The 71199-nt window shown below is 45.4% G+C and overlaps 3 protein-coding genes and 1 long non-coding RNA gene across 10 annotated transcripts; 1 reads left to right on the top strand and 3 right to left on the bottom strand.

Moving 5' to 3' along the window:
* Positions 1-31590: 31590 nt before the first annotated feature.
* On the top strand, positions 31591-32616 carry LOC119219373 (uncharacterized). Its single transcript, XR_005120487.2, has 3 exons — positions 31591-31782; positions 31933-31987; positions 32146-32616. It is a non-coding gene; the product is annotated as an uncharacterized LOC119219373 (long non-coding RNA).
* Positions 32617-44725: 12109 nt separating this feature from the next.
* On the bottom strand, positions 44726-48193 carry snx10a (sorting nexin 10a). Of its 6 annotated transcripts, none has more exons than XM_037474523.2 (7): positions 47454-47492; positions 46354-46407; positions 46081-46167; positions 45893-45993; positions 45677-45775; positions 45318-45509; positions 44726-45234 (listed from the first exon to the last, which is right to left on the bottom strand). In XM_037474523.2, the coding sequence occupies exons 2-7, from the start codon at positions 46390-46392 to the stop codon at positions 45159-45161; spliced, it is 594 nt and encodes a 197-aa protein (XP_037330420.2). In that variant the 5' UTR covers positions 46393-46407; positions 47454-47492; the 3' UTR covers positions 44726-45158. The 6 variants fall into 6 exon arrangements, with proteins under 6 accessions (XP_037330420.2, XP_037330418.2, XP_037330421.2 ...); XM_037474521.2 differs by lacking the exon at positions 47454-47492 and adding an exon at positions 47742-47835 and having other exon boundaries at positions 44727-45234; XM_037474524.2 differs by lacking the exon at positions 47454-47492 and adding an exon at positions 48029-48193 and having other exon boundaries at positions 44728-45234.
* Positions 48194-49181: 988 nt separating this feature from the next.
* cbx3a (chromobox homolog 3a (HP1 gamma homolog, Drosophila)) lies at positions 49182-51672 on the bottom strand. Of its 2 annotated transcripts, XM_037474531.2 has the most exons (6): positions 51527-51672; positions 51386-51451; positions 50658-50811; positions 50326-50482; positions 50071-50165; positions 49182-49863 (listed from the first exon to the last, which is right to left on the bottom strand). In XM_037474531.2, coding segments are annotated over exons 2-6 (534 nt in total). In that variant the 5' UTR covers positions 51387-51451; positions 51527-51672; the 3' UTR covers positions 49182-49736. The 2 variants fall into 2 exon arrangements, with proteins under 2 accessions (XP_037330428.1, XP_037330430.1); XM_037474533.2 differs by lacking the exon at positions 51386-51451 and having other exon boundaries at positions 51527-51669.
* A 981-nt stretch (positions 51673-52653) lies between these two features.
* Positions 52654-58078, bottom strand: nfe2l3 (nfe2 like bZIP transcription factor 3). Its single transcript, XM_037474446.2, has 5 exons — positions 57187-58078; positions 55447-55527; positions 54896-55009; positions 54261-54723; positions 52654-54159 (listed from the first exon to the last, which is right to left on the bottom strand). Exons 1-5 carry the CDS (start codon positions 57700-57702, stop codon positions 53390-53392), a joined length of 1944 nt encoding a protein of 647 aa, XP_037330343.2. The 5' UTR covers positions 57703-58078; the 3' UTR covers positions 52654-53389.
* Between the last annotated feature and the right edge of the window lie 13121 nt (positions 58079-71199).

Raw genomic sequence — 71199 nt, 5'->3', positions numbered from 1 at the left:
GCAGCTGGACATTCGTCGACCTCCTCCTCCTCCTCCTCCCCCTCCTCCTCCTCCCCCCCTTGCTCGTTATCATTTGAGCTCCACAGAGACTCTTCTAATGACAGCGCTTGTCTATAACGTCGCCGTCACGGCCCGTGTGCACGTGCGCGCGCGTGGGTGCGCTACTCCGTGTGTGTGTGTGTGTTTGTGCACTCGTACGGGTGCGCGTTGGCCCTGTAATGACAGCGGCTGTCTATAACGGCTCGTCCTGGCTGGGATCACCCGGCCCTCCCTCTCTCCCACGTCCGCTGTCCGATGTCACCCGTGTCCGGGTGGACGATGACGTGATCTTTAGTCCCCTCTGCGATCTATAGACTGGCATTTGGCTCAGGGAGCGTCCCCCGGCCCTGACGTGCATGCTTAAGCTTGCGCGCTATGTTCTGCCGATATCCCCCCCCCTCACCTCCCTGCCGCCCCGTACCTCCCCCAACAGGAAGTTAATGCCAGCCAGCGCAATATTCCGACAGACAGCATTAGATACCGGAGTGGCAGTTAGCCACTGAAGTTTGACCCCCCCCCCCCCTAAATCTCATTTACGGCCCGACAAACCCCTTTCGAAACCTTCCTATGATATTCATCCTCGAAGTCTGATCTGAATACTTATTGCAGGCAGTCAGTAAGCCCATGAGACAGCTAATCCCCAAATTAGCAATAGCTGCAAAGGAGAGCTCAAAAGGGAATATGGACGCGTTTATTGTCAGTATTCAGCCAGAATGACGCAAGGGAACAGGCGTAGCTCCAAAGATGTAGAACAGGTTTTGATTCATGGCAATGCTTCTGAGGTATTTTGTTTATAGCAACTCTAACTGGATGCATAGCAGGCCCATATTTTATTACCTTCAACATTTCCTACAGCAATTGTTCATATATCTTTAAAAAAGTAATTTCTCATTTTCTGTGCGTATGTCCACCAACGCACGTCAATTTATGATTTTTTGATCCAATGACCCCTTTATTTGACCCCTCACATTATGTATCTGGAGTCAACTTCATTTCAAGCTCATGTGCATTGCCAGAAAGTCTCCATCCGTATGGCCTGATTTAATCATGTTTTATATCTCCAACGTAGGCTTACATGCTCTTTGGTTTGCCCTGTGTGTGTGTGTGTGTGTGGACCCGAGGGACTGTGTCCACCCCTCATCTGCATACATGACAGCACAGACCCTTTTGTGCCTTCTTCCCCTTTCCACCAATGCAACCTTTTACTGTCATATCTTCTTCATTTCCAATGACTCTTGTTTTTTTTTATTTCTTCACCTTTCCTGGATGTCCCTAATGCCCCCCCCCCCCCGTCCCCCCGTCCCCCCTTGTGTCTCTCGCTCTCTGCGGGTCAATACTGTGTGTGTTGGGGATTCAGCGGTCACAGTTTCTAGATAAACACCCTGTTAGCAGGATTATCCCTGTTGTCTTAACAATGTAAACCTGGGATTAAGCGTAACTGTCTAGGGATGTATGTGTGTGCATGGTTGTGTGTGTTTGTCCGACCTGTATGCCTGCTGTCTGAAAAGGCTGCCATTCTGAGCATGTAATGATCCCAGTTGTTTTAGGGCAGTGTAATTCATGTGCGTGTGTGTTAAAAGCGTCAAAATGTATTTTATAATGTAACAATGATGGTTTAGAAAGCAATAAATTGGACGCTGTAAAATGGATTATAAGTAGCCTGGGCTTTTTAAACAATTAAAAGTTATGTTAGCACGAAGTGGAACAATCCACCGAAATGCATTTAGTCCATTCTTAAGGTCTAGCAAATTGGTTAAGTGCATTTTTGTCACCATAAAACAAAGCCAATCGCAAATGTGATGTCAGATACTAATCTTTGTCTTTATGGCCTTTGGCGGTGCTCATTGGCACATTGCTGCCACTAACTGTCATTCAGTGGAATAGTTTGACACCAGCAGCAGGAATATTTAATGCATTTGCTTTGCATGACGGCCGCATGAAAAACGGGACCCGCCCCAAAAACGATTACTCCGCAGCGCTACAAGTGGTGAAAAGAGGCCCCTGGGTTTTGTGCAAAGCTCTTTTCTCTGGGTAAGCAAACGGCTCAGGCTGCAGAGGAGAGGGAGCTGAAAATAAACGAAGGCGGGGAGGTGAGTGAAAGGGTGGTTTGAAAAGGCGGGGCGAGGGGGCTGTGGTGGCGATGACGAGGTGAGAGGCCAAAGGTCAGCCTCCCCCCTGCTGATATCTCCTGCGCAGCGAGCTAGTCGCGACCCGGTCAGTGGAGGTTCAGGTGTCAGGGAGAGAGACGACTGACTGACGAGGCCTCTCCCGCTATCCGTCCCACTTGGACCTTTCATCCTTCCTTCCCTCCCCTCTCCCTGTCACTCCTGCGTGACCCATCCGGCCCTCCCTCCCTTCAAACGCCAGCCCTCTTCGTTCTCTCCACCCTATGTCTACCCGCAGAACCCCCAGCCGTGTTGTCCTCTCATCCTTCCCTCCTCCCCCCCCCCCCCCCCCCCCCCCCCCCACATTCACCTTCTTTTTCACCCCGTAAGCTAAACATTAGCACAGGGTTTCACTCAGCAGGCCGGGGCTCACAGGGCCAGGTCTCTGTGGAGCCGCATGTCTTCAGTCCAGCTTCGTGTGCATACTCGGCTTACATCCACACTCACATAGAAACATGTGCGCATAATGCAGCACGAGCGGTGGCAGGAGTATAAAGCCTACGCCGTGCTGTCAAATACTACAGGAGAATTTAGAGTGTTTAGGATTGAGAAGTGTGTTTTTAAATTTTTCTAATTGTTGCTAACGTGCCTATCAGTTGATTAAAAAAAAAACGAAGGTCATTGTAGAGATTCTTCTCACTTGGACACAACCAGACAAAGACAATCAGGCTGAAAATGTTTACATTTTGATATGTTTTTAAAGAAAATTAATTTCTAATCCTGCTTTAGCGGTTTGGGAAAAACTGGATGGGTTTAAGCTCGTGTAAGGCTCACTGACTTTTTGTTTTCATTATTAATAGGCAACTCCTGGCTTAAATGAACCTAAATCAGTAAAACAGGACTTGCAACATCAACTTACTTACTGTTGGATTGGACTATGAGTTTTGAAGTATAGAGCAATTGCTCATTCAAGATTCAACTGTGTTGCCATTGATGCCATTAACCTTCACTGACTTATTATGGTCATTTTTGTGATGTGCCGTTATTTATTGCAGCTTTAACACATATAGGGTAGTCATTTCCATTTCCTTGTGGACCCAATAAGTCAATATAATAGGCCCTGTGTGGAGGGTGGGTGGTGTTACAGACTCGATACGTACCATTAAGCTTGAAGTGATTGAGCTGTTAATTTCCTAATTACAGCATACTGTATTATTAACAACTAAAGCAGCATATCAGAGATATGTCAATATGTCAACATTTTTTAGGAATATGACATACAATTTCGTAACTCCCGATCTGATCAGGCAATATATTAATCACAACCGATCGCAGGTCACGGCGATTGTGTCATTTCATCAACCACCTGCAAAGGAAAAACAACATGTAGCCATCCAGCTGTTGAAATATAACTATGGTGGCTCCTGTGTTCCACACATAACTATTCACTATTGTTCCCACACTACAGTGAAACGGACCATTTCCTGATCTGCACAGACAACAAAGTCTTGAAAGATTCTGGGAAAACAGGAATTCAATGATCCAAAGGCAAATGTCTGACTTTTATCCTTAACATGGAAAATAAGCTACAGTGAAGGAATGGCACGTATTTTTTTAATACAAGGTTTGGGAGAGACTATGATTCGTGACGTGGACTGCAGTCTTCGGCAAGGATTTCAGATATTTTATCATAATCGATCTGGTGTCTACAACTTTACTCTCAGCCATGCTACCTGAAGGCACACTAATGTCATCAAACATAAACAGACAGCTCTTATACACTATTGCTTACTTGTATTCACCCACACATGGTTTGTATTTTGCTTTATTGGGGCAGCACATGATGATAGGTATTTAGTTATCTGAATAAGGCTGGCATGGCGAACCTGCAATTCTAACAAAATGTCAGATCATTTGACATTTTGACACACTGTGCATAGTCCATCATGTAATAAATACATTTAATATATATTTTTAAAGAGCACACTTTTAAAAATAATGGGGTCTCAACATGAAGTAAAATGTTTTCACAATATATCCGTTTTTTTTACCTTAGTTTTCCTATTGCAGAGTGGGAAAAGCATTTCATAACCATTTCACGTCTTCAGAACGGACCTCACCCTGAAGGTATGGACGAGCTGCTCATCACTCTCGTACTGTGTCATCACATAGTGTTGAATGTCTGGCTCGCCTGAGGAGACGAGCCAGACAGACATGAGGCAATGGCAGGTATGCACACACTGCGGCAGGTGCAGGCTGCATGAAGGGCTGCCAGTTCTTTCTTCACTGTTGCTTTTCATTAACTTGTCTAAAACAATCAAAGACTGTCAGCAAGAGTGACAGAAGCAGAAAGAAAGGGAAGACGTGCAGAAGAGAGAGAGATTGCCTATTTCTTTTCACAAATATGAATCTTTTCATGCATCTAAATCTGAAATGGAACATCTTTTTTTCTTTCTGATAACATTGTGTCTGGCCTTTTGTTGCTTCTCAAATGTCCTCAGGGCGTTAGACACACACACACACACACACACACACACACACACGCATGTACAGGTAAGAAAATGTGGAGATAGAAGCTTGAGTGCTCCGGGCATGCATACATTCTACACTGTCAGCTCATCAAATAGCAGGCCATAATTTCAAGATGTGCACACCTGCATGTTCCCAAAATAACATTAAAAGCAACATTTACAGCAATGCAATCATGACGCTTAGTGAAATGCCACCGTTTAATGAAACGACGACAGAGCGCGTTCACCTCTCTGCATAAACCGATGGCTTATTCCTTTGCTTTCGGGAGGCGCGTCACTCTGCTAAAGGTTAAAGGGAAGATATTCTAATCAGGGACTCTTTACAGAGCAGCAACTCAATAAGGTCAACTGGTGTCACAACATCCAGGATGAAGGGAGGAAGGTGTGTGTATGAGTATGTGCATGCATGCTCGTGTGATGCTTTATTTGCAGTCCAGTGTTTAACTTTCTATGGCTTGTGCATTATTTTCTCCCTTTTTCTATCTTTTGTCCTTTGTTACTTTTCCCTGATAAAACTGTCTCGACCTCCTTCCAAGAAACACACACACATGAATTGAGTCAAATGTAAAGCGCTAGTGTCTGACGGGGTGATCCGCCGGCCAATCGGCTGTATCGATTATTGGGCCACGGGAGGTTGGTGGAGCGGCAGCAGTAATTAGGGCTTTTTGGTGTGGATTAGCCAAGAGAAAAGGTCACCCGCTCAACATCAGTGGCAGGACCACAGGCCGGGACAGGGAGGGGTGGACGGGCGCAGGGGACTGTCCCCAAACGTGATGACAATGATTGGCAGGGCCATCTATGTATGTAGCATGCATGTAATGTATGTAGGCACATGCGGGAATTGAGTGACAAAGGATTATTCCGTCTTACAACAATTTGGTTAACTTTGCTGTTTTGTCCGTGTGTCAGAAGGTCGGGCTGGAGCAGGATGCAGGGAGGACTCAAACGCAGGGTTTCCAATGATAAAGTGCTCTTTATTGCCAAAACGAAGACAAGACGTGCTCCAACGATGAGTGACGTTAGACAATGACGCGACAAGGGACAACAGGCACACAGGGCTTAAATACACAAGGGAGGTGCAGGTGATTGGACACAGGTGGAAACACTCAGGCAATCACAGGACAAGGCAGGAAGTGAAGTTAACCCAAGACCACAAGGAACATGAAACTTCAAACTAAAACAGGAAGAGAGACCAAACCGTGACACCGTGATTATATGACAATATGACAATGACATAACAATGCACCAAAGTCATTGCTGAGATTGGAGAACAAGGTTGAAATCTGAAACTTGACCACTAAGACCAGCCGTTTGGTTTTCTTTGCCGAAAGGTGAGGCGTCATGAAGTTAAACCATGAAGTTTGTCTATTTTGAGGTTTAAGCTTTGAGTTTTGTCTTTTTAATTTTTTAATAATGTCCCCTTTACCCAATATTATCGATCGTCGTAATGATTCAGTGTCATCATAACCTGTAGAACCGATTAAAAAATTAGATCCAATTAATTTAGAAAACCAGTCATCTCTTAACACGTGCACGGAAAAATTGTATGTTAAGATCTCCGAACATTATGCAGTGGATTATTTTTCTTCAACTTTACTTCTTCTTCGCTCTGCATCATTATCTCCCCTTTCTCCTTCTCTCTCTGTCTCAGTCCCTCCAGACCTGCAAGTAAACTTCTCAGTGGTATGGCAGGTCTAAGTGTATCTTCAAGGGTCACGACCCTCCCAGGCTGGGAACTGGACAAACAGGAGTGAAGAGCTGCAGCGGGCCAAGGAATGTCTCTTTTGTTTTGTTTTATATATTTTTTGTTTTTTTTAAAAAAGTTCAAAATTCCTCCCTCTGAAGCAAAAGAGAACATTTTCTTTGCAACAAATGAAGCAGAGTTTACAAAAGAAACGTCATGCAACTTTCAACCAAAATAACAGAAGCTCAAGGAGTGCTGTGTGTTGTAACTGAGGATACAGCGCGCATTATTTCTCCTTTGTTATTGTCATCTTCTTAGCAAAATAAAATGTGATTTATTTTAAAAGCAGCCCTTTTTCTGGGTGAACATATTTTTGGTATTATCCAGCAACTTGTCTGCATTATCTGCATGTCTCACATTATATATGTTCTATGTCGGGGTTACCATGTGGAAAGCATTGTTTCTTAATAAAAAGGAAAAAAAAGCCAGTGTGAATGATTAAGAAGGTGTCTGCTTGCCTCCATTTACCGGGTGTCAGCTCCCCTTCTGCTGTTCCAGTGTGAAGCTGCAGCAGCTGTGGCAGATTTGAGGAGCCGTGTATTTTTCTGCAAAGCTGCAGCACTCCTTGTGGTGGAAACATAGAAGAAGAGTTACATTTCTGCAAAAACCAACCAAACAGGATAAGACAAGTGCTGATTGAGAGAGCTTGTGTGGGTATCGCTTTGCATTGCATCGGCTGTTTTTGTGTATGCTCCGTTTTATGCAGTGGCCGGGAGTTATTATGTGTGTGTCTGTGTTTCTGTGTGTGGTGGGGAACAAACACACACATACGGGACTTGCCTGTTACAGTCTGTCTCGTCGCACAGCGAGCGAGTGCATGTATTCCTTTTGTGTGTGTTTAAATGCATCACTGGAGAAGGCTATCTTCATCACAGTGTGTTCACTTGCACATCCGGGCTTTCTGTGTATGTGGTGTGCCGGATTTGGAAATGTCAGTGGAAATGTCACGCAAACCAAGTTCCTGACTGAGTGTTGTGTGACAATAAAAGACATACATAACTGAGAGTGGAGTGGAAACACACTAGCAATGGCCAAACTAACTTTTAATCCTCCAAAACGGATTTCCATAACCTCACAGATTTAACAGTGAATGTCGATAAATTTGACACGAGAGGAACCCTGTTTAAATCCACTCGTCAAATTGTGTCGGACTATCCAATGATTAGCAATTTGATACATTACACTGTAAAAAAAAAACTATAACAAGAAGGTCAAATGACTGGCAGCAGCACTTTTTTCAAATTAAGTTACTTTACCTTCATTTTTTGTTTTGTTTTGCAGCCGCTGCTGCCAGTCGTTTGGCCGTTGTTTTAAATGATTTGAATGTCATTTGAGAAAACAATAAAATACTCTAGAATAATTACAGTATTTCTTCTGTAAAAAAAGAGAACAACGTTTAATTTGTCATTATTAGCATAATAGCGAATTTACAGTTGGACTGTTAATTTACAGATAATAGCTTTATTTTTTAATTTTGAGTTTTGCTCATCATTTGAAAAAACAGAAAATTGCTGTAAAAATGTAGTTATTTTCCGTAAAAATAGGTTCTTTTTATACAGTGTATGTAACTAAAGGTGGCCGATTACATTTGAATCTACAAAGCAATAAGTGTAACTCATCAAACTGATGAAGATTTCTTTGAGATTTAATTTACTCTCCGTGACAAAGCTATGCAGCATTGATCATGCCTAATTGGATCTTTGCTGCAGAATCATTTTTCATGGTTCCCTGGTCTTATAAAGCATATAAACAGTACACATACTGTGCAGTGTACACTACAGTGACAGGATAGGAAGGGTGGTTAGGGGGTCTATCCAGACTCTGCACCGCTCCTGCATTATAGAGTTCATTAGAGGGTCAAAAGTGTCACCACATACATCACAGCTGTAGCAGAACGGCACACACGGTTGCCATGGTGATCGGCCATTTCTTTCCCCCCACTGTGCTAAGCCAAACAGCGGTGGTAGGGTGCCGAGATACCAGAAAAGACAAAAAGGATGGTGTGCCCGTTCTTGTGTATGTTTTAGGGTGTTTGTATGTAAACTGAGTGCATTCATTTGGTAAGGCGTATTTCAGCTACTCCTAAAGAAACAAAAATGTCTACCCTCTTTGTTGGGTGTGACTGTCTGTGGTCTCAGCTGCACTCATCCTCGGGCAAGCTGCGCAACAATAGCTAAGGTGCCCGCGGAGGGAGCTGCGCAGCGTGATAAAACAGGCAAAATGAGGGTGTCAGAAGCTCCATTGAACATAATCAGGCTGTGGTAGATGGGCTCGGCTGTTGGGTTTGGGACCATAAGTCTGGCGATTAAACATGCATGGGGAGAATCCTTCATCACCGGGCGAAACAAAGCCTCTCTGCCCTTCCCACGTGTTCCAGCAACGCCATGGAAAAAGCCTGTTTCCCTGGCAACCAAACTGGCTCTCTTTGTCACAGGAATGGGGAAGGAGGAGGAGGAGGAGGGGCGGTGGAGTGGAGGCATGGTACTCCACCCTGACCTCCACCTGACCTCAAGGTGAACACGCCATACTGGTTTCCTGTTTTCCTGAATAAAAACATTGTGATTGATTTTTTTTGGGGGGGGGGCAGCAAAGTCAAGATATGTCACTTGAGTAGAAGAATTCTACAGCGAAAAAAGTCAATATAGAGAAGAGAAGTAACCGATGTTCTAACGAAGGATACGTGGCCCAAATGATTTCCCGAAAAGCCGACATCTTTTCTCTTACCGCCCCCAGTGGTGCTTTGTGGGGCCAGTGAAGGTGAAATGGGGGGTTGGTGGTGAGGGGGGGGGGGGGGGGGGGGCGTTAAAAAAGGGCTAAATGAAAGAGAAATGACTCATGGCGAGGAAATGGAGAATGCAGTTCAGAGAGCGTCGTGGGGACAAAAAGATAACAGCCTGTTCATACCGGCGGCCTGAAGAAGAAGAAGAAGAGCGGGAGGGAGACAAAACGAGACGCCGCTGTTTTTTTCTTCATTTGGTGGACGACGCGCGGCTGCTCCCGCAGCAAAGGGTGGCACTCGGGCTGTAATGTTAACCGAGTGTTTCACTAATGGGCTTAATGACGTATGGAGTGCAGATTGCAGCAGGAGTCGGTTTACTTTGAAACCACTGTCGCCTCCCTCAGGGCTCCGCGAGCACTACATTATGAAGGCGTGACCGAGCGCACAGGTTATGCCTGGTGAGCTTTAATAGTTGTCAAACGAGGGCTGCAACTGTTCTTTTATAAACCGCCACATCTTCACACCCGATGGAAAGCAGCTCGAGTCCCAAAACGTCTTCCCCAAAGATAATAAGACACCACACGATGGTGGGCCTTCTTTCGGGATTTTTTTTCGCAACTCGACCGTGTGACATCTCGCTAAGCATCTCCCCGGAGCGTATCACCCGCCATTTTGTTTCAATTTGTTCCCATCAGCGATATCTCTTCCTTCACTCAGCTCCTTTAGTCTGTCCGCATCTCACTTGTCGTCTGGCCGTCATCTTCTTGTGGACTGTTACTGATGCTATCGGATCGCTGTTGGCTTTAAGCCGCTGGAACGTAGAGCTAATGGGCTTTCAAATGCTTTATTGTGAATGCAACCTGTCAAGAGGGGAGAGATAGGATCAGATTTGATTAGGGGGGAAACAGCGGCCGGAATAAACCCTATTTAAAGAGAGGGAATATTGTCCGGTTTGTTTTTCTGTGTGTCTGAATGACGGAAAAACAAGAAACGTCATGAAAGTAAATTTGCCAAATTTACTGATTTGCAGCATCCTCATTAGAGGCCCTTGGATCATCTTTATTTCTGTGTCTCCATCCCTGCTCCCTGTCTCCACTCCTCTGTCTCCTCGTTTTTCCCCTTTTTTTTCTCCACATGCATCCCAACCCAGTGGAGCAGAGCAACACTGCCTCTTTTGGCTGGATTCGGTAAATGTGTTTCTCCCTGGCAGATGAATGATGTCAAACAGACATATTTATATTCATTTAGGACTGAGGAGGAGGAGAACCCATCTGTAACGGATGTGATAGAAACTGCTACGTGCGAGTGTGCGTGCATTTAGGTGTGTGTACGTAGGCACCGGCGTGTTTGAGCATATGTTCCACGGTATCCATCGCTTGTGATGAATGATTCCTGCTTTTTTTGTGCGAGTTGATACTGTGTTTGTGGATTTGTGTGTGCTTGAGCTTGTGCGCGCATATATATACGCGTGTTTACAACCTGTGTGAGTGTGTGTGTGTGTGTGTGAGTGTGTGTCTGCGTGCGAGCGAGGTCATTCCCCGGTCACTCGTTCAGGCTGTGTGATGAATGAAGAGGAGAGGTGCCTGCAACGCCGGGGAGACTTGGGAGAAACATTGTTCCACAGGGTTAAAAATGATCTTGTGCTCTGCCGGAGGCGGAGGGAATGCTACTCCAAAAAAAAAAAATGTAAGACTGCAACTTAAGTGGATGTTCATCATATTTGATGTTTAATATCAAGCTTGGCAAAGTAATAAATTCATAAAATATTAACAATTAGCTATTTGATTGTGCAGATTTGCCTTCAGTGAGAGGTTTTGCGAGGAAACAATGCGTCCAGAATGTGTTCCCTCTCTATGTCCATCTGTTCTTTCCTACGGGGAGAAGTGAAGTGGAAGTGGCTGTGTTTGGTTTGGAAGGCTGGCCGGTGGGGTCAAAGACATTTGACTCAACCAGGAAGTATCGGGTTGCAGTAGACAGGAAGTCAGCGGACCAAACAGGAAGGACTTTGCCGAGAGAGGAGGCTACTGAAAGGCAGCAGCGTTCACAGCCATCATTGTATGTCAGCGCAGGTTAAAAGAATAGATGTGTGTTTGTGTGTGTGTGTGTGTGTGCATGCAAGTGACTTCATTCCTGGATTTTATCTTTCTTTTTTTTCCTCCATCGAATATAAAGCCAAAAAACAAAACAAATCTAAATGAATTAACATATTCATAAACTGCTGTAACTCATGCAAGGTGTGTAACACTGTCATTTCTTGTCTGGATGAAGGTTAATTCTGATCCAAGGGACGGATTCGGTCTGATTTGCGTGTGTGTCGTACATCTGACTGTGTCTGAGAACACGGGCTCGGAGAGAATGTGACCCCGGCAGAAGTGCATTTCTGACATCGATGTCCACACCTCGTGGTAAATTATTCATCCTGTCAGCCGAGCCCTGTCCAACACCGCCGTGAGGAAACGGCTGACCAAGAGCTTTACCCCCATCCCTACGGATTCACCTCTTCATCCCCTGCTCGGCCCCGCGCTTCCTCCCCTCTCTCGCTCCTTCCTTCTCTCTCATTATCTCTCCCCCCCGACGTGCCCGTTTAAAGCCGTCTCTCCCCGCTCACTCCAGCTTTCAGTCTGCCTTACTCCTCCAATCTTTCCATCGGCCTTTTCTTCTACTCCCATTATTCAGTATATCTATCTTCCTCATTAGTCCTGAACTCCCACTGACTCACTTTCTATTTCTTTCCCCTGCTGTCTTTCCCCGCGCTGACATTTCTCTCCTCTGCTACACCTGTGTTGCTGACTAAGATCATAAGGTGTTGGCTTTGTAGGATGTTTATGTTTGTGTCTTTGAAGTTCTCCCCCGGTGGCCTCCTGGAAGACAGCCTTAATCCCAGTGAGCCGCCAGAGGTTGTTCAGCGTGCCGCTTGTGTGTGTGTGTGTGTATTTATTCATACCTCATACATGTGTGCACATGAACTACCCGGAGTGAAGTGTGTGCGCGTGTGTGTGTGTGTGTGTGTGTGTGTGTCTGCAAGCGTGCAAGTGTGAGTCAGTAACTGTGACACGGCTCATACATCACGGCTGGAGCCCGTTTGATTGCAAGCGGAGGGGCCTGGTGATTAATCGTTGGATTCAGCTTCCTGGCCTGAGTTGTGACACCCGGTCACAGAGCATCTGTACTGACACTCCCCCCCCCCCCCCCCGCCCACCTCCCTCTGCCTCTAGCCCAACTGCCCTGCTCCAGCATACCCCCCATACCGCCTACACCCCATTACACATACACAACACCCAAATACCCCTTGCTTTCCCCTCACGTCCTACCCACGACACACACTTTTACCTTTTCCCCTTTACTTCCTCTTCCACTCTTGCCTCCTTTGTACTCCGCCCTACTGTTTTATCTTGGCCCGGCACACTATTCCCCCAACTCAAGCACCACCGTATGTACTGTATATCTTGCATTTAACGCTTTTCACTCTCCACCTCTGGGCTCCCTCATCCTTCTCCTCTCCGCTTCTGTAACCTTTCCTTTTTCATTCTGTGCAACCCGAAGGCTTCATATTAACCAAAGCCTCACTGTTTCAATCTGATCACCTTTAGCCTCCAAGCCTCCAAGCTCTGACCCCTCCATTCCATTTTTGTGTATATATATATACAGTATACCAGCCACACTAACCCTGCCTTGTTATCTGATTCTGCTCTTCCCGAAACGGATCTTAACTCCCTCATGCACACCAAGAATAATACATGCGGTAATCCCATTTGAGGCCCCAAAACACGCGCACACTGTGCCTAGCCAAAAGCTACTGTTCTGTTCCCCTCTTGCCAGTAAAGTCTGTATGACTCAGGTCCCTCGAGGTCCAGAGCAACGCTTAATACCGGAAGCAAGTAATCTCGAGGCCAAGTGACTGCCCTTCGGGGGCCACGTCGCTGTTGTGTTTTCAAATGGGACATTTGCATGGTTTTGTGTGTATGTGCATCTTGAAGTTGTCTTTTTTAATGCATTATTCTTAGTGCTGATATTTTAATAGAAAGAGTAAGAAATTTGAATAGTGAGCCTCAGAATATTGACAATAGCAAACAACGATTTAAAGGAACAGTCTGACGAACTTCTGTTTGTTATCTTTTGTAAACAAATGTCATGAAAAGACTAAGAGACACAGTTTGAATTAGACGAGACTGACTGTTGCTGACATTGGAAAACATAGCCATTAAGATATCTACTACAAATCAAATTTTAACAAAAACAAAATAATTTTGAATCGCTGGGAACTGTTGTTTTTAGTTATTAGTGACTTTTACCTGGGCAAGATTTCCAGTCGCAAATGAAAACACAACTGCTATTATCTTGTTTTTTATGGCGACTAATGTACCACAGCGCCTATGTTCCTCTCAAGGAGGCGATGAACTGATATGAGATTTATAGTAGAGAGGAATAGTGCTATATCAGGCTTAAGCCACATAAATGGTAGTTAGTAGTGGGATCAATTCAAATTTTAATCTTGGTGTGTCCATGGCAATTGTGGACTAAAAGAAACCACACATAAACTATGTCACAGGACAGATAGATTTTAATCCATGAGGAAGATAAGGATAAAGAGTGTGATGAAGCAAGAGATCAAGGGTAAGAGTCAATGGGAAACAAAGGAAGAGAATCTCTGTGAGCACGCAAGCTAGTGGCAAGCAGAGACGGTTTGTGTGTTAGTGTTTGTGTGTGTGCATGAATGCGTGTGTGTGTGTGTGTGTGTGTGTGTGCGCGTTCCCCTGGCTCTCACCTCCATGCGGTATCAGGATGAGGGATGGTCCTGCCAGCCATCGGCCCGGGCCTGGACTCAAGCTCTGCACAAGGATTCCCTGCTGAAACCATTAGTCTGGGCATTAAACACCATTAGAGCACACGCACACACACACACACACACACACACGCCATTAGACGAGCGAGTGGAGGAGAGTGACTGCCAGAAGGATTGGTTGTAGCTGAAGGTAAAAGAGCAATAGCAGAAACATAAAGAACAAAGAAGAACAGGAGGCACGGAGATAAATAGACAAAAGGTGGAAGGGCGTTGGAAATATTTTAAAGTCTTTATTTGCCTTTTGCTAATGCATAATTAATCAACGCCAAGTAGCCTATAAGAAAAATATTTCCTTGATGTCAGCTTTTAGCCTTACCTCATCTTTCCCCCCACACTGCACATGAATGTTTTTCTTACGTCTGTGCGTGCAGCTTAGTGCAGAGTGTGTCTCTGCTCTCGTGCTGCACAGCGGAGCGTCTCCCCCCCGGGTGATCCGGATGTAATTGGGTTAGTGACAACCAGGACAATGTGACACCTGCGAGTCTCAGCTGTACCTCTCCCCTATGAACTGGCCTGGAGTCAGCTGGAGCTCTGTCATCTGGAGTGGCCTCGGCCGAAATGGCCGTTCTGGGACTGATCCAAGGATCCGGGCTCCACTGCGCACAACACAAATATCAGTTTAGGTGCCAACCTTTTGTCTTTTAGCTGGACAGAAGCAACAATTAAAGGACAGAGAGAGTGCCATCCATCTTTAACAGTACAGCGGTAGCATGAGAGCAGCTGGTTTTCACACTCACTCACGAGTGCATAGAAATAATAAAGTGGAGCAACATGAAGACTGTCAGTTCCTTTTCTGACATAGACAGTGCACTCTTTTCGTATAATAATCCAAACACTATTTATTGCGCTTGGTAAAAAAAAAAAAGCAAAGATGTTTGAAGCACTGCGCTTTTCCCTATAAGGCACCTTGTGGTCTGAGCATTACTGATCCCAAATAAACTCTGCTGGCGGTTTCCCAGACGCCCTCCTCTTCTCATCGGGCACAACTTGCGATCACAGACTGATATCATCACACTAACGTTCTCCTGTCACATCGGATTTCGGCTGCTCGAGCCCGAAGGACTGCCTCTCCAGGCCCGAGCGGCGGCAGACCATGCTAACCGGCGCGACGCCATCGGAAGCTAATAAATCATCTGTGGTTTTTATTCCAGATTCATTCGGACCGTAATGAAGACGCGACAGGCCCCCGGCCGTAACCGACGACGACAGGGTGACACTGATGAATGGCTGAAGGCGCGTTCTCTACAGTCGGAAGGAGAGGGAGGGCTGTCAGGTGGCGGCAGTGCGACGTTTTGTGTATAAATGTGTGGGTGTGTGTGCGTGTGTCTGTGTCGGTGTGTGACAACACTTGCCCTCCATGGATCGGTTAGATCACACAATGGTTGCGTAATATGTTGTGTTACCATTGAATAGATCAGCACAGCTCTTTGCAAAGACCACGCAGACATCAGTGGAGAGCACCGTGAGTCTTCAACAGCGGAGTTTTCGTCGTCATGAAATGTTAAAACGTTTATGATATCCATGTTTTCACACAATATCTTCATCACCGCTGTAACTATTGAACAACTTCATCATCATCACTTCATCTGAACTTTTAGTGATGCAAGATTTACACCCACATCCTGTTTTCACTCCACGGTTCACCAACTTCCTGTTCTTCCTAAATTGGTAATCACCATTATCACAGCATCACCATGATCCAATCGAAACCAACTTCTTGTCCAATGATACCTCAACAGATCCAATATAAATATTAGCTTTGGGTCCCTGTTACGTCTTTCTTTCATTTGCGTGGATGTCATTTTCCAAATAGAAAAAAAGCAGAAAGCAGGATCACTGAAATGTCACAATGACAATAATAAACAAATTCTTCATCAAAGTGACCATCACTATTATCGTGATCGTCATCATCAGACCCCTGACCTCTGACCTCGCCCTCGCTGTGTATGCGCCGCCATCCCTCGCTGTGGCCGTACTCTGTTACCCTGACTCTGTGTTTTGATGGCGTGCTCTTTCTGCGTGTCATCACAGTCCTCTCCGTCAGCCAAGGACAAATCGACTGAAGCGACTCAATGCTTCAAGCCTGGCAGCTTCCAGTCATCTTGTCAATCAATGAATCCATACCAAGCCTGTCTGACACAGTGTGGCACAGCACTTTCTGAAGAGCACAAAAAGATGCGGATACATCACACACACACACACACACACACGCACGCACACACAAAATACCACGCAAACAATATGTGGGTGGAGTTTGACTAAGTTCTCAGCCAGCACTCACAAAACACTAATTGTTGGTTGCTTCTCTTCTCTGATTCGTTTGACAATGTAACTCAAAACCAACACAAAAAAGTTACTCTTTCACTCTTTCACTTTGCCAGTTCATTGAAAAAATACACTGCTTCTCGGAGCTACTAGGAGACATAACGCATTTACGTCTGTGCGGAAATCTATACAGTGGACCAATGTGCTTCTCTCGGCACTGATTAAAACAACCAAAGAGATCCAGTGCTGCATTTTCAGGTCAGCGACCCACATCAGCGTAGAATTGAGAGCTACTTGACGTCGGCCAACATAAACGCTGACAGCAACGGCTTCGCTGAACCGTTTCAGACAGAGATTCGAGATGAAACTAGAAAAGTCTGGTTCCCCAGGGAGCACTGTTTTGGCATCCGGCACCGAGGAGCAGATTGCCAAAAACTGAAAGCAACCTTCGCTCAAGTCCCCCCCTCTCCGAGCTTTAGGTGACGTCAACGTGAAAAGCTCTGACTGGAGCCGCTGTCTTTTCCTGGGCTACTGCAGAGAAGACCCACTTTTGATTAAACTACTTGAAAAAAGGTAACAAAAAAAAGGTGTCACTTTTCTTCTGTTGTAAACAGGTAACGGTTATAAGCTGCTACTGTATTTAATGCACGTTTAGGTGCCTGAAAACAGATACAATGAAATCATTTACAGTGTAAATGAGGGCGACATGATCAAAAGATTTCAGATATTAAAGCAGCATATAGAAGTTATCATGGTCGGCATGGGGACAGGCTCAGCAGGTAGGACACGCAGCGCTAATTTTATTTGTTTAATAATCGGGAAAAATGTTCTATTATTCAGGCTCTTGAGTGTGTAGTGAAATATTCACAAAAATCACTTGAAAATGTCAGTGAACTTAAACCGTATTTTCGAATTTAGCCAGTGCAATGGAGAGTCAGTCCAAACTCAACAATGGACTCTTTGGGGTACTTTGAGACCTTAGTCACAGCCGAGATTGTGTCTTGTTGTAAAGCACGGAAAGTCGGTGATACAAATGTTACGTTACTGATAATAAAACCTGTGCGTTTGCTGCCAAACTGCGTTCCGCGCTCATAGGCGAGCGGGCCGCTGGACGGACACGTTGTGAATGCCATCCCTAAAATGTCCTTTTTTTAAAAGTCACCACTATGTAATTTCCGTCGTGAGACGAGCAATTCCGAGAGTGAATGTATGTCCATCAGAAACAGACGATGTAGACACATGCTTTTGCAGATAGCTGTGTGTACAACGTTGTGCGTTGTCACTCCATCGCCCTGTCTCGCCAATTACTGCTGTTTGTCCCACGGTGAGACAACATGAAGGCATTTGGCCTCTCTGGCTGACAACCGCCACGAAGGAGCAGATAAAACACACCTCCTTTACACAAGACTGGCACCGTCTCTCGCCTTCCATCTTCATCACTTCCTCTCTCTCTCTCTCTCACACGCACACACACACACACACACTCTGTTACACTCCTTCACTCTGCCTCTCCGTCCCCTTTCAACTGCTTTCCAGAGCTGTCACCGGCTGGTTACAGAATCTCTATCACAATCCTTCTTCCAGTCTTTCATCCACATTTCCGCTCCTGTGGCCTCCAAAAGTCTAAATGAAAGCTGCGATCTGTTTACCATATTCGCAGAACAGTTTACCGGGTCTTTTCCTTTTGGCATCAAGCTACACACACGTAGCAACGGCAAATACGCACACCCTGTTAATTAGAGCTCGAGGCCCTTATTTCCTGATGAACCTGAGGGTAATTAAAGAGCCCCTGGACTCGTGTGTGTGTCTGCAAGCTGCTTCTAATTAAGCCCCAGCGAGCTGATTTAACTAATTAGCTCAGGGCTCGATGTCGGACACCAAAGCATTCCTGCCCCCTGCGGAACACAGGAAGTTACAGTGTTTTCCACATCGTCCCTGGCAACACTTTCATTTCCTGGGGCATTAATCACCACAGATCCAACTGTCGCCATAGTGACTGCCATACGGAATGGGAAAGAGGGGGATGGGGGGGGGGGGGGGGGGTTGTGCAACCCCGAGGGTGAGAGGTATGGACAATTTTAGTTTAAGCTTTGGGACAACAGGACCAGTCAACGGCTGAGTTCCTTCCCAGCAGGTAAGAGGGGGAGAGGGGGGGGGGGGGTGCTGTTTGAATATCTGTTTGTCACCGTGTATCATAACTCACACTATCAAGATGCGCTCCCTTTTTCTTTTGCCAAATTCAGTTGCTCAGATCGTCCGACCGCATGGCGTTAATCTGGTTGACTCCTTGTTTTCATTGGCCGCCGTCGCCTCCATGGAAACCGAGAGAAACAATCGAAAAAGAAAGCGTGATGTTTGCTTGGCTTTACACAAAGGGTGTCATGTGCAAACAATTTACAACCAGGGTGTGAAGCCAGTTTATATATCAGCAATAATCCATTGCTCGGAAATATCTGAACAATGTAATGAATTATTAGTGTTTTATGTGAAGTTTCCTTTATTTAGCTTATTGGGACTTTGTTAGTGTTTTTACGACACTAACTGATGTGTGCGAAGGTAAGTGGAAACAAAACTGCACAGTGGAAGGAGTGGGGTGGCTTCAGATATATTGGGACATCAGGTAATTTGGGACAGCATAAGGAAAAAAACCTTTTACTTCTGCCTTGAAAAAGCTTTGGTAAAGTTAGGGGTAATAACACATTGCTTAGGAAGCATATAACTAAAGTCACATCTAGCAATGTCCCAATATACCTGAATTGACCCTACGTGCTGTTTTCCTATCACCTTCTGGACGATTTGGTATTATGTAAGCGTTGTGTAAGTCCACCCGGAAACACATCCCAGAGTAGATGTTCATCTCCTTTCATCCGCCTCCTCCTCTCCCGAGTTTGAGTCGCCAATAACTCAGCGTCCAACTTCATAGCCGGAGTGCATCGGATCCCCATTCATTTCCGCAGCGGGGGGGGGGGGGAAAGGGAGAGCCGGCGATGGCCACTACGGCCCTGATCAATCATGATTTTAGCACGACGGCTTGTGTTAGAGACGGAGAGACGGAGGGATGGAGAGATACGGGGGAGGAGAGAGGGGGGATATAAGATATTCAGACGTGGATATTTCTCTTTCAGAGATGCGCGTGGTTCGCAGACGTGACCCGATGTGATCAGAAGACGGTCAAAGCGAAAAAAGAGAAGGAGGGGGGGACAAAATGAGAGAGAGAGAGAGGAAAAACATTCCCCAGCCCTGTTGGTTATTAAGAGATTAAATCCCATCTCTGACAGAGTTGTCAGTGCGGGAGACAGAATCGAGCACAGCCGGTAATTTGACTAGTTCCCCATCTCATCGCCGCTCAGTTTGCTGATGACAGCCAGGCGACGGAGCGTTGAATATGCAAGATGTCCCTTCTCTTATCCCTCCCGAAGTTCTACCGTCTACCTCGGGGGGAGACACACATTCACACGGGCGCGCACACACTCCGTTTGCAGCCGCTCGCAGCCCCACCAAGACGCTTAGCGACCTTCGAGGATATTGACGGATGAAAGCATGCAGGTTCAAGCCCGCGGATGTGTGACGGCAAGACGGATTTTCACTTTTAAGATGGCGCATGTGGCTTCGGCCTCTCTTCTCTCAGTGATTGTGTGCACTTCTCCACTGACACTTCTTGTTAGCCTGCTGTGCAGATCCTTCCAGCACATCCAGTCAGGCCAGGTGTTATTTTAACACTCACTTTCAGAAGATGAACGAGGGGCGATTTCCTCCTCCTCCTCCTCTTCTTCCCGTCTCGCATATTCTCATCCCCTTGTTCTCCCCCCCCCCCCCCCTAGTCCCATCCCTTCATTCGGAAAAGCCTGACCCAGTATTACGATGACATTATGGGGCCACTTACCGCCCTGCTAAAATAAACCCCGTTGAAGGAGGCGGGTGACAGAACGGGGTTATGGCGTGCCATCGCGCAAATTAATCAAACAAATAAACGAGGAATTTAGACTTAAACGAGGAAGATCTCCACCCCCCCTCCTCCCCCCTCCCTATTCTGTTGTCTTTTCTCCTGTCTACCCGCGGCCCCTGTTTGTTCCCGTCTGCACTCTGTGACGCACAGCGGCTGCGGGTCGAAAAACACAATCAGTTCCAACAATATCAGTTCCCAACAATACGGGTAGGGTTTGGTTAAGTTTAGACATGAACAGAATTAACCCCGAAACTCTAACCCTGACTCAGGAAAACTTCAAAAGAACTGTAACTGTGATTTGACTCAAAAAAGGGTTTAGCTAAAACTCATTACCTAACGATGGAAGTATAGGCGTCCAAGCTGGTAAAAGATGGCTCTTCTTTTTGACAGCAATACACCTTTTTTTCTGTCTATAAGATTCCTTTGCATTAGACTTTTCAATCTTCAAGGAAAAACTTAAATTTTTGTTGTAGGCAAACACCTCCTAATTCTTGCAAACATTCAATCAATGTGTCATCTCTCACCCTTTCAGATTGCTCCCAGTGTAACATGCTGGTTACCGCGGCAACGGCTCCGAGGCCCGTTCTGTATGCAGGCAACATCTTGATTAATCTTGACGATGACAGTGTGACTCTTGATGTGGCTCCACATTGATTTGTAATGAAGCCATTGAGCCGCGTGACGAATGGAGGGGAAGAAAATGTGTGAACACATGATTAGTTAAATAATTTATTCGGTAATTGGCTTGATTTAATTATTTATTTCTCAATCTTTGAAGTCGGAGAAAAGTTTGATTGCACATTAAAATGAGGGGTTGCAGTGAGGTGAGCTGTGTTCTGCTTTTTATTCCCCGTCACCGTTGTTCATGTTTACAGATCAAAGGCATCAAGGATGTTTCATCCATGTCAGCCAGATAAACAAATCTTTCCAGCACCTTTTATTTTCCACTAAAGAAAGCAGAATCCTTCACATGACCGAGTGAGAGCGGCTTCCAAGTTTTGGGATGATTTCTTATTAAGATCCTCAGATTAATGAACATCTGGGCAGCCGGTCGCATGGGCCACTCCAGTTTGAGCCAAAAAGAAAATTGTTTCAGTTTTTCATGTTGTTAATAATATAGAGGATTAACTAATCAAGAGTTAAATCGGTGATCCAATTCCCAGATGTGACTGACGACACGTCCAGGAATAGATTTTGGGATTCCACGTTGCCATTTCCATCTGCTGCCTGCTGTTACAGTGCGTAATGTGCAATGTGAGATGTTTCCTGGACCTGCTGCAAGAGCTGTAAGCTTTTCCAGAGAAAACATGTGAGAATTTTGGATCTTCTTTTCAAAAGCTGGCGTGGTCTTCCTCCATGAGTTTCTTCATGTGTCATACCTGGCAGCAAAGTTTTAACTCCACACTAACGCAATTGGAAGGCCTGTTCACATTTCCAATAACTCACATTGTAAATACAGTAGACGTATATAGTGGTTGTTCATGCCAGTTTGGTAGCCAGCGAGATTTTTTGGACAACACGGTCTCTTAACGATGCGCAGCGCCGGTGACTGCATGTCTGCAAACCCCAACCCGTGCAGCGTATTTTCATCACCTCCGTGTTTTTACTGAAGCATTTGCAACTGTAATGACACGAGTCAGAAGCGCATATTTCTTTTTATCGCAACTTTCCTTTTCTTCCTGCAAGGACTTTGCTGAGTATGCACGGAGCTGTTCCTTTTGCCTCACAGCTCTAACGTCAGACGTACCCACTCCTGGGAGCTGCCCGGTGCTGCCACAGTATTCCACCGCCGGCCTCAATCGCTAGCAGAAAGAAGACACAAAAAAAAACTGAATCTGAATGCTGTTTCTTGACTTTCTCTGTACAGGATGCTAGAGCCAGAATAATTATCCCTGTGAGGCTGTTAGGTGAAACTCCAGGTCACAACTGTCTGTCACGAGTAGCTAATGTTTAGGCTTATTCAACGTGAAACATGCTCTTCCAACTGCACCGGGTCCAGGAAGGGACACTGTGGTTAGCAGTAAGCGGTGACGTATAGTAACCCCCCCCGCCCACTGTCGAACAAGACTGTCCAACGTCCAATGCCAACATCAACACATCCGCACTACAGGGCGCACAACATGTTTGTGGTGGAATCCATTGTTGTACGGTGGCACACTCAAGTTTCCTGTGTGATTCACAAACCAAGAGGAGAGGTAACCCAGGAGGACACAGAGTGGTGTCTCACTCCCTTTCGTCATTTGGTTTTTGGTAACTACACATACAATATAAACTAACCACACGGCTCCCAAAGCGCAGAAGATGGAGAGAGATGTAAATAGAATGAACAAAGGAAATGGCAGTCAACCAATAAGTAGTGCACGTGTAGGTTTAAATGCTTGTGTGTAACTGTGGCATCATGGATCTTTGTGTCTCTCTGTGTGTGCACGTGTTTATATGCAGAGTGTGCAGGTCTCAGTCGTATTGGAGATTATTATGCATCCATCAGCATGCCGTTAAGCAGTGGCCGGTGCGCATATGAAACGTCTCTCACTTTGGGGGCTATCGCTGATCAATGCTCATAAACATTTAATGTCATAATCAGCCGTCAAGCGGCACAATAACACATCAGCACTAACAGCTCTGGGGCGCGGGACAGCCGGGGCGGCGTACACACACACGCTCGTACACACATGCGCGCAGAGCCTCACTTCTCTGGTGCAACATCTCTGCTACATTGACTACGTATATTTTACACGGAGGTGGACAAAGAGCTCAGCTCTGCGCCGCACGCGATGGCGGGCACGGACACATTAGAAGTCTTGCCTCACACCATTAAACAAACACACACCATCAATTGAGGCACTCAAATAATGTGGTGCCATGATGTTGTGCTGTGGTCTGTTTGAGAGACGAAAAGAGAGAGAGAGAGAGAGGGGGACAGGGAAGAGGGGAAGGGTGAGGGTATTATCGGGGGAGGGCTTTACAAAGTAAGCCAATTTATACAAGGTATCCCGGCCCGAATTAGCGGCTAATGACTCTATTAGCTTTCATTTTTGCAGCGAGGAGATTTGCCCGCATAAATTAAGGCCCGATCATTGGCAAAGTGTCACGGCCAAAGGACAGTTTATAAATACAACAGCCAGGCCCTGTCAGCCGCGCCGGGCACTGATATAGACGTCTCTGCAGACTTTGTCGTTGAGCACAACAGACTTGTGCCAGTCAGACGGTGACAGGGGACCGCGGGGGTCCCGAAGGGAGCTCTCGCGCCGTCGTCCCTGAAAAGGTCAACTTGACGCGGGCACAGCCCATCGACCTGCCCCCCTGTCGGCCCCGCTGATAAAAATCAGATAAACTTAAGACCACTCATCGATCCAGGCTGCGGAGCCTTAGGCAAATGTTGGCTAAGCCCTCCTCTTCCTCTTCCTCCTCCTCGTCCTCTTCTCCTGTGCATATGATTACACACAAGCAAATTAGGATGGAGGGAGGGTGATGGTGGGGGGGGGGGGGGGGGTGGTATTATAGCGAATAGATGAGAGAGGAAGGCAGGAATTTGTGTTTCTTTGAGGAGAGGGGGAGGTGTTATTAAGAGGTGAGGGGATGAGAAGTGGGAAAAGGGACAGTAAGATTAATCGCAGAAATTTGAGCCGAGACAGGGAAATTTCATTAACCATGCGAGCACTTGTTAGAGCTAAATGGTCAGAGAGAGGCGGGAGGATGAGGAGTCGGGGGTGAGAAAGAGGCAGAAAGAAGTGGGAAAAAGGAAAAAAAACATATATTTATACAAAAAAAGGAACGTGCAAACACAGCCCTTTCCACTCCCACTAAAAACGGGTTTTCATGATCTATTCACAGGTGTCTTGCTTTAACAGTAAAGTCTGAGATAGTTAAAAAAAAAAAGAGGATGAGGACACGACAGATGAGTGAGAGCGGCTGTAGGAAAGAATGGAAGCAGGGGGGGGCTCTCCAGCAGGAAGGATGCAGAGCCGAACAAAAGGCCATGGAGTCGAAGGTAGTGAGTAAAGACCCGGTACAGATAGAGACAGAATTGGAGCAGCAGGACTGAGGGAGAGATACAGGGGTGCAGCACATCTGGCCACAGTCGCCTCACTAATCAGACCACACATCCTCTCCGGTTTCACTCGCCGTCGTCTCTCACAACGTCTCTGTTGCCGGGCAGGGGTGTCTGTCTGCTGCCCTCTGCACCCGGAACCCTCTCTCCACACATCCTCCTCCCTCCGTCACATCCCCACATCCACCCTTTTCTCCACAAGCCACAGTGTACGCACACGCACACCAGCTCTGTCTGTCTCTGTTCCTCCCGCCTCAGGAGGATGAGAAATACGGCTCGGGGCAGGGACGTGCTGATAAGGGGACAGGAGTGTGACGCGGGCAGGGGGGGATGACCACAGATAATGCAGTGACTTTGTGTGTGTGTGTGTGTGTGTGTGACCCATAGTAGTCAGGTTGTACGTGGGAATGAAGAGGGCAACACTGCTATCAGCTCTGTCTATGTCAGCACCTCAGTCCGGTGTCAGCTCCAGTGTGTGTGTGTGGGTGTGTGTGTGTCTGTGTACAAGTGTAAGTGTGTGTGCTTGCAAGTGTGTCACTACAGGGCAACTGTTGTCTGGTGAGCAGGAAGTGCAGTCTGGGTCAGACTGGTGACAAATTCATTACAGGCTGTGGTGTCTGTCCCGTTCTCTTATTCTGTTGGTTTGTGTGTGTGTGTGTGTGTGTGTGTGTGTGTGTGTGTGTGTGTGTGTGTGTGTGTGTGTGTGTGTGTGTGTGTGTGTGTGTGTGTCTGCCTGCCTAACTGATACCAAAAGATGATAGATAATAGGGATGAGATGAATACAGATTCAAGCAATTTGAAAAATGTTTTACTTCTTCGGACTTTGGCTTGTTTTTCAGTCTAATTTATCCATCACTACATTCAACATCCTATAGCTTCCTCATTTGTTTGTATCTCAACGCAGTCTAATGACAATAACTTCTCAGTATAATGTTAAAGTAAAGTTATCTTCAATAACGTGGTTGCATTAACAATACAAAACTTAGTATGTTAAACGTACCAAAAGAGATGGAGGAGATGGAGGCTGTGAACAGCAGAGGTGTGAGTGAGTGATGAGCAAAGCTTTAGTCCTCTGCTGCCAACTACTGGTGGGAATCTGGATGAGCAGAAAGTCACACTGTGATTGAAGATCCTTCTCTTTTCTGTGTCACTTTAGGCCAAGTTATACCTCAAATACTGGAAGCCGTCTATAGATATGCCAATGGAGGATTTACATATTTGTATGTATCTCAAAAAATGCTTTGTTTTACCTGGTCAGCTTCTTGTAGAAATCTACAAACATGTGAACATTTTTTAGTTCATCATGTGGTCATTCTCTGCCAAAACATATCATCAAATTACAACCACAATAGTATGCATAACAACAAACTATATGATCACATCTTGTTTGAAGCATGTACCACAAAACACCTCTGATGCAACACAAAGACATGGGCTTTATATTTTGAAAGCCTTTGTGATGCAGAAACATGATTCAAATGAAAAAGAGTCTCGATATAACTCCCTGGAGATAGGTCATTATATATAACACACAGAGCTGCTGGCCATTATCATTCAAGTGCATCTTTGCATTGAAGGACACAGCAAACCCCCCTGTTTGTACAATTTGTGACTTTGTGTGTGTGTGTGTGTGTGTGTGTGTGTGTGTGTGTGTGTGTGTGTGTGTGTGTGTGTGTGTGTGTGTGTGTGTGTGTATGTGTGTGATGGATAGGGTACACAGCTCCTTTACCAGAAACGAGGAACAGGTGAAGTATTGCAGAGTTTTTAAGCAGTCTTATCAACAGTATATTAGTAGTGGAATGACGCAGTGTATCATGTGTGTGTGTGTGTGTGTGTGTGTGTGTGTATGTGTGTGTGTGTGTGTGTGTGTGTGTGTGTGTGTGTGTGTGTGTGTGTCTCAAACCATGGTCTATTTCACGATAAGTTGCAGTGGACAGTAAAAGATGCAAATTGGCTCAATAAAATATCTGTTATTTTTAAAATCTAATATCGATGATTCAGTATATTGCCTCTCAATAAAACGTTGCAGTAAATGGCGGGTGGATTTATCTATAACCATAACCTGACCATAAGGTTAAGTGTTCCTAATAGTTATAAATGAGAGGCTGCCCATTACTTTTGTTTATTGCCATGCTTTCTTTAGGTCCCCTCTCTTGATTCCGGTCATATAACATGTCGCTCTCACCGCGCTGCAGAATGGGATTAGACATGGAGACCGCGCATCATCCGCCGACGAGGCCGCACCGTGAACTCTTCACCCGGGCGAGGCACGGGGACGAGTCGGAGCACGGCGGCGGAATATCTAAACAGGAGCAAGGTGGGAGGGGGAGAGGAGGGGGGAAGGAGAGGGGGGGGGGGCTGGCTGCAGTCAGCGGCGCACTCCTCCTCTATTCCTGCAAGAATTATTTATTCAAGTCTGCCATCTACCGACGGAGAAAGCGCCACGACGCCGTCAGACGGGAGCACCGAGGGTCTGTTTTAGTGTACCAACCTCTTGTGAACTCAGAATGATCATTTGACTTAATTAAAAACAAGTCAAATTGTATATGTATATATATATATATATATATATATATATATATATATAGATGGATGGATGGACAGACAGACAGACATGCATAAAGTATGTGCAGAGAAGAGAAAGAGCAGCAGGGTTTGTAGAACCAGAAGGCTGTTTTAGTGGACTGGTTTTATTGCTCTGAATCAGGACTCATATCCTGAGTATAAAAGAGCTGTGTGTGTGCGTGTGCGCGTGCACGCGCGCGCGTGTGTGTGCGTGTGTGTGAGTGCGGATGAGAGAGACAGAGAAGGTGGGGCTCAGTTCAAATTGCTAAGGGATATAGTTGAACAGTAATGTCGGGCAGACATATGATTGGCAGGGAGGTTACAGTGTATTTGTGGTAGCATCCAAAATTGGGTTAATATTGCAAATAAAATTGACTCTTAATGCGGCATGAAGCAGGATACAACTTTAAATGAAAAGACTCAACATTTCAAAGCAAATGAAGAACAAAGAAGGTTGCCAACCCTTCTACTCAGTCTACTCAGAAAAATGTTTGACATGAGCTTTCCCACCACTTTCAACAGCCACAATATTTACGGATCCAGTTAATAGGGTGAGGAATGGTGTTCCCCAGATGGCCTGATACATCTTTGTGCTGCATGGATCATTTTACAGTTCGTTTATAACGCCAGCAAACAAAAGTATCTTCCCCGTAATTCAATCCATTTGAGAAGGAACACAATCATTTGGAAGATAGAGTGACACATAATCACTGCATTGTTTCCCCACTGATATCACTGTGCAGGAATGAAGGTTATGTAAGCAGGCGAATGGTGCAGAGTCCCTTTGGGGAGTGTTGAGTAAACATGAGCTACAGTTTAATGCTCTTTAATGGCCATTTGTTATCATTTACATTCTGTTTTAATGGATTTCAAACTCCATACGACTTTATGAAATGGAGAGTAAGTAAATCCTAGCCTCTATATTTTCGGGAATAATGATGCTTCCACAAGGTCAACACGCCGCACAGAAAATACTGAGGCCCACAGAGCTTTGTTGGGTAGGTTTGTAAACCATGATGATTAAAAAATAGTATTTCGTTTTAAACGTCGTTGCTTTTCAGAATCAAACAACTCAACACCGTGTCTCCTTGTGTCCGAAAAACGGAGACTTTACACTGTAACGGTTACGGCAGATGAACAGACTATGCTCGTTTACGCAGGCTTCTTCCCCTCGGTACCAGACGAGGACACTTTCCATCTAGAGTTTGATGTGTTAAAAAAAACCTTACATTAATATTAACACAACGCAGGGAGCGCTCTGTGTTGGCGGGCAAATTCCGAAGGAAGCTAAAATCGAAACACTTTCTCGCTTGCATTTATCTCAATCAACCCCCTCAACATGCTTACTGTCTGATTGAAAGGTCAAATACACACATCACACGTTGACCTGCAAAACAGGGACATGCGGTCAGGGGAGGCAGGTGGGGCAAAGCCTCCAAATAATGATTAGATAAAATATGTGATCTGCAAATTGCTGTATAAACTTTTTAATAATAAAAATGGCAGAGTTTGCGCATGTTCTGTTCAAAGCAGAGAGGAGACCTGAGAGGTGATATGCACACATGGCCAGATTCAGATTTAGGGTCACACACGTTCTCAGATGAGTTTAGTACACTAGTCACTCAGGCCTCGACGCACTTACCAACAAACTGTAATCAATTCAACTACACATAAAAGCAATTCATGAAATAGCTGAGGAGGCCATAGCGAATGAAATGCTGATAACCCACCATACGACCCTGTGGATGCAGATTCATACGAAGATGGGGAGGGGGGGGAGTCCCGCGGTTCGACCTGTAGATGGCGCTATGAGACAACCAGCGGACCGGATGGTGGCGCGTTGTGATCGTGTTCCGCGTGCACGCGGTGATTGTGCCCCAATGTTAGAATGTGGGAACAAAACACAGAAACCTCAACATTGCATTTTGAAAGGTTCAAAACTAGTTTAAAACTAATAGTTTTGAAAGCCGGGATCCAACTTTGATTGGTTCTTTTTTTAGTATGGATGCCTCTAGATTATCGTCACACGGATACGACACTCACAAAAGTGCCCATAGGCAAGCGAAGCAAATTTCTAAAGGGCCAATAAGTGTTTATTTGAAGGAAATGTATTGCTTGATTATAAAATGACTCGGCCTGCATGCACATCAATTCATCTCTCACTCCCTCTGTGTTTCAAATTGATTCCATCTAATTCTATTACAAGCTGCTTAACCTGCATCCGTGATCATCAACACATAAAAACTGTAATTGACAATCTTCTTGGCTGTCGTCACACTAAACGCAACGCGGAGGCGAGCTTCGGGCAGCCCATAATTAATATGAACTGTTTACGCCGTCGACGGGGCCACGTTGGCTTAATGGTGTTGTTTATTGTGTTCCAGGAGCCCCGCGTTTCCGGCGCATCAATCCTCGTGTCAGTGCCCGGGCCCCGGCGTCGCCGAGGAGTGATGGCCGTGCGGTGATTATAACAGAATAAAAGGACGTAATGAAGTGCTTTCCGCCCCGTTATTCTCGTGTGCCCGGCCGCTGTCTGCCACCTCCGCGCTGCCTTGATGCTGCAGTCCTCGCCAACCCCCCCATTCTCCGTCTCTCCATCTCTCCGTGAAGCGATGGAGAGACGGAGCCCAAGCTTGTTTTCTCACGTCGCAGCCCTCATCAGCTTGATAGGAAGTTTAATAATTTAAAAATGCTAATAACTCGACAGGGACACGGCTGTGTGTGCTTCGGCTGTCTGGGGCACTTAGATTAACATTTGTAGTTTCTGCCTATGCATATAGGCTATTTGCCACATTTCTATATACTGATGTGTGCAAATAGCTGTGTGTGTGTGTGTGTGCCCATGAGAGAAAGAGAGAGAGAGAGAGAAAAAGGGAGAGACCAATGGAACAGGTTGGTGCTGATTAATTGAAGAAATAGAGAGTTGATTGTAGTAATTAAACAAAACAAGGTAAAGCAAACGACTGGGATGCCATCTGGCCCCGCAGGCTTAGAGCACATGCATTTCCCACTGCCGAGCACACCATTTATTTACCCATATAAAGATGCTAGGGGACCGGCTGTGGCTTGCTGCGCTTGTTTGTGTATGTGTGTCAGTGCGTGTGTGTGTGTGTGTGTTTTTGTCAGCGAGAAAAAATCATTTGATTCGTCACATGTGTGTATACGTGCGCGTGTAAACTAATGTTTTGTTTTTTAAAGCCAGAATGACTACTTTGGTCCCTCATACGGCATCACTGGGTATGTGTGTGTGTTGTTTATATCATATATACATCTGTAATGGCACAGACATTCATCCGGTGTCACTCTGCTCATCATCTGGGCTGCTTTGGTGGGTAAACATCCCAATCAAGTGATGCCGCGATGGAGAGTGACTGTGCAGTGATGCATAACAGAGATGTGGATTGCGCCAGATTAGTTAAGACACACACACACAAATTCAAATACACACACACACACACACACACACAAACACAGGCCGAGCTGTATGAACTCTAATGTTAATGCTTTTACAAACACGCACACAGCCAAGCAGGCATTCACCCTCACAGACTGTGTGTTATTTGTGAAATCAGTAGACCATCAGCTAAATCTGGTCTCTTCATTTTGCCGGGCGCTTCAGAGAGAAAGCTGTGAGAGCTGGTGCGTCCATATGAAATTGCTTACATTATATACCGCAATGTTTTTCCAATGGGCTGGAACATATTAAGCTGAAAATGAATAGCAGGTCTTCTCGACACCATGTTGAGCGGTGGATAAGCCTTCACTTCCCTTTCTCTGAGTGCTCCATCATAACAACAGCTGTCACTTTTATAGCGCGTGTGTGCTCTGCCTGTGTGCATATACTGTGTTTGTAGCATATGTTTGAATTTATGCATGCATGTGTGCATTTATGTGAGTGTGTGTATTCACTACTGTATAGCTGTGTGCAGTGGCCCTCTGTGGCAGGTTGTGTGCTCAGACAAAGGATCACATCTGCCTGACTCTCGTGGAATAGGATGCATGCCCTTCTATTTAATTTAGTGCCAGTTGTACAAAGCCAGGGAGATGCTCAAATGATGTGCATGCAGATGATTATCATAAATATGACATTATTTATATACCTCAGCAGGAACAGAGAGCATGCATCTGAGCATATGCATGAGTTTGGGTGTTTGGTTACCCTTTGTGATTAAGGTGTGTTCACATATGCATATATGCATATATGCATGTGTGTGTGCGTGTGTGTGTGTGCGTTTGTGTGCGTGTGCGTGTGTGTGTGTGTGTGTGTGTGTCAGACGGTGGCTCATTGGTATGCTGAGTGTCTCCAGTTCCCCTGTGGTGCTGGGTGGGATAGGAAGCATCTGTCACCTCTGCAGAGATCCAGCATGCTGCCGATTTAACCATTAGAGCGCTGCATCACCTGAGGGCTGCTATTTGGGAGAGAGACAGAGACACAAAGAGAGGGTGAGGAAAAGAGAAAGAAAGGGAGAGAGAGAGAGAGAGAGAGAGAGAGAGAGAGATTCTTATTGGTAGAGCCCCCCCTGTCAGAATTTGTCCTTGATTGAAAAATTCAAGGGAGGAGCAAATACAGACAGACATGGCCTAACCGGATAGGAGGAGGGGCCTAGTTGCCACAGCAACCCAACACTTATATCCTACTGGAGGAACAGAAATTGCTGACATATTGCTCTTTCTCTTTCTTCCTTTTTTTATCATCTTGCATCACTGTTTCCCTTACTCAGTTTCCCTTTCTGCCTCTCTCCCATTTTGTCTCCAGACAAAATCACAGCCATTACACAGAGGTCACGCTGTCGGGCCAACAGCCTGTTTCAGTATCGCGAGCCAGTCAGAAAAGCCTATCATGGATGCTGACATCGTTAACACCCTAGAGCAAAGAGAACAGTTTGCAGCCTCCCAAAGTATTTTTAGTTGAAGCTCGATGACATTGCACTAGTTTGTGAACCACCGAAGCTAACAAGCTAACGAGCTAACAAGGTAAACTCTTCCAGGTTTCTTTGTTCTGCACTTTCCCTTCAGCTTTGTCTTCAGCTAGTGAAATGCATGCTCAATAGTCAGATGATTGACATGACCACCGCAAAAAATGATACTCTTTTGTCTTAAAGAACATGTTGGCTGCTTTTACAGCTTCGGGCCATCGTCCGCCTGCATGGTGCCGTCCAATGAAGTTTGAAGCCTTTGGGTATGTGCCGACAATTATGGCCGAAACATTGGAGGATCCATCCTGCTGCTTTTGTCAGCAGTCACATGATCAATAAAAACACACATGCCTGCGCATTAACACCGCGCTCCACTAATACTCTTATACTCTAACCATACTCTTCTCTTTCCATCATCCAGGTTGCTCTGGCTCTTTCTGATTTGGTGTTACGGTTTTTGAGGCTCACCAATGGTTTACATCTTGGGATGAACCCTTGCCTCTGTCTTTTATTTCTTTTTAAGGAAAGTAGCACACAGTTGAATAGGCCACACATAATGTTTTTGCTGTATCTCTGATGGGTTTGTTTTGATTTTTCAGCCTGATGATGGCTTGCTTCACTCTGAGCGACAGCTCTCCGGGCTTGATGTTCAGAGTTGACGGCGACAGATTTCAAATGGGAATCCCGCACTTTGAATGAACTCTAGACCTTTTATCGGCTCCTTGTTAATGAAATAATGAGGGAATAACACACCGTGGACGTGGCACAGCCGATCAGCCAATTGTTAAATGACTTTCACTTACTTCAAAAGTAGGGACCGTGTCATTTGTTGTAATTGGTACAGTGTACTTGATTTAGGCATCAATACCTTCCATTAAAATTAAAGCTGAAATTCACCCAAAGCATATCTTGCTTGTTTCATTTCATATCTATAGTTGTTGTGTACAAAGCAGAAATGTATGTCCAAATATTTACGGACCTGATGTATCCCTTTGTATATTTTCCCTTCCTCGTCAATGTGTGTTTGCGTGTCTTTATGTGTGTGTGTGTGTGTGTGTGTGTGTGTGTGTGTGTGTGTGTGACTGTGTCCTCCGGGTGTCATTGAGCTCCTGTATAAATCAGCTGGGTGTGCGGCCGTCGAGCTGCAGTAAATTAGCCAGGTTTTAATTGTGTCTGTAATAGATGACTATAATTAGTCAAGGCTCTTCCTCAGCCTCAACTGCCCTGACATAATCTTCTCCTAACCAAACTACGCATCCCTTGGTCTCTCCATCCTTCATCTCTCTGTAGCCGGGAGGGACAGGAGGGATCTCCTCCTCCTCCTCCTCCTCCTCCTCCTCCTCCTCCTCGGATCCCCTCGTGTGACATCTTCTCACAGAAACCCACCCGAGAGAGAGGCCCTACTTCTTTTGTCTATTTAAAGACTTCTCTTCGCATCGGGAAATCCTTTTCCCCTTAATAAATTGTCACTTTCAAAGAGTTTCAGCTCCAAGTTAGAAGGGTCAGTCACCTTTTACCTTGTTGGGGTTCAGAGCGAAGACATTTTGAAAATAAGTGGTAAGGTAATCATCTGTTCTATCACTTTGTTATCCCAGAAATGTACTTTTTCTCACATTACAACATCGGCATTAAAACAGCTCTAATTACATCGAACTTGCAGCTCTCTGAAGCCTACAAGCATCTATTTCACACGATTGGCGAGGAAGTAACAAAGTAGAAAACATTTTAACTTCTCCTTCAGACTCTTTTTGATTCTTACGCAGCTACATCCGTGCAATGGTCTCAAATTCGCCACCATTATTGGGGTTTGCGTTGAGATCTAACATCCGAGACGGTCAAAGCATTTGGTTCATGTTTAAAGCCTGGTTGTATTTTGTGTTCATCCCACTTTCATATATTCCAACGGCCTCATCGTGGTTCTCTGTGCTGTCGTCCAGGTCCAAGACGCTTGTGACAGGCCATCCCCTCTCCCAGCTGATCGAAAAAGAACCTTCACCTTGAACCTTGACCCGAGCTTCGCGCCGAGGAAGAGGATCATAGACACGTCATGTCGTGCGGCTGAACGGAAAAACACACAAACACGTTGGTCTAGTGCAGAAATCACATCACCTGTTTGGTTAATCTGTAATCCCCAGCGAGTGTAAGTGACAGAGCGGTCGAACCGATGGGATTTGACAAAGCTGACGGCCTGCACCTGATAAGGCCGGACAAAACTGAAAAATGTAGCTGCAGGGGGATCCATGCGCTGATTAGGCTTGTGTTCGATCCCTCCGAGTGCCGATTTATCAGTGTCCTCTAGCACCCGTTTACCCGGTTTTCAGGGTGTCAAGTGCGGTCACATCGCTGGCGGAACCTCGCCAATCTCTGTCGCTCGGAATCAGCGTCCAGAAGGGCGGGAGCTCACCCCTGCCCCCATTCAACACACACACACACACACACACACACACACACACACACACACACACACACACACACACACACACACACAGAGCCCTGTCCCCTAATCACAGCAACAAACACGATAAACTGTGTACACTAACACTGCGTGTATACACGTAGACCACACACACACACACACATATATATATATTAGTCCACTATGGGATGTGACCCCCCCCCTGAAGTGCCTTGGTCACCAATCAGGACCACTTTGTCAAGGCACAGGTAACCGTGACGACTCTAATCCCTCGGCAATCGGCCGGTCATTCATCACTGCAGAGGGAAGGAGAACGAGAGGAGTGTTAGAGAGGGAGAGAGAGAGAGAGGGAGAGAGGGAGAGAGAGGGAGAAAAAAAGGGGAGTGGGGGGGTGGTGGGGGGCGTGTGTCACAGACAGGGGGCAACGGTGCAGACAAATGGCCCCAAAAATTCAGTATTAATCAGCAACTGATTTGCTGCCCCTTTAAAGCCAATACCACTTAACGGCTTGAGAGAGGGAGCGAGGGAGGGAAGGTGTCGAGGGAGGGAAGGTGTCGAGGGAGGGAGGCAGCGCGAGGAGGGAAATAGAGATAAAACAAGAGAGGAGAAGAAAATGAAGGAATAAAGGAGAAGAAAGCGAGAGGAAGCCACCTTATTTGAGTCTACTGTTGCACTAGGTGTTTGGTTTGTGACTTAGTAAAATGCTGAGCAAGGTGCTCCCCTCACCCCACACACACACACACACTAACACACACACGCACACACACACACACACACACACACACACACACACCAGTAAGCCCCTCTGTTGATTTGCCACTGGACTTGATCAATAGCTGTGATGGAAACAGAATCAGCTCAGATGGATTAAACGTCCCAGTGGCGCTGACGTTATTTTCCCATTAAGAGAAGGCTAATCATTGCACACAGGAACACACATACACACACATACACATACACACACACACACACACACTCAGAAGCACATAAATATGCATAAGTCCCAACTGAAGTGCCTGGATGGAGTTTCATATCAATTTAAGCACAGTTAGCGACATTAACAGGACATTATACAGGTCTATAAAGAAAAACAAACACTCACACACAAGCACACACACACAGACAAGCAGATACAGATTAAAGAAGCTGTGACTAAAGTGCAAACAGTGTGACTGTATCAATCAAATCTTGTTCAACCTCAACACCACACACTTTGGTCTTGAACAAACCTCTTTTTGTCACTTCAATTGACACGAAAAAACAATATTTTACAAATGTTTCACTTTTTATTACAAATGTAAATGTGAACTTGAAATTATCTCAATATTTTAACTTTACCAAGAGTTATTCAGATGTAAAGTTGAATTATATTTTCTATGATCTACTTTTATATTCTCCTAAAACTGCTGGCAACTGTTTCCTCAAACTGAAGTAAAAACCGTACGCTCTATTCTCGGATTAATACAAATTTGTGAGCATTCACAGTAGTTTTGTAATCACGTGTATTATGATGGTGCTTTCGTCCAAATCAATTTACGTAAATTTATGTGCATTCAGGAGCACTGCTTTAAGATATATGGCACATGGAAAAAGGATCAGGCTTTGTCTACACAGGTTTAACTTGCTAAGATAAATTCACTGCTGGATTTGATATTTTTATGATTTTTATGATTTGTTGACAATATGCGACATTTTTATCTTTATAACAATATCAAGTTAACCCTGCAAAACCCTGGCAACAGAAGGTGTGACTTAATTAAGTACGAGACAATACATGAGGTAAATATACGATCAAGGACGCTGGCTTGAGGTGATACATTATCCGACTTTTGATGCAGGAGTGAATGCGAGGCGCGGAGAGAGGGAGGAGAGTGATGGCTCTGCAGGGAGCGAGCAGGAGACCATCTGCTCCTGGCTACCTGCTGTCCCCCCCCCCCCCCCCCCCCCCTTCCGCCCTCCCCCGATCTCTCTCCGCTCACCTTCCCTCCCTCCGTTCTCCCCATTTCCCCTGCAGTCCATGAAGGTACTCAGTCAGTCAGTGTCAGAGAGCCAGCATACCGGGGACTCCACACACTCACGGGCGCACAAACACAAACACACACGCACACACACAGGTTTACCCGCAAATAAACTGTAAAGCCTTCAGTTACTTTGTGGCTTTGTTTTTTTTCTTCCCATTTGCTGCCTGCTCGTTGTTACAGATAATCCTTTACCCCTCGTCCCCCTCCTCCATCCCCCGCCCTGTCTCTGTCACTGATAGAAACATGCATACATGACACCCACACATATATGGAGACACACAAAGCAAAACCCACGCACACACTCAACGAGAAGGTCTCTCTAATAGATTCTGAAGATTCCAATTTCCCCTCTGCCACCAAAAACAGAAAACCCTCTGAGCTCAATTACCTCTGTCTCACGCAGACCGGACCACAGAACACACACACACACACACACACACACACACACACATTGACGCATCTTCACATGCAATCATGGACATGTACACACATCCATGCACACCTTAAGCCACTGTGACATGTCGGGAATTGCACAATCAGAGTCATATGATGTGAGGATGAGAGAGGGAAGGGAGAATTGAGGGGTTGCCGAGAGGTGACGTGTGGGGGGGGAGGTCAGGATACACGAAATGTAAAAATGGTAGATGGCTGGAAGGGAGGATGGGTTGACGAGACGGACACAAAGAGAAATGTGATCAACCAACAGAGCTCCGGAGGCAAAGGAAGATGTGAGGGAGATATAAGAGCAGAGTCGAGAGGAGGCGCACGGCTTTTACAGAGCCCACTCTTCCAGAAACCTTATTAAATTCTGCAATTAGCTGAACGTCTCGGGCTATAAATAGGCTAACTTTTCCCATTCCGTGATGTCAGTCACCGAGCCGGGCTTCGACTGTGGGGGAAACAAAACAATTTAAATTATAGCGAGGCCCTCTCTTTGTCTGGCCACCCTTTTAACGGGATAATTACTAGTCTATTCATACGCATTCGGCCAGGGCGATACATCACCTCACGGCGCAGCGGCCCTGCTTTCTGTGATAAACGTCCTTTACGGAGGGAGGGGCTGGGGGGTGGGGGGGGGGGGGGGGGGGTTGAGGGCTAAAGTGTGCCCCGTTGATATCAGCTGACTGTCTGCCGCTGGCTTTCACCAAAAGCCTCGTTGGCTAGATTGAATAGCCTCCCGCCTGCCAGAATCTGGAGAGCACACCAGGAGCGCTGCACCCTGGTTTCCAGAGTGACACCGACACCCCCCCCCCCCCCCCCCTCCCCGTGGGGGCCCGGCGATGAGGAAACGAGCAACAGAGGGAATAGGAAGGAAAGAGAGGGAGCGAAAGGCATCTATTATTCAGCACGGCCCGACCCCTGCATACGCGCGCCATTAAAAATAGGAAATCCATAGCGGAGACAAATGGCTTCTAAATGAAGCGCTACAGGAGGAGAGCGGAGATAGGGACCCCTGTCACATGCGCTTTAATTGTCTCCCGAGGCGATAAGGGGATTTATCAAATTCATCGCGCTGGTAAAGGCTGTTCGGGCCTACGCTGAAGAGGGGCTGGAGAAGCAGCGCAGCGCGTGTTTGTTCGGTCAAAGATGGGCGCCACGAGACAAGGGTTGGCGAGCAATTAGAGCGGTCGTAAATTGCGCGAAGCTGAAACAACTCCAGAGCCAGCTGATTGTTATGGTTAAATAAAACCCGACGCATCAGCTGCTGGGGAAACTAACGAGGAGGGAAACCGCATGTGCTCAGGTAGCAGCAGGTAGCTGTCCGTCATGCCAACGCTATCCTCACGCCATCCCCACGCCACCCCCACGCCATCCCCACGCCATCCCCACGCCACCCTCACGCCATACCCACGCCATCCCCACGCCATCCCCACGCCATGCCCACGCCATGCCCACGTCATCCTCACGCCATGCCCCAGCAGGAAAAAGATTGCCATGTCATCAGCCATGTTGACTTCCCCTAAAGCAGGAGACCTATGACCTCTCTGAGATAGTGACGGCATTCAGATGAACCCACATTTTTATGCAAGACAGCATTTAGTCAGATTGTGTCAGTTCAAACGCAAAACTATAATTACGTGAGCTAATCGAAACAAACATTATTTTTTCAACAGACAAACTCCTGCTGCCACCCTTGTCTCTAATTTCAATTTACATTAAACCAAGTGACATGAGCCCTGTCGCTGCATTTCGGGAACAACATCAGTTATCCAAGACCGAGGTTCTAATTTGGTGTCATGCTGTTTCTATTTTGGCTCATGGAGACACACATACATGCATCTGTATTTACTTTCTCAAAACACACATACATGCAGCGTGCAGGATTCTGTTTGTGAGACGTTATTAATGACCCCATTAAAATTAATGACAAAAGTAATTATGATTTAATTAGAAAATTAGCACTTTTATGATTGTTGCTATTAACCCCGACTGATGGTACAACTGACCCTGGTTGCAGAGCAGATTATGCCAATGGGCCTCCCTACGCTTCTGATAGCACAGCGATTCTCTTCCTAGATTACGCAGGGTGTATTGAAACAGACAGATATGAGTCCTCCGTCTCAATTTTGAAGTCTCTGGGCAAAATAAACCACGGATTAATTAGGTAATAAAGCAAAGGCATTTCAGCACTCCCTGTTCTCATTTAGAGGGAAATTTCGGGGGGCAATTCTTTCCCTGAAATACTTGTGTGACAGTTATGGTCATGACTGGAGACGTAAACAGAGCAGGAGAGAAAAACGTATCGACAGAGACCCAAAGAAAGGCTTTTACCACAGTTTAAATTGAGATGAAATCCAAAAAGGTGTGTTTAGCTTTGTATCACGGGAATGGGACATCCGTGTGTGTGTGTGTGTGTGCGTGCGTGCGTGTGCGTCCGTGTGTGCATGCGTTGTCCTTTGTGATGGATGAATGACAGTCGGCATGGCAGCTCATCTCCTCTCAGGCGGCTGGGTGACAGAGAGAGATGTTACAGCAAAGAGACAGCGCAACTGCCACACAGGCTGGCAGGTGTCAGACACACACACACACACACACACACACACAGGTGTATCCAAAGCATGCGGCTGAATGCAAGTCCTTCCTTCACCAGCCTCCCATTTCCCAACCCGGCAAACCTCTGTCTGCTCATCTCCTGCGCCCGCCTCCACCCCCTCCATGTTCCCTGTAAGTGAGCTGTCTCTTTGTGGGCGGCGGCCTCCTCGTCTTCCTCACAGCCTGAGATCTGAGCCCGTCAAATACCCGCCCCCCACTCCCCCCCAAATACCTCCCATCCCAATCAATGGGAGCGCCATGAAGATTTCAGACACCTCAGGCAGCAGCATGAAGCAAGCCGGGAGAGGAGGACGAGGAGGAGGAGGAGGAGGAGGAGGAGTGTCCCAGTCGCCTGAGGTGGAGGGAGAAATAGAGGAACGGGGGGGGGGGGGGGGGGGGGGTGAAGGGGTTGGGGAAGTGGGGGGTGATTTAGGCTGTCAGGGCGCCCGTTTGGTGGAGAGATGGGGCTCCTCTTCCTGAGTCAGACAGGGCCAATAACTCATTAGAGAGATGTAGAGGTGAAGACGTGGCAGCGAGGAAGCGAGGGGAAGGAGATGAGGGGAGAGCTGCTCGACACAAAATCGAGGAGATTTTTAGTTTCCTTTCTCTCCTTTCGCCTTTCTCAACCACTCACTTCTTTCTCTCCTCTTTCTCTCCTGACACTCCTCCTCATCTCTCCTTTTTTCTTCATTATCACCCCCCCCCCCCTCGCACACACACACACACACACACGCTTTTCCCTTATTTCCATCGGCAACCCCTCTCCTCCCCCCCCCCCCCCCCTCCTCCTCCTCCTCCTCTCCTTCCATCTGTCTTTCTTGCTGCAGTGCCCATGCTGCCAGGCAGTATAAATCACATCTCTGGGCTTGGCTGCAATGGGCCTGAAAATAAAAAGGCATAAAAGTGTCGGGATGAGCTACGGGCTGGGGGGGAGAATTCCTTTATGATGGGTCTAAATCCTCCCCCCCCCCGCCTCACGTTCTCCCCGGGACACACAGACACGCACGCAAGCACACATGCCCCTCCGCCCACCCACATACACACACACACACACACACAGATTGCTTGTTGATGCATACACCTGGACAATATATGCACCCAAACTGTGGCAGTTTGGGTGTCTCTCTCTCTCTCTCTCTCTCTCTCATAGACACCTGTGCAATCCTCCAAACGACCACAAAAAACATCTCGCCACACATTATATGGAGCTCTTTGGTGGCTGTGTTTGCTTTGTCCTGTATTTAAAGGGACAGTTCGACTAAAATAGTTTATGTTGACATAAGCTTGTCACTGACATTCACCCCTGGACACAGAGCTCTCGGTGATTTATTTTTTTAAAGGAAGATAAAGGTTGGCAGGAATGCCATCATCAAGGAGGAAAGAGTCACCCTACTTCACTCTTGGAAAATGACGCGGAACCCAGAAGTCACAGGTGCTAAACAGATAATGCGCCAGACGGGGACCAGAACACTTTTGGGCATGTCAAAAATGATTTACAGGGACCTCCACTAAGGTTTATTCTACTATTGATGAGGGGAGAATCCAGTGGATGGGAGAGTTAATGTGCACCAAGTACCTGAAGCCGTCCTTCTTTACTGTCTAAAATGGATTGAACAAAGGTGTTCACCCTGCACTTACAGAACAAAGGAGTCACTTCGCTGCGTATGGTGGTAATTGTGGACAATTTATGATCCCTCTGGTCCCCATCTATGTATCGTTCTGAGTAAATAAACCAATAAAAAAATGACTGAGGAGGCCTATAACATATTGAAATGAAACCGCTGGCAGAGATGCATTGTAAAGGTTGTCTAAATGATTATGGGAACGAAGATGGAGTTGAGCGAAAGCACGGCGGATGGGCAGCTCCATCACCTGCTAAAATCAACCTATAGCTCAGAGTTCTCCTTTAATCTGCGTCCCGATGTGCACTTTGTCAACTCTATTAGATCACGCTGCGATCGCGCGCATACAGAGTGATGATGATGACGGTGCGAACCTCCCTAGGTGCAGCCTATTCAGTCACAGTTGGAGCCATCTCAGACCTAATTATGCTTGGTTTTGCGTTTTAACTGTATTGATCAAAACGCTAAACAAACGAGAAATGCTTATCAAGCTGGAAAAGAAGAGCCCTCTGGAGTTTTGCGTGTTAGTGTGTGTGTGTGTGTGCGCGCGCGTGTGTGTGTGTGCGTGTGTGTCTACTCCACAGGGGTGAGCGTGAGTGATGGCGCAGGTCTAAGAGCTCGTGAGATATTGGTGGTTATAAAAATTGCAATTCTGAGCTTATGAGTTATAATTGCAGACTCCCCTCCTTCACCCCTTTTACCACACAACACCAGATATTTCTCGGTCACATGTATGCAGGCCCCGGGACATGCACAAGCACGCACAGACCCACACATCGAGGATTTTGCACGCGCTCGTGCGCACAAATTAGCTCGACCGTAGCAGCACTAAGTGTACAATACCCTGCTCTGATGAGCAAGCTCCCGTCGACCTTGGAACTCTCTGGAAAGACAATGCAAGGGGAGCCGTGCTGCTAAAAAGGGAGGAGTGGGAGTGTAGATAAGGCGGAGGGAGGGATGCAAAGAGTGAGACAATAGATGAGGGAAAGAGGGAGAGATGGAGAGAGAAAGAAGTGTAAGTGATGCTGCTCAGTATAGGGCAGGAGGGCAGTGCTCCCTCCCTCCTCTCCCTCTCAGCTCATCTTGGATGCAAATGTGGTTTCTATACGGTTCCTTTGTGCCGCTCCTAACTGCTCCAGAGAGAAGCAATTACAACTGCTCCATTCGCTCAGAGAGAGAAAGACACGCATGGATAGAGAAGGGTAATTAATAAAGAGATAGGAGGAACGAGAGGGAGAGGAGTCGAACACATACCTGTAGAGGATCTTCAGGTATTGGAGCGCACTATTGATTGTAGTAGCAGTTTGCTGTTGACACACACACACACACACACAGTCATATTTTCTGACCGACTAATCTGGGAAAGGTCAAAGGTGAGAGGTCCCTAGCATTACATCAGAAGTGCTATGTAGAGTGCTTGAGATACTGCATTACCCTCGGTAAATATGCCCCATCGGTCTCAGAGTCGTTATTCCCCCAATCATTGCTTCAAAGACCTGAACCCCACAGAATATATTGAATCCGAGGATCTCCATCGAGATATGACATCACCCTCCATTCCTCCCCCCCCCCCCCCCCCCCCCGTCCCCCCGCAGACGGATATAGTTGCATCTGCCAGTGGCGTATCCTGTAGCGGCCACAGTGGTCGTTCAACGCTGCAAGGTATGGTGGGAGTTTTTATGGCTGTCATTTGGGCCGCTAATATGTCACCTCCATTAGCCGACTTTTAACACTCGCAGATAGATGGCCCCTGTGACATTTATCTGCGCCCGAGTCGTATTTTAGCCGTTAAATGGCTGCCGATGTGCGTAGTGCGTGCAAAATAAGTGTGTGTGGGTTTTAGCTTGTGCCGCAGCGGCTCGGAGAGGGAGACGCATTGACTTTTAATGAAGCTCTATGCGATAGCACTTTAGAGGTAATAATCACAAATACAATGCAAGTCGTCACCTCCGACCCCTGCCGTCGCCCGGCGCTAAAAAAAAAAGGAGAGCAGATGGGGAGGGGGGGCCCGCTGCAAGGGGTGGGACCCGGGACGCCTTCCTCAACAGTTGGACAGCCCAGGCACGGTCCTGCGGAGTCAGCAAAAAATAATAATACAAAAGAGAACACGTAATTATCTTAGTCTTCAGAGAGACGATGAGGGCGAGAGAGAAGGGGAATTGAAGAGTGGAGAGGACGATCGGAAAGACACTATGGGAGCAAAAATAAGTGCAGGGGCAGGGCGAGAGTCACAGAAAATAATTGCTCGTATAGATTTTGCCATTGTTGACTTTTGTAGGGTCACGGAGGTGAAGCCATTCCCTGTGGTGGCTTCAGGTGAAAGTCTTAACGAGCTAATAATTTAGACTCATAAACGAATAGCGGTATTGACAGCCACCGCACATATTGAAAAGCATTAGAAAAGATTCCTACCACTATTAAAGAGTTGTAAATTTGATATACCATCTTGTAACTCTCCCTGTTTTGTACAGCGGAACCTTTTCCCCCTGCTCATAAAAATAACATCCACTTTGCTGCATCGAAAAAACTGAGATGTTCTGTGTCATTTAATGCGTTGCCATGGAGCTTGGTCACCTGTCCAGAGGCATTGAAGTTGACTAATGTGACAGAAAATTAACAATTAAAAATATCACACGGGCCCAGAGCCACCACAACGTGAGCCGTTCACAACCCAGTGGACACCCTAATTGCTTCGAAATACAATTGGGTTTGGGCTTTGTTTGGTGTTTTGGAGGTATGAGGCGCATCGATGCACACTGGAAATTGAGTTATAAATTACAGAGCTGAAATTAGACATGTTCTGTGAATACTCGAAATCCAAATGCTTGACTTTTTACGCTACAAAAGGGCTGATGCGTTCATGTAAACACACACACACATGAGCCACCACTTCCCTCTGAAGCCAAAAGATAATGTGTGTGTGTGTGTGTGTGTGTGTGTGTGTGACGCTGTGCGTTGATAAGGTCAAACCGTAATAAACGTTGATGGAGAGCTTCATCCACAAAACCAGTGGGACTCGAGAGAAAATGTTCAATCATCCACAGCTTTCCCACCAGTGTAAAAAAACACAACCATGTTTGTGTGCGTTTGTGCTCACGGCTGTCAGTGTGTTTACAGACACGTGTGTGTGTGTGTGTGTGTGTCAGATGAATACAGCTCAGTGGCGTCGGCGTCAGTGTAGTCACTGACAGCTTCATTAAGGCCTGTGCACACAGGGAGACAGTACGATCCAGGGGAAGGGGAGCAGAGGACAGACAGAGACGGGGGGGGGGGGGGACAGGCCAGGTTCGCCATTGGGCCGACCCACGTCAGTCCAGCGGTTGCGTGAAGGGAGAGGTGGGCGAGGACAGCTGCCGTCTCCTTTAATGAGCTTTCACTTCTCTCATCAGCTTTCAATTTACAGGGCTGTCCTGCACTCCCGCGCTGCCCCCTTCCCCGATCCCTGAAAGTCTTGTGGCTCGATCCCAAGAGTCAGCCCGTGAAATTAATTTGCTGTCCTCCTTTAATTAGACCATCTCATCTGGGAGGGAAGTGACAGGGATGAAATGTGACCGGCACTGGGCTTTTTTTCCTTATCAAAGTAACAACCTGTGAAGGTTCATGAAGGTTGTAATATTTGCTTTTGTTAAAAGGAAAAAGTGTTTTACAGACACAAATGATCAATCAGCACACAATAAACTAGGTGTGTATATCAAGCATTTGGGACTTGACGGCCCTGTATCACATCCACCCGGTGGTTGGAAGTCCTGTGATGTTTACGCTCCCTCTACTGGGCTCTCACAAAAACACAGCACTGCTGCATCCAACAGATCAATATCAAGGTGCAGCTAAAAGGAAAGGTAAGTGCTGTGCAAATTAAATAGTATGTACAAAAAAAAAAAAACAACAACAACATTGATATAACATTTCAAAAAGACAATTTATTTATCCATATGCATCTCATAAAATCACATATTTTTCTAAAAATCCAGTCAATAATTCAAAACCCATCCCTTGCTAAACTCAGTAGTTTCAGTGCAAATAAAAATATATACATAGTAAATATTTAAGAAATCACCCTTTTAAATGTTTACTATACATTCTTTTAAAACATTTCTTTCAGGCAAGCCAATTTAAATCACCATGATATTGCCGTCAAAGAAATTCTTAAAACAAATGTGAAAAAGGGGGTACAATGGAGTTAACAAAAAAAAACCCACATTAAACATGTTTTAATCCATGGAAGACGACGAGGGAAAGTAATGGCTCCATGTTGCGTCACAAACCGGTTGATTGGGACAAAGGGCTGCGTGTCGGGGGCACAACGAGTGGCGGAAGGAGAAGAACAGCTGCGGGGTCTCTGTCAGCACTCCAAGGAGGGGACGGGGCTCCCTCGCGTTTGAGTGTCCACGCTCTGCCCCAGACCCGACGAGGAGGAGCTGCGATGGGAGGAATGGCAGTAAACTCGAGGAGCAAAATTCAGTGTCAGGGATCGGGGGAACTATCGCCAACGCTGCGGTACCTTTCACAGTCCGAGTCACTGGTGGCCTTCTCCGATGTGGTGGTGAAACCGCTGCCGGATCGCTGTATGGCTTCGGCCACTGTGTACCTCGTCTTACCGAGAGCACACCTCGACATCCTGGTGATGCTGAGGTCTGACTGGAGGAACAGATGGAGCCGACTGTCCGATAACAAAAAAGTCGTATGGAGAACTCTGGAGAAGGAAGGATTTTAACAGTGAATGTAGACATTTGAAAAAATAGTCGAAATAGTGCAGCACAGGGTCGGGGTCAGGGTCCAACAGCGCCCCTTGCCTTAAGCGGATTAATTGTGTGCGGCATTTCGATTGCCCACGTTGCTTCAACTGCCACAGCGACGCACCTTTCCAAAAACTCCTGGAAGCCCTTCATCCTCTGCGTGACCTGCTCTGTGTTCTTCAGGCTGAAAAAGGGATTCCGGGGGGGCAACTTGGGCAGCTCCCTGGTAGGGACGCAGAGAGAATGCTCAACAAAAAAAAAAAAAAAAAGAGAAGACTTACACCTTGCTTTTGCCACCCAACTCATGAGCTCAATGTGCGGTACAAACGTGTGAACATACATGACCAGAGCGTTCTGTTCCAGGCAATGACGCAGCCAGACAAATTCACTGTAACGCCGCCTCACACGGGAAGTCTTCTTTCGAAAGCACATGCTGTTGGTCTGCAAGGAGACAGAAATTTAACTTAGCGCAGGAAATAACAACCACAAAACAAAAAAAACAAAAAAAAAAGTGTGAGTGACACTTGCTTGTAAACAAATCTCATAGTCGATGTGCGAGTGCCAGAGGTCATCTTTACAAAACCGTGGATCCCGAACACAAACGCTGATAGTCTCCTGCAAATGTCCAAAACAAACGGTCACATTAACTGGCAAGGCGCAAAAGATACAGGACTTTTAACGTTTAAAACCGAAATGAGCCTCGGCTCCTACGTTGCTCCGTCAGACAAAGGAGGTCAATTTTGTTGCAGTTGCCCAAGTTTAGACAAGAGAAAGTGAGAAGGAGCCTGCTGGACCACTTACTTTTTGACAGACGGACAGATTGTGCAGCACGCTGTCCATTGTTGGTACAAAGCCCTGCCAGAGATAGACGGAGGGCGGGGGGGAAGAGAAAACATGACCCATGTTAAAAAAGGGGTAAAAAGAAAGTTCCAGGAACATGGTTTACAATAAAACATGGACCGCTGTGTATTGAGGTCAATAATCCCTTGTTTGCAACGCTGGATCTGTTGTGGCCTGCAAATAATACTTTAAGGTCTCAAAGGGCAAACATTTCAAGTAAATAGGTTCAATGGGAACAAAGGGGCAAGGAGGATTTAGCTTGACCCCAAAGCGCTTAATATAGAAACAAAAACACCAAGAGTTAAAGATACGTTTCCAGGAGCCACAACAAGCGGAAGAAAGCCACTAGTCACCCAATAACTGCAGCCATTGCGCAAAGCAAGTGCTCTTTTCTTAGATAAGGGACTGCGTGGATGTCACGACATGCCGCTTTTCTTCCAGATTCTATCCCGGTGACCCCGCACATGACAGCAGGCTGGTCTAAAGGCTCAGATCATCGCGCCCCCCCCCCCCCTCCTCCTCTCCTCAGTGAGACGCATGCTTCTCAGAAGTACCAAGTCCAAGCAGCGCCAATCAATACCTGCCTGCAAACCAAGACCCAAGACCTGAGGTGACCTCAACGAGTTCCTTTTTTTCCCCCCATTCAAAAACTCAAACATATCAAATCATTGACCATTATATACGGTGGAAAAATAAAATGGACCTACTCTGGGGAAAAAAAGAGACCCTACTGACTGCATTTTCATGTTTACAATTGTTACTGCAGTGAAATGAGTTTCCAGATGCGGGCAAAAATGACCCGGGGGGGGGGGGGGGGTGCGTCAGCAACGTCCTGGTCCCTCTTACGGGGCCATATTGTCTGATCTCATCCACACACACCTGTTAAGTTGTGTTACTCTTGCCCGGTGGCTCGGCTGTCCACAAACCGAAAGGTTAACAAGGCGGTGTTATCAAATGCAAACTACGAGTCATAAATAAATGTATAACGTCTTAACGTTTTAACGTCCTTCACAAAAGAAAAACTGCAACAAAACAACCCAAACGTTCAGAGTTCATCCTACCGCTCCTGCTTTTGCCGTCACGCGCAGTAATCCGGTGTTTTAGAGGGGGGGGGGTCGATGCGGGGTATTTAGTGGGGGGGTAAAGAACCACTGAACCACCGCTAACACGACAACACACGCCGCGCGACCTCTGACACGCGCGTCTTCACGGCGCGACACGCCACGCCGGTAAAAAAATAAATAAACTGACACTAAATAAAAAAATTAAAAAAAAAACGTTTCCGAGCCAAACCGACGCCAATAATAACCTTGCCGATGAAACGTGTTGCCTGCGGGCTCAATGCGCACCTGTCCCCGATCCGTTGGTGATCGATCCATCGCGTATCACCTGGTTGGAGGAGGGGCCCTTATGACGTAGTTGTGAGTAGCAAGCGCTTAAGACCTCAGATAAATGCAATTTTTTTTTAAAGGAATTAAAATAATGCAAAACAATCATATTGATGAACCAACATGGATAATGTTACGTTTTGTTAGTGAAACAATTAACAAAAATACGACTTGAACTCTTATTATTCACATGATGCCTGACAACACAGGTTAGATTGAACAAAATCCAACCAAAAAAAAAGTCTTACCAAAGTCCTTAGTGTCCTTTTCAAAATTCCGATGCAGCCCAGGAATGGAGCTAAACACAACTTCTGAGAAGTGGCCTGGACTTCTTCTACCTCTGGTAATAGTTTAAAAAAAGAGAAAGTAAGTGTGCGTGGGTTTACTGACTGAGTGAACTGCTTTGTAATCCGGACTATAGACAACCATCATGTGCTGAACACACAAAACCCACAGATAAAACCCTGGTAATCCAGTCAGCGCTGTCAACACAAAGTCCCTTTCTTCACTATCAGATAAATACGTTTAGATTTTACATAACATTGACATCCAGGACCTTAACTATTCAGTTAATGGACAATAACTAACACACAGCAACATGAAGCACTAACAACTTTCTGAATTAGAAGTGCTTGATAATGACTAGAGATGTGAGATCATCTGAGAATTAGCATGTAAGTGGCTGAGCTGAACCGATAAGAACTCTAATTTAAACAAGGTTTTGAACAATTTTATTAGCTTGTTTTCTAAATAGTGTACAGAACGTGCTGTTTGCTACTTCCAATCCGCTTTAATGTGGGGATTAACAATTGTTTCCTGAAACCATTAATTCATAAAGGGGTCTTTATTGCAGGACAAAACGAATTAGCAACCTCTTAATCAACAGTTTGGGATGATAACCTCATCCACCCTGAAGTCCATCTCCCATGTCCTAATGCCAATCATGGGGCTGATGTCCACGCTGCTGCAGAGGTGGTGCGGCCACCTGTTCCATGGAGGTACTGCTCAGCTTTCTGGAGTATTGTGTCGCCACAGATTTGAGGCAGGAGTTGAAATTAACTCCGTTAACAGAGCCAATGCCACAGTGAGAAGATATTCTAAAAGAGAAACTTATCATTTGGCAGTAAGCAAAGAGGAACTGCATTTACTTTGCAAACAATTGAATCAAGGGCTGCAGTGAGTAGAATGACTGAAAATGTCTGGATAACCACCAAAATCAGCAAGATTAAAAAAAACATACCGAAGGCCGTCTGTCCAAGCGGATCACATTCACCGCCAGAAGTGGCAAGATAACGAGATTTAAAATTCTGTCTAATTGCACAAAAGACTTTAGTGAGTCCCACGCACAACCATAAAACAATGACTACACTAAAATGTAACACCCACACCATAAACACAGTGCCAGGTATGAAACACTTTATTTGATGGGTTTCGATTAATCTCCTAAATTGTAAAAATCACATATGTATAGTTAAATCTACATATTTACAAAATTTTCATTGGCACGATAAAGACGAGGAATTTGGTCACATAAAACCTTTATTATAACTTCAAATTATATTTACAGACAAGAGTATACAAAATGACCTTTTAGAACAAAAACATTAGAACTAGTGTAGAAAACAAAAACAAAACTTACAGATTGATACACAGGAGGCGGCTGACACAGTACCATTTAGAATTTAAAACCAGTTTTGAATACGGTTGGTTCATTCAAAGAATACGCTTTCTAAACTGGAATTACATCAATCATATGATACACCAACTGCTGCTCCCTAACAAATCAGATCAGCTAATATGTACAACAACTTGGCCCTCCTTAAAACGAAAAACAATACGAGGGCTGAAACATCTTCAAAAATAACTAGGACGGCTAAAGCTAAAAGGCAAGCCAGAGGAGAAAACTCAGTCCTGAGGAAAAGGGTGTGAAGGGACTGGTGGGACCAAAGGACAGTACTACTGAGCCTCGTCCTCTGGACAGGAATGCCATGTCAGTCTCTCCTCGTAGAAGGAAATTACCACCTGAGGGCAGCGAGTGTTGGCCTCACGCGCTGGGACCAAATCTGCTTCATCGGAGTCTTTCCTAAAGAGGAAAACAGGGGAGACAAACGTTACGGCAACGGCGGACCCTTTTTTTTGGCGAAAGCTACGGTGTCTTCTACCGCACGCGAGGCTTTGCGTAAACAGGGCGGCTATTCCTTTACAGCAGTAAATGGCCCAATCGAGATCCAGAGAATGTAACATCAGGTACGTCCCGTGTAACAAAAGAAGGGATTTCTTCTCTACTCACCATTTCATCAAGAACATCAACTCCCCGCTGCTGTCGGTCGCGCCGATAATCCGCTCTGGGTCGAGATTCCTAGCGAAGCCGCGTGGTTTCTCAGCCTTTGAGTGATGACAAAACAAGTACTATGAGAATTTGTGTGTGTGGGGGGGGGGGGGTCCAACTTAAGATAATGTTAACTTTCCTGAAGTTAACTTTTGTGAAGTGTAAAACTGTAGTCTGAAGCCAACACTCATGTAAAAAAAAGTTAAGTGAACTGACCACATCTTTCTTCTTGGCTTCTGTCTCGGGTTCATCTGTGGACGCCTTCCGCTTCACAGGAGCAGGCTTCTCCTTTACGTTCTTCTGTGCTTCTAAAAACGCTGAGATAAGCTCCGGACAGTCCAGGTTATCTTCTGGCTCCCAGGTGTTGTCAGCCCTAAATAAGCAGGGGGGGGGGGGGTGTTACCATTGTTACCTCTCTTACATAGACTCCATTCAGATGCCACCAAGGCTTCAAATCAGCACGGCAGATCATTCTTGTAAATAGAAATGTAACTATGTACAGAGGCATAGCACATCGTACTAGTGAGAGGGGGGGGGGAGTAACTTACTCTGTGAAGCCTTTCCACTTCAGGAAGAATTCAACTTTTCCATTTACAATACGTTGGTCAAGAACTTTCTCCACGACAAACTCCTCCGGCTCCTCCTGAGTGTCAGTCGCATCCTTCTTGCCCTTTGTGGTTTGTTTCTTGCCCATGTTGTGCACTAAAAACCCAAAAGTACGAGAAGTGGATTTAAAAAAAATGATCTTACAATGCCATTAAATCTATTCGGATGGACATGCATCGAGTTGAAAGGAAGAATGTAGACAAGCACCAAAGCATCCATATTTCGAGGGTCGTAAACCATAGAAGTTACAAGTCCTCCGCGCGTTGTTCAAAACAATATGCTAAGCTAGCAATAGCACAACACAGCGGTATGCAGGTTAGCCTAACTGCTAACTGTAACGTTAGCGTAGTTATTTAACCTGGGTAGCAGAGCAATTTCTTTGACTTGAATTAGTCCAGAGCAAATCAAACGTCGATAACAAAGCGTGGCGTTAAAATAGTTAACAAAAAGCAAATCACGATAAAAGCCAAGCTCGACGGGATAATAAAAAAAGGCTAAAGGCCCTTGGCTGCAACCTAGCCCTGAAATACTAGTGTCTACTTTCCGCTAGCTTAGCGGTTAAATAATATTGCCGTAACTTAGCCATAACACTGCACTTGGCATTCACTAACAATGCACTCATGTAGCCAATCTAAAATTCTGTAGTTGTTGAGGTAATTGTATGGCTTACTTTCTGCTCAAACTGCGTTTCCTGCCACAAGGTCCAAGTTGCAAAAGAAAGCTATCGTTTGCTCGCCTGAATCAAACAATTAAAAATTACGCCACATGTTGTATTATCATTGAATGAAGTTACTCGTTACGGCATACGCACCTTTAAAACCAAAATAAGCCGCTTCAGCGATGTCTTCTAACCACGCGGTGGGCTTTCCCTTTATCTCGAATGCAGCGGTGGAGCAGGCGGCAAAAGTTTACGCAGGCGTAGGTCTCCTACGGAAGCCTGTGAGGGGAAACGCGCTTCATTCTCACTACGTTTGCGACCGGTCGCTGGTAATATTATGGTCTGGCCTTTCAAATGTTGCGTGTCAACAAGTAACAGAATCAAAGCTACAACGTCTAGAATGACTGGTGTTGTATCTGCATGTTCCTTACTAACACGTGTGGGCTTCTGTATGTGTTTTCTTACTTAGATAAAAGGAGAATATGCCATCAAAAATAATCAGTTGGTTGATACCCTGCCAACAATTGTTTTTCAAAGACAGGAGAAAAAGTGACAAAGAATGAGAAGGCCCGTTTTTCTTTTTTTACATTTTTTTAAATCAGAAAGAACAATGTCTGCAAGAGCATTTCAAATTCCCTAAGCAAAATCATACTAACAGTCATCACCATGCAATCGAAAACATTTGCCCCCCAAACATACTTAAATTGCAACAAACAGAAAAGTAAACTCTGTCAAACCAGAAAATGAAAAACAAATTTGTGAGGGACGAAACAAAATAATTTCATGAGTTACACCGTTACTTTATGCTCTTTCCAAATCAACTCATCTGACTGTACAATTAGGCCAATGACTAACATGGCAGCTCATCATAGAACCTTATTTCAGCTGTCAGATAATCTCAAGTATACGAAAGGCAAGAGCCAAACAACGATCTCATTCAATAGAGTTGGTGATTGTAATTTTACTTTTTCCTTTCCAGAAATGGAATTGTTTAAGTCAACTTAGGGCCATTTTTAGAATAATTAGTAGTCAATGAGTGCTTTAAAGTTCCCAGAAAAAGGATTTTTTTTTTTGGTTGGCCAAAATCCCCAACACAAACCAAGATGTGAGGTAGAATATAATCTTGCCTAAACTCGTTAAGTAATAAAAAATGAAAAGGGTTACAAAAAATTGTGCTTGAATCAAATTATTCAATATCAATGCAAAACATGACACGGTAACCTTACAATTTTGTGTTTTTGAATATGTGCATCCACAATAACTAAAACAGCTATCCAATGCAACTTAAGGCCATGTCAATTTAATCATTGGTATAATGTATGTCGTAAAGACAAAACATTTCAGTACAAATTACTGAACATTACAGGCCCTAAAATATCTGAAACAAAGCCGTAAACTTTAGATAGGTAATCTCCCAATAGTCTTACCACTTTCAGATAAACTTACTATTAAAAAAATCAGTTACTGCCGAGTCGCATAATGCATACAACCATTTCAGGAACCTCAGAAACTTTAATAAATACAATCTTAAACCTCGTTATACTGAATAAGGTATACATTGAGAGGCAAGACTACTTGGAGACATACAAACAAACGAAAATGATCCATCCCTCCGAGATCCCTATCCAGTGAGTCACACTGCTGGCCATGTCGACTTCAGGCATGTCTGGTTATCTCAAGCCTCAATAACTTGAATGTTAACAGGCACAACACTGGTAGCCTACCCGGCAGCTCGGCTGATCCCTTAAAACTGCTCAGGGTTCCGTGTCCATCTTCAATATGCCTCAACATGTCCAGTGTGTAAGCTACATTTTCCCCCATGAGAACATATATTTACAGAGCTTTTTGTATTATTTATGTTCCGAGTGTCTTTTCTTCTTGCAACTTTTTGCTGATTCAGGCTTCCAACAGCGGTGAATCCAAAAACACACAAGGCAAAAGAGGAGATCCCCAAACCAGGCCAGTCCAAAAATATCCATAAACCTAAAAGCTAAAGTCTCAGCTGGCAATACTGCATCACGGCTTTTTGTCCTTCTTTCTCTTGTCCGTTTTGTTGCCCGTTGATGTGGAGACAGCGGGCCGTCTTACGGGCTGAACAACAACCCTCCCGTTAGCCCCGCACTGCAGGGTGAATCTTTCTGGGTTCAGGGGCCGCCCTGAACTATCTCTCAGCCGGGCCAGGACGTCTCTGGTCAGCTGCTTGATCTGCTGTCCCACAGCACCCATTGTCTTGGCTGTGAGCTGTTTCTCCTTCAGCAGCCTGCCTCGCTGGGCGTGCAACCTTTCCACCTCCTCCTGCAGCCCTGTGATGGCATCTAGTTTGCGCTTACGGCAGTTCTGTGCTGCCAGTTTGTTCTTTCCCCGTCTGCGGATGTCCCTCAGGAGGGTCACCTGATCAGCGGAGAAGCCGTGCCCTTCGAGAACCTCGAGGAACTCCTCCACGGGCATGTTGACGATCTGCAGGACAGAGAAGGGGATGCACATGGCGCGGGCGCGCAGCTCGTCGCGACTCAGGTCCCGGTCTTCAAGCGTTTGCCCGTCATCGTCGCTGAGAGGCTCCTCTTTGATACCTTTGTGAGGAAGTGCTACTGATGGCTGGTGAAACAAAGCCGGAGAGGAGTAGCTGTGGTCGTGCCACACACACTCACTCAGATCAATGGGTGACCACGTTGTGTTGTAGTCCATGATTCCCTTTGAGGGGACAGAATCCACCTCACTGCTGTAGCCTGTGGCTCCACACTCGTCCTCACAGAATGAACTGGATGACGAGGACATCTCAGATGAGCCTGGACAAGCAAGGAGTTCATTCATTCATTAGTATATGGGAGAAACGGTTTCTTGACGTAAAAAGCCATGGCAATAAAGAAATGTAATGACTTGAGCCCACCTGGGGAGACTGGACCTCCAGAGCTGCTCTCCAAGGAGAGACCAGAGTCAGAGTCTAGGTCCGCGAGGACCTGTGGGTTTATACCCTCGAGGGAACTCATCAGCTGGGTGTCCAGGCCTTCCAGACCTAGTTGATTGATCTGGTCAAACACTGCCTCATCCAGACAGCCACTCAGCACACTGTGCGATGACACATTTCCAGTTAAATTACATACTGAAGCAAACGGGAGAGCAGCAAGGCCCACTGCCATCCCCGGCGATGGGTCCGAGTGGGAGGAGCCTGTGGATTCTAGTCGAAAGAGGCTTCTTTGCTGTTGGGTGGCTGGCCGGGACTCAACTCTTTCAGACGCCACACCGAACGCTCTGGTTACCATGGCATCGTGCAAACTGACATCCTGGCTTATGGCACTGGGGATGTCGGTGTCGAGGTCTGGCAGACGTTCAGTACCAAGGGAGTCTAATTCCTACACATGAGACACACATTTTAGCTGATTTCAAGTCATTTTCAATTTTGAAGGAGTCAAAAAAACAAATCATCACAAGATATACATACAGATGTTTTTTACAAATCTGAATTGCTGTTTGTAAACCAATATTAGGGTCAAGTAAAATACTTTTTCAAAGTGCCAATCTTACATCAAGGTCAGTAACAGACAGTAAGAGTAAATTGCTCCAGTGCTGGTCAATATCAATTGTGGGAGGCTGGTGGCGAGATGGATCAGACAGTGCAGTGATGCCTTCAAGGAGACTCTGACAGATGGAAAAAGGAAAAACACAAAATAAAGTACTGACACATTAAGTGGGATGGTTATGCGGCGTCTCCAATGTGTAATAAAAGTATGTTTTCCAAAGTTGAAAATCATTGCACAGTATTACTTAACCCAGTTAAATAGATTTAGGATTGTGAAAATACCCTTTGGTCAACATGTTATAATCTTGGCAGCGTATAAGACAGTGAAACCACAACGGCATTGTTATGAGAAGAGAGAGAGAGTAATGTGAGGAAATTCATTCATGGTTAAAAATAGATATGTCTTTTTCAACACTGTCACCTGACCAAGTCTTATGCAAGTGTGCGTATTTTCACAGAGTGACATTTCAGAGTACACTACAACAAAAACAATAGAGCTATGTATCAGTGAACCCAAACTTTAAAATGAAATGACCGTGACAGACCCGGATCATACCTCTTGTTCCAGGGTGGAACTGTGAGCCAGCTGAGTGAGTGGAGCAGGTTCTTCCTCCGCTTTAACTTTAACATCATCCTCCTGGTATGGAAAAGAAAGACAGATGGAAAGAAAGGGAGGACATCATTGAGGTTTAGGAGAGTAAAAAATGGAAGGGAAAGAGAGAGATTATTTGTTAACTTACATCACAAGAACTTAAAGACAATCATGTGTCATTATTCAGCTATTGTAGATCATTTGATATGACAATATAATGTATTGGAAAGACATTTTCTAAAAGGAATAGGGTTGTTTTGATTAGTGGTAACGACTGCACAGACTACATTTAACACAAATGTTGTCTTCCTGTCAACTGTGGCAAGACCCTGTATTTGTGTATCAAAGTGGGGTTTAGGATAATGTTTTATATGCTAACAGCTAAACTCACTACCCTCAGAGATGACGCGACCCTGTCACTTGTTGTAAGACACTCCTGAAAATTAAAAAAAAAAAAAGTACAGTATTTGATGCCGGCAGCAGCTGTCAGCCGCAGTCACAACATGACAGATAAATCAGACAGACAGGTGGCTACGTGAGAAGAGGAGGTAGATTCTCACCTTTCCTGTAGAGTTAGTTTCTACTCAATGCTAGGGGCAAAATTTGACAGGCTATGCATTATACCAGATGAGTGGAATGCATTTTTCTGCTGCAAATGGCATACTGAACTTAGGTAGGTATGGCTATTTTCAAATATGCCTGCTGCAAACCTCTGCTCCGAAGCGGATTTACCAAAAGCGACAAATCTTACGTAAGCAGTTGAGCAATTACTTTTTTCACAAATGATTGGATATGGAATAATGTGTCAACATCACATCGTCCGAGGGAACAAAACCCTGCGAGGGGGCAGTGTTCAAGTATGGATGGACCCCCCCCCCCCCGCTTTTGTGTAAGCAAACGGAGTGGGTCTCACTACTCCACCTCTCAGGGTCCACAGCTGGTGGTGGAGGCTGAGGAAAGGGGATACAGTTACACAAGTGGCGACATCTATTGCTTTCAGGACATAGCATTCACCCAGCAGCTGTTTCTCTCCTGAGCTTACTGGGAGGGATTTCAAAGGAAGTCACGGTTTGCAGTTGGCAATACAAAAAGTGAAACCACACATTTTTAGTTGCAGATTCTTGTTTTCGTATTAACAACAAGTGGGTGAATATTATGGCAGCTATATGGTGACCCAATAGAGTGGTCTTGTGAGGGTCTCATATGAGGTTAGTTCTGCTGCCTGGGTGTGACAGGTGCAGTAGACTCTCTGCCAAATACTGTCACGCTGTCTGAATGACATTTTAAGATGTTATACGTTACTTGTTTAACTGGATCAGTCAGGTATTCTTTAGACTGAGTTACTTCAATACCACGACCAGATCCAAATGGGATAGAGCATAATTACTGAATTGCAATGGGTTACCCGGGACAAATGGAGGCAACCATGAGTGAAAATCCCTGCGTGTCTTATTTCCCCGGTGGTGCAGAGGATGTCACATCACAACACGTTGCTGGTTGAATGCACAGCCACCATTGTACTGGCTCGTGCTCATAGTTGGTTGGTGGGATAGCATTAGCCTGCCAGCTAACCACTGGGGGAGTTTAAACACCAGTCCCCCCCCCCGTGCTTTAGCCTTGGTCCTAACAGATAACAGCGACGTCTGTTTCGCTTTCAGTTAACATTGTTCAGGCACACGCACGCAAACACACACGCACACTTGCCTCTTTAAGAAACCCGCAGGCTCCGGTGCTACAAGGCCTTCGTCCAAGCTCAGCGGTTGTTTGGCACCCCTCTTGGCCATTGTTGGGCGGGCGTTCACTGTCATCCCCGGCTTCGACCCCGGGGCTCTCTAACCCCGGCTCGGCGTCTGTGTCGTTGCTGGTCGAAGGCCCGCAGTCAGCCTTGTCAGTGGCGGACACTTGGTGCACCAGCCATGCGTTCAACTGTGTGGGGAAGCGCCGTGAGCCGAGGGTCCTCACCTCGTCCAGTAGCCGGCGACTCGCAAAGAAATAGTCCAACTCGGGACATTTTGGGTGCACACTGTACCCGTCGAGAGTCTCTCTCAAGTTGTGAAAAGGTGTCTGCGTGTAGGCTGAGCTAGGACCCAGGCTAATCTCGATCAGAGGCGTATAATAGCCGCTTAAGTAGCTGTCGATATCCACACGGACTCCAATCAAACTGAGTAAGATCGTTAACTGAATCAGGCCTTCGGAGAAGTACTTTTTCGCGATTTGCATTTTCTAAAAGGCTTTTAGGCTTGTAGATAACTTTGAAATACAAACCCGACTGTTCCTCTTTCCCGAATGGACAAAGGGGAAAAGCCTAACAAAAGAGCACGCCTTCCCCTGTCAGACAAAGAGGTCCGCCCGTACCGGCGAAATCGTTGGATAGTAGTGCTAGTTAGCTGTTAGCACTTAGCTATCAGCTTCAATCACCGGTTAATCGGAGCCTGTCGGCGCAAACATAGCGAAATCGTGGCTCGTCGGTAATTCGTCGGCGAAACGTAGCAATCAAATCCGTCAAGGCGTTGCTAATTAAATATAAAACGAAACATCAGAGAAGCTAACCGCTGTCACTGTCGCGTGCGGCTACTGGGGTAATTTCGTTTAAGGATTTGCATAATTCCTGCACATTGGACCACAGCTCCCTTCACAACATATTGTGATTGGACCACACACACGTCAGTTGTAATTCTGACCAATGAGAGTAAGAGATGGTTGTTACCCCTCCCCAGCCGCTACCCCACCTACAATAACACACACTATTATATAAATACTAGCGTCAAAAATACATTTGATATTGCCCTTAGTTTTAGTCATTTTATATTTCCAACAGGTCATCGATCGCAGGGGAGTTTCCATGAACATTTTGTAGTTCTAGTTCCGGGACGTTTGTCCTACTGACCTGCATTTGTTTTATGTTCAGCCCACTGGTGAGGGGCTGAATTACAATTTGAACTTGTTCAACTCTTTTGTACATAACTAACTCCCAAACAAGGAGGAAGGCCAGCTGGAGGATTTTTTAATTAGGAAATAACACTTTAACCTCAGGACTTCTAAAAACAAATCAGTTCATACAAGTGTTACATGGAATACAATACATTTTTATGGATTAAGATATCCAACACTAAATATAATAGTTAAATAGCTCAACCTTTACGAATTTTAACATTAAACTGCTACTTCAATAAATCAACAAATTGAATATTTCATGGTGTGTCCTGTCAGTGGTTTTGGAATCTGCCTATGTTCATTTGTAATAACTCCTCATTGTTCACATTATATGTACTGTCTAAACTCACTTTTCCATGCTCATGAAATGGTGTGTTTCCCCCCCCCCCTAGTTTAGTAAATTTAGCCTTCATGTAATGTATATAGGCTCATTGTTTAACAGAGACACAAACCAATCCTTGGATGAATCAAGGAATTCAAAACACTATGTGATATATTTATTTGCATCACATTTTTTGAAAATGTACAACTATAACTTATACAAGAACCACATGCCCAAAATACATAATAACGATTATCTAACATCATTGTGTAGGAGGAGCTCAGTCTGCCCTTTGAGATTAGATATACTGTTTGCCCTTTTCAAGGTAATATCTAAAGAGATTATTTTATAATACTAATGCCTTGACAACATCAAAAAATTGTAGTCTCTCCATCTAGAAAACCACTTAACAAATAGTTACCTAAGGCCTTAAGCTTATGAAATTGAGGACAGTTTTGTGTTAAATCCAAAGAACGAGACCAGAAAAGGGACAGAATCAACATCAAACACAAATTGTAATGTTAGAAAACACTTATTGTGAAATAACCATCAATTTCCTATTCTTACATAAAACTACATCATTAAAAGTATTGCATTACAGTTTTGCCGTCATGTATAAAAATACTCTCAGATAAAACAAGTAGAAATACACATACCACCAAAAACTTTCCACACAAACACGACCACAATAACACACTCACCACTTCCTGATTGACACCCTCACCCTCTGCTTCACACTGACTTACACAATACATGTACCCCAGCTGGCCTGCTATTTATTATTTAAAATGCAAAGAATGTGTGTACTTTTGTCCTAACATCTAACCTATAGTGTATTCACACTGTTTATAGTGTATAAATGTTGTCTATAAGCAATACTTTACTTAAACCTGTATTGTTATTTTACCTCCTGTGCCTGCTCTTTATGTTCATAGTGTATACATCTCAACATATTCATGTGTTCCATTGTCTCATGTTTTGGTGCAATTAACAATTAAGTTTTATTTGACCAAATCTAATAACTAGTTTAATAATAGATAATAATACAAGTAATACTAAAGGGAAGCATATTTCTCCATAGCTCCCATCACACTGTAAAGTTTGCTTTGAGCTCAGATGAAAATAATTCCTTCCTTTAACTTTCGTTTTCCGTGTTTTCAAGTTCATCTAAATGTTGAAATACATAGTCAGTGGAAACAGGCCTGGCTTCTGCCTCCAAATCACTTTTGCTGGATTTCGGAGTGTGTGTCGATCTGAACCTCTTGCGACCCCTGCTGTCGAACAGTGGTAACACTCGCGGAAATCAGATATTTTTAGGTCACTTAATGAAAACGATGCAATAATTACCCAATAAAAACTTGTATTGTGTGTGTGTGTGTTTGCATGTCCTCCATGTAAGTGAGGCTAGTGGTTTGGTTTCCTATTAATCACCGGATGACATAATTGATTACATAACAATACAATGACTAAACAGAAACAGAAAATTAACATTCGAATTGTCATGATTTTTTTATTGACCCGTCCTTTATTAGGACACAGTAGTTATTTCACACAGTACAGGCATTGAAAAAAGCTGTTGAAGTTAAATTGAAACACTTCCTTTCCGATGGCTACTACAGTGATCTAGTTACCTCAGAGTGGCTGCCGTAGTACAGGCAATGAAAAAAGCTTTCCTGAGCAAAGGAAATCCACAATAATCCTTTTGGAAATAGCCTGCGCAGACTTTTATGTGCCATGACATCACACGAGAAGCCTTGGCAGTCGTATCAAATCACGAGAGCAATGATGACACGTCTAGTTCAGCACAACAAGTTCAACAAAACATCGTCTATGTCACCCCGGAGTTCCCAGTCCAGGGCAGAGAAGGCAAACGTAGCTCCTAATTAGGATGCAGCATCGTTACAAACAGGCTGCAATATGTGCATGCACACAACAATAAACTGCAGTATGGGAACGCTTGTTGAAACACCCTCGTCCATCGCTGGCAGACACGTTGTCTATCAGCAACATACGCTGTTTATGTGCTGCATCAGAGTTTTGCAAAGCTGTGAAAACCCCGTTGAAAAAAAAAAAGATACTAGAGACATTTGAGGACCGCCTGGTGTGAGCTTTACAGAATTGACTTGGTGGCACTTTAAATCCATGGTGTAAACGCTCCAAATCGCGTCGCTTTAAAAAACGTTTTGAAGACGGATCTACTCCAATTGATCTGACGCCAACGTGCAGTCATCGATTCATAACGATAACTTTGTGAAGTTCTGACAGATTTATTAAGGGGGAGCTCTTAAATCACCTACTACGTACTCCTCCGAAGACAAAGCGGATTGGTGGAATTATGAGTGACGTGAGTGGCTAGTGCGCATGCGTACATGTTTCGGGTCCCGCAAAGACTTATGGGAAACCCTGAGCGAAATCGAGGGGCATCCATGGGACTATTTTGTCGATATTATTATCATATCTCCCCTTTGTACAACAATTAAAACCTGCATTGAAAGTTGTAATAATACACTCGTCTCGAGTCAGATTTAACCTCTATGAAAAATGCAAACTTAAGTTTTATATTTTCTATCTTAACTATATACATATTAAAAATGTTGAGAAATGTTTGCAAGCGTGAATATATATAATACTAAACTACTATGTTAAATATTCTACAGATATATTGGTTGCAGATGACTAAATTAACAATGAGAGTAATGAGAAATCGTGTCACATGCCGTCCTTGATTCTGCGGGACTGATATTACATTTTAAATATATTAAAATGTTCTCCAATGTTCAGGATTATTAGAAATGTATACATATATATTTTTATATTTCTTTAAAAACAACCAGCCATAGCATTACGTTCATTTAATTTTGTAAAGTAGTACAAATGTTTTATCAGGCTGACCTTCAAAGCAAATTTTAAAAAAGCTCTTCACTGTTGATTTTCTAATTTCCTACCCAAATTACTACAACAAACATGCCTAACATAATCTGACATTTTAAATAGTTGATTGTCTTTTCTTCTAATTGTGTGCTCAACAATAAAGCTTTTTGTAATTAGGATCGATATATAATATAATGGTTTTTATTCAAATTGAATTTATAATCTAAATATATACTACATTTTGAACAATAATTTATGATTATATTTTCTTAGCAAATGTAATTATTTAAACACCATCAGTTGTAAATGTAACAGTGAGTGAGTGATAAGCAGTGTGTGTGTGTGCGCGCCTGTCTGTAAGTGTGTGTCAGTAGACGTGTGACTGGCCGGACTCAACGAGCGGAGCTCCGTCCTCCAGAGGGCAAAACAACAGACTGGCCGCTCTCTGGCTCCAGACCCCTTAGCTGCTTGATTGACATCCCCGTTCAGCCAATGAGGCGAACCGTTGACAACTCCGACTTTCTGTTGGTTCAACGCCTCGAGCCTCAGCGCGCTGCATCGACCAATCACAGAGCTGCGAAACACGTGACAGCCGCTCTGGCAGACTGTGTGGCGCCCCGCAGCGGAGGCACATGGAAATCATTTCGCATCGCGCTGGCTCTCCACAAATTGGGTTATAATAATGAAAATACATTGCTGTTTTCATGGTTTTTATTCTTTTTACTTTTCAATGTGGTTTTTGTTTTGACGCTGATGGACTGAGCAGACAAACCTCTTCTACAGTATGTGTCCCACTGGTCTTTTAAGAAACGGACTGCTTTGTGTTAGAGTAGTCAGAAGAGTTTCCTCTTTATTCCTGCAGCAGTAATACATCTCATGCTGACACTGATACGTGAAAGCTGTTTTTATTGCCACGCTGACTCATTTGAGACGCAAAACAATCCCAACTTTTCCAGTGTCTTGTGTGATAAAACTGAGCAACGCAATTGTTTTCCTCCTTAACTTGGCCACTAGGGGGCGTTATCCCCAAAGCTTTGTGCTTGTGTAGGTTCTTCACTCCGACGCAGCTCGAGCCGTAAAAGCGGACCTGTTCACTAATTGAAATGTTGCAGCTCCATAGTGCCCCTGTCTGTTTCACTGAATAGAGATCGAATAACGATCAGTAATATATCAGTAAAATAAGACGTTAAAATGAAATGAAATGAATCAAAGAAAATCAAAGCTGCTTCAACCGCGCACACATTCACTGAGCTCTTCCCCACTTTTCTCCAGCCTGCTTCCCTTTCTCTAACCGAGGGGCCAGCAGTAGGGTAAAGCGCTGACAGATTTTCTTTTCAAACCCTTTTTCTTTTTTCAGCCTGTGAAAAGAAGCAGTCGCAGGACTTGATGTCAGACTTGAGATGGACGCCGTGATAAAGGTTGTCTGGCTCGCAGCGATTGGTAGCCTTCTACTTGGAAAAGAAAACAGAACGGCCCAACGTAAATAGAGGAAAATGGCTCTGGCTCAAGCAGAAAAACATATCCTGTATAAGGTGACCTGGTAGCTTTGGAGCGGTATCAGCTCAGATGTGCACGCAGTTAAAAATTATCCTTATGTGTAGCTTCAAGGATGAAAGTGGAGTTAAAAAAACCCAAACATGTTTAATTATAATGTGCATGTGAGGGCATACGGCATGTGCTTGTTTCTGGGCCTTTCAAGCCTTTTCCTCCATGTCCACGCTGCGTTTCTGTATCTATTGTGTCTGCTTCACTTATGGACTCCTCTCACCCTATCTCTCCTTCTGCTCCTCCGTCCTGCTTCCCTTCCTTTTGCCTCCCCATATCATATCCATGTATTCCCCCGGGGGCTGATTAAAAGGCTTTCTAGCAGGGTGAGGGGAGCAGAGGAGGGGGGGGGGGGGGGGAGAAGAGTGGTCCTTATTACCCCATATGTCTGGACAGGAGAGGGTGGAGGGGAGGTCCTCTTCCAGTTAATCAATAGAGATACCGTCGCTCTCTCTGTGTCTCTGTGTCTGTCTCTTTCCACGTCTCCTCTTCCCTCCACCGTCAGACTCCCCCCATTAGAGATAATGTGTCTGGTATTGACACTGCAAGGTTTCGGGTGCTATGGCGCGAGCATACAGTTCGGCTCGCTGAGGTCGGGTCACGCGTCAAAACTCCGTGGTGAACAAAACGACCTCATCGACTGATTTGTTGAGCGGGACAATTTTGTGTCACGTCCTTGCGCTGTTGGCCATTCACTATGAGATTTACGACGAAATCGGTGGAATTGAGTTCAAAAGCAATTCTAGTTCCTGGTGTTTGTTGATATTACTGATTACTGAAATCTAAAGAAATTGTTCAACAAAGAGCGTTGGTTTAGAGTAGAAGAGAAATGTCATTCCTTTCACAAGAAAATAACGATTGATTATTTCTTTTTCTCAGCAAGGTTTTAAAAAATGGATTGATTTAGTAAACACAATACATGTGAGCGAGTAAGAACGCGTATTTTCTGCTATCATAACTTTTCAAGCAAGAATCCCCCCCCAAAAAAAGAATAAGTTATGCCAGTAGCATCGAAGTAGGGATTCCCCTTTGGGTTACTCAGGGAAAAAGTGCAAGAATACTACAAGTAAAGTAGTAACGTGATTACCAAATGCAAAATTGTCTATGAAAATGATATTTAGGGGCGTCATTTGGAACAGACCATTGTTGACTAGAACAGGGGGGTCCCTGTCTGCCCTGGATCAGCGAAGGTCGTGCAGGGCCGCCGGGCTTCAGATGCAGAGACTTCTGAGAGATGCCTGGGGTAGCAGTGGGGAGAACGACCTCTGACCCTCACTGACTCGGTAACCCCCCCCCCCCCCGGGGTCACAAAGGGAGGGGGATGGGCTGTAATTGCTGTTTTGGAGGGAGGCCTGGGGGGGGGAGGGGGGGGGGGGGGCGCTGGAAGTGGCGACGGCGAGAGGGATGCTGGGGAGACCTGAGGCCCCAGGAGGTGGAGCGCTGGTGAGGGCTCTGGTCTGTGTCTCCGGGGGTCTGTGGCGTGCTGGTCTGGGTCCCGTGATGGACGCAGAGCGGGCGAAGCGTGTCACATGAAGCTGAACGGAAAAAATCTAAATCTTTCATAATATAAAGACAACATAGTCAGTCAGCTTGGATTCCCTTGCTGCCAATGTGCGATTAAAAGTTCTTAACTGGTATATTATTTCAGATGAATACATCCCTTACGTTTAACTTGCATTATTTAAGTGCCAGTGCATTTGAAAGACTTAATAGCTCGAGGGGCTTCCACTTTGCCACATTCCCTGGTAATCACTAACGTGCAGCTGTACTCTCTGAAGTCCTCTTTCCTGGACTGTGAACCCTGAGCCAAACAAGTATTTGCTGTTATGATAAGACTGATTTACCATGATCAGCCACAGTTAAATCTCCCTCCCCTCTCCAAGGTAGTTGTCAAAAGATTGAACTCTTTCTGCTGGTTTTTGGCAGAAAATCACAGTTGCTCTTTCTTCAGTCGAAGGTCAAAGGGCACGTTGAAATTCCCGGGCCGTGGGGAGGAGGGGAGGCAATGGCTGACAGATGTTTACAGAGGCCTGACTGCACTTCTGTGACCATACAACGGCTGAAGGATGCCTGGTTGTGTACTTGTACTCTACGTTACCACCAATAATGCCGCCAAAGACCCCCGGCGGGAAAAAACACTGGGCCTCTTTTTCCAGATCGCCTGGGTCTGTCTGACCCGCGTTCCCTGCTGGGTCCTGCGTAGGACGCCTCATGCCATGCGCCCCGTCGGTTTCTACCCAGGCCTCAGTGTGGATCGGCCCTTTGACTGCCCCCCTTTCACGGCAAACGAGATTCCAGGGCGGCTCGGCGTTGGACCCGGCTGCTCTCGAGTTACCCGGCGAGCGGGGTGCAGATCGTGTGAAAGTTGTTGTTTTTAGAGCACCGGGTGAGCTGGAGGGAAAAATGTGCACGATGTTTGCGAGGGGTTTCCTGTCGATCACAGCACTCTGGAGAATTCCAGCCCCGTCACGGCGTCAAACGTAAACATGTCCCAGCCGAAGCTGTAAAGACAAGGTCAAAAAAATAAATATTTTTTAGGTGTCTTTACTTTTGGATGCCGCTCATTTGAAATTGTGAGGGAGTTAAAAAAAAATCCCCCATGGCTCCGGGAATCCTGGGAGTCCTATTTGGGCCTTCAATCCACCCTTATTCACCTTCGACACTTATTCAATGGGAAGGTTGGAACACAGCAAGTTTGAATGTAAGCGTTGATAAATTCACATCACCTGGTAATCACCGGGTTTTACAGGTTGTGGAGCAGGATTTAGCAAACGCGCATATTAATGATCATAATCCTGAGTCGCCATGGTCGACTGGGACAAAACAGATGCTGTTGTGAGGGGAAAATCATTTGGCCTGCCGAGCATGTTTCCCGCTCCAAGACCACTGGTTGGTTGGGCCACTGAGACACTATAGTTTGCATGCAGCCAATCGCCATGTTTTAGGGTGGAAAAATACCAAAAAAAACAAACAAACAAAACCTCCTTGGAAAATATAACCAGTCAGCCAACTATATCAGCTTGGTACAAGGATATCATTGTGCATTTACAAAATTGATATAATTTCTTCGACCAAAGTTGGTAAAATTAGCCCACAGAGTCATAAAATGAAATAAAGTGGAAAGAACGCACCCCTCCAAGAGAAAGTGGTGCGATGAAAATGAAACTAAACGATGCTAAATAAATGGAAATGTTGGTTATTTTCCACGCAGGCAATTCACAGCATTTGTCCCGTTAGTGATGCTACATTATTGTTTTTACAAACCAATTATAATGGAAAATACAACTAAGACAAAACTTCAAAGGTATTCATATACAGAGCAAATGCGCCTCCCCCCCCCCTTCCTTTCTTGTTTAAATCAACTGATCCCCATAGCTAACACCCATGATGGAGCACTCCCTGTGTCTCTTCGGCCTCCGAGAGTGACAGCATTGTTGAGCAGAGGGCAGGCGTGTGCGTGGTGTGTGCAGTGTGGACACGGTGCTGGTTTCACAGGACTGTGACTGCCGGAGTGTAACGCTGATGAAGACTTCATCCAATCTGCTGTGTTCGTGAGGGAGGGGGGGGGGGGGGGGGAGAGCAGAGCAGAGAGTGACCCCTATCCTCCCCCAAACTCTCTGACCACCCCCCCCCCACTGGCGCTATCACTTTTCCGCCATGTTCTCCGTCTCTTTCACTTCCCTCCCCCCCCCTTTTTTTTTTTTGTTGCTGCCATCCACTCTCACGACTTCAAGTCAGGTCAGTTTTTATTCAGCCCCCTGCGTCACATAAAAAAGGCTTTCTCTCTGCTGAGGCTCACCCTAACATGAAAACGCTATTACATGCACAAAAAGGCAAACATCGCACACGAGCAAACACACAGTGTGCTGTCTACTCCCCCAAGACCATACATGCTTAACACCATTTAGGCTGGCGCGTAAGCCTCGGCCTCCTCGGCATGTATTTCAGCCCGCCTTTGTTTGTAAATGGTAATGGAGGCTCCTGAAGGAATGGGGGGGGGGGGGAATAAGTGGAGGATTTTCAGCTTGTTAAACGGGGCATTAGAAGGCTTGTGACTTGGAGTTGTAGGCCATAAAAGCCGACAGTTGGGCCGCATGTTTTAGTGTATTGGCTCGCGGGCTGACAGCTTAGCTGTTAGGGTGTCGTTTTTTTTGGGGGGGGGGCACGCTTTGGGGCATGCTTTACGTTGCTCTTTTAGCCGAGGGGTGAACCTTTGGGACCCGCCAGGGGCCGATTTAGGGAGGGTCCGGCCCCTAAAAGGACCGGCTCCCATACACCGATCTGAGTGGTACGATTCATTTAGCCTCACAGGCTGTGTGTCCCGGGTTGTCTTGCGTTTTATTTTTTTCTTCTTCCTTTTCTTTTCTTTTTTTCGGCCCCTAAGTCAGATGTAGAGCTAATTGGGTTAGTGCGAGATATGATTTGCTGTGGAGGTTTCTGAGAAAGCGGCAGACATGTGTTTGAAATCTGCACATGTGAGCTTCGTACAAATGCAGAGGCATACATTTAAGCTTTCATGCTTGCACACACACATTATTTTTCTCTATAAGGCATGGAGGTAATTTCAGGGGCCCTTGAATGACATTATGCTGCGATAATGACATCCGCATGCTGACATATTTCCATTTTTTTAATGAAGTATTCCTCTTGTCTGTTCTCCATGTAGGCAGCGAGACATCTGGAATAACAACGTTGCTTTAAGCTGCAGAACTGGGGGATGAGAAACAGATGAGGGAAAGAGAAGAAGCGAGAAGAAGAAAGGAGCAGAGAAAGCCGTAGCAAAGGCTTTCTCTGCTCTCTGCGACGGAACGTTCCCACTCAGCAGTTACTACAAGAAATCGCTGGTTTTGTCCGTGCTGTAGATCATTTTTATGACTCCAAAGGTCAGTGCCGTAAGAGCACAGATTTACAGCCACGCGTTTGGTATCATTCAGCTGATACACCGAGACGTGCTATTCAGAGAGAGAACATCGATGACCCAACATCAAACGAGAAGCACGGCGTTTTTTCTTTTTTTTTCTTTTTTCTGTGTGTGTGAGGAGGAAACTTCATGTGATCCTGAATGAGATTTAACCGTTAGCAGCAGTGTCTTGGCAACCAGTCCGAGGCGCTTGGAGCGCTCCAGGCGAGGCATTCCAAGAATCTGTGGACTGTCATGCTTTCTGAACAGCCTCCTGGTTGCTTTCGCCAAAGCACAAAACTGTCAGCAGGCAACACATCACAGACAGAGGCGAGGGGGCTTTGAGCAGAGCTTCACTACAAAGGATGCCCGCCTGCCTGTGTTTGATCGGGGGGGAAAAACTGAAGACTAATGGGGTTGACAATAAACATTTTTCCTCGGTAATTACCACCGTAAATAAGTTTGGTATAAACGTGTTACAAAGAGAGAAATGTCGCTGTTACAATCATTGAACTATTAAAGTATAAATGTCTGTCTAATTAAATGAGAGGGAGAAAAGGTGAAGTCCAAAGACAGATAAACCGAGCGCACTGTCCTGCTGACAATTTACCAGACAATATATTTCCATCTTTGTTGCTCACCGTATGTTCCCGCTCTTTTGTTTCTTTCCTTCTGCAACCTTTGAAATGTTGCCTTTTGACCCCAATACAGAACATCAGAGACAGGCTGGGGAGTAATCAGACCTCCGAAGAAGAAGTGAGCAGAGAGAGAGAGAGAGAGAGAGAGAGAGATTTCCTCTCTTAGACGATACAGTCATCCGTCATAATAGCTGTCAAAAGGATACGGTTCAATAGTTCCCATTTCCCCATCTGCTGTGTATGTTTGTGTGTTTAGTGTTTGTCTTCAGGGAGACACACGTGAGACTGTCTGTATGTACAGGTCTGATCTCACGGCACACGCAGTAATAACAGAACTGCTGCCTTTATCGAGCGGAGGAGAATGTTTATTATTGTCATCCTTTGCAGAAGGGAAACAACCAATACATCAATATCAAATACTCCACTATAAGTACGCCACAAAAAATTATAATGAAGATTTACTATCAGTAAATGCATGTATAGAATCAACAGCTGTTATTGTCTATAACATTTTAGATCATAAATATTGATACATCTTTATGGCAGTTTTATTTCTAACAATGACGTATTATATTCTTTCTATGTAGAATTCATCAGAGCAGCAAATCAGCTAATGACGTTGCAGCTGCACATGTAGTGGAGAAGAAAGTAGTTGCCTCTAAAATGTGTGCATTAGAAGATGAATTCGGCCCCTGCTTCCAAAATGTACAGCATTGGACCGAACATACAATCCACCAGTGCTGAATCAATATAATCAGTAGTTGAAGAGGTCGAGAGTTGGATGTCATTAATAATAAAACAATAAATAGCAATACCCATGCTGCATAATATTATTTATTGTATGGAACCGCTATTGTTAATGCATCTGTGCATTCATGTAAGTGATACTACATTTTATATCCGGTGGTTGGTTGAGGTCTGACTCATTTTAAAGGCGATCATATAACGAATGGAAGGTATATATCTCATAAATTGTTGTTTTAAATTGGAATAAAAAGTACTATATTTTCTTCTGAAACCACCGAAGAAGAAGTTTAGAGTAGCAATAAGTCCACCTCAATTGCAATCAAGCGGACTGCATGAATAAATGTATTTAGGTAATTACGCCATAGTATATATTGTACATCCCATATTATGATAATAGTTGGCTTTGACAAAGTTCATAACTTTAAAACCATGACTGAAACAACTTTTAATAGTACGCCATTCATATTGTCAACTTGTTGACAGTAAACTCAATTCCACATTTATTGTGCGCACAGTCAAACCCCGATTCTTGCTCCCACGCAGTGAAAGTGCACAGCGGGAGCTTTCAGACTTCAGATGAACCAAAAACGCTGCATTGTGCTGCTCGGACCAATCGAACAGAACCAGGAGTGTTTCCCAGTTGACAGTCACTTCATCATTATTCACAAGAGGGGCCTTTGTCCGCTTTGTTTTAGTGAGCATGTTAAATTAGCTCAAAACAGATGGGTGCTGTCTCTATCCTTTGCTTGTGTGTGTGTGTGTGTGTGTGTGCGTGCGTGTGTGTGCGTGTTGGAAAGCGAGACAGGGGTGTGTTGCTAACTACAACTACGGTGTACGCACAAATCTGCCTTTCCTCCGCGGCCCGTCGAACTGTCCAGCTGTCGCATGTGCAGATTTGCGTGTCATCTATCTTTTGCACGTGAGTGTGTTTGTGCGTGTGGTCCGGTGTGCAGATGTCACAGGGTTCTTGTCCTGCCAGTAACAAGCAAAGAGGATGACAGGCAGGGGACTGGCGAGGCCCGTGACGTGCAGTCCGCAGGCGGTCAAGTTGTTCAAAGAAGTGTACATGCTCTCTCATTTCCATAATTTAACATGCACGTTCTTCGTCACACACACACACACAGTTTGTGTATGTATACTCCAAACTTCAGCTTGGATGATGTCATGCGCAGCTGCCGCCCGGGCTGACAGACAGTTTCCGCACCACAACACGGGGCCCTATGGTCGGCCTGTCAGGCCGATTGACAGGTGAAAGACACCAATGAGAGCCAGTCGTCCCTCCCCTCAGGAGCCAGGCGCTGAGTGACAGCCAGTAAGCAGCCAGAAAGCGCAGCTCTGAACCTGAAAGTAATCTCTTTAACTCTAACTCTCTCTCTCTCTCTCTTTTTTCTTCCTCAGCACCACGTTCTGCTCTTTCTCCTTCATCTTGCTCTCCCCCTTCATCTTTCTCGCTTTGGCTCTCTCGCATCTTCTTAGTCTCATTTCTAAAAAGGTTTCTCTTTCTTTCTCCTGGGGTATTTTCCCTCTTCCACTGAAGGCCTACGTCTTTTTTTCACTCTCTGTCTTCCTGCCCTCTTTCCGGCTTTCACTCAGTCTGTCACTGCTCCATGCTGTTTCCTATCACTCTGTCACTGAGTCTCAAGCAGCAGCTTGACTGCCTCCCACTTCTCTGGAAAGCGGTTTACATTTGAGTCAAAATAGGCACAGGGGTTGCCTATGAAGGACTTCCTTTTGTGGGTCTGAAGGTGTGTGTGTGTGTG

Source organism: Pungitius pungitius, chromosome 17 (assembly GCF_949316345.1).
Source record: "Pungitius pungitius chromosome 17, fPunPun2.1, whole genome shotgun sequence".
NCBI lineage: Eukaryota > Metazoa > Chordata > Actinopteri > Perciformes > Gasterosteidae > Pungitius > Pungitius pungitius.
Note: the sequence above shows the minus strand (reverse complement) of the source record. Positions and strands in the feature narration are given on the sequence as shown.

Coding starts and splice junctions, on each gene's coding strand:
- snx10a (XM_037474521.2), bottom strand. CDS start 47,771: ATGGATCGATCACCAACGGATCGGGGACAG. Junction 45,776..45,892: donor GAACAGAACGCTCTGGTCAT/GTATGTTCACAC, acceptor CGTCCCTACCAG/GGAGCTGCCCAAGTTGCCCC. Junction 45,235..45,317: donor AGTGACTCGGACTGTGAAAG/GTACCGCAGCGT, acceptor CTCCCATCGCAG/CTCCTCCTCGTCGGGTCTGG.
- cbx3a (XM_037474531.2), bottom strand. Junction 50,483..50,657: donor AAGTGGAAAGGCTTCACAGA/GTAAGTTACTCC, acceptor CTGCTTATTTAG/GGCTGACAACACCTGGGAGC. Junction 49,864..50,070: donor TTGATGTTCTTGATGAAATG/GTGAGTAGAGAA, acceptor TTTCCTCTTTAG/GAAAGACTCCGATGAAGCAG.
- nfe2l3 (XM_037474446.2), bottom strand. CDS start 57,702: ATGCAAATCGCGAAAAAGTACTTCTCCGAAGGCCTGATTCAGTTAACG. Junction 54,724..54,895: donor TGTCTGTTACTGACCTTGAT/GTAAGATTGGCA, acceptor TCTCATGTGTAG/GAATTAGACTCCCTTGGTAC. Junction 54,160..54,260: donor TGGAGGTCCAGTCTCCCCAG/GTGGGCTCAAGT, acceptor TTGCTTGTCCAG/GCTCATCTGAGATGTCCTCG.